Here is a 71,291-nt window from a genome sequence, read left to right as displayed (position 1 = left end):
CCACCTTGCTCTGACCAGCGAATTCCTCCCAACCTTTCTAGACTGAGCTCTGGGCCCTCTCTGTGCTGGAGACACATATAGGGGATGATTCCTTCCTGTACAATGTCATGGTTGTCCTTTGCTAATTACTGCGATTGCTTGTTTTCTGGCCTATTTCTCTAATCAGACGGTGAGCTTTTGCAGGCCAGACTGTACCTTTATGTCTCTCTCTACCCAAAGTCTGACATTAGATACTTAGGAAATGCTCATTGAATGAATAAGCCAGTGCAACATAAGTATGTTTTTTTTAGCAGTTTGGGTATCTTTGTCAGGAGCTGTCATACAGTAGTGGTCTTAGGAGTCTGTCCACCTCTGTACCCAATGGCCTCACCTGCCAGGTTCTCTGGGTTATTTTTGAAAAACATTGTAAATGAATGAATTCTTATAGTAAAAAAAAAAAATTGCAAGCAATAAAAAGTATACAGAGTAAGAACAAACAAAAAAATGCCTTCCTTGGCCACCTCCCCACCTCATCCCCACTCTTCTCTCAATGGTTAATCACTGTTAACAGCTGGATATGTACCTTCCAGACCTTTTTCTTTGTATTTATTAGGCCATAATGAAAAGGGCAATACATTCCAAGAAGCTGAAATCATACAGGACACAGTCACAGAATGTAATGCAATAAAATTAGAAAGAGAAGCTAAGAATATATCAACCCTCTTAGAAATTTTTTAATATCCTTAAAAACAAAACTCCTAGATTAAAGAGCCAATCTAATCTGAAATAAACTCTTATTATCTAATTTCAAAATTAATAACAGTGACAGCCTTACATATCAAAACCTGGGAGATTCTGACCAAAGGCTATTCAGAGAAAAATGTTGAGCTAAGAAAGTCTGGCAATAGATAAACACAAGAAACTAGAAAAAGAACGACAAAATAATTACAAAGAAAATGGAAGGAAGTAATAACTAAAACACCTACAAAATAAGAATAGACTTGATCAGTTAAAAAAAACAAGAACAATGAATTTAGTACACACTTGACAGATCTGAATTTTAAAAAGATGGAGGACGCAAACATCAGTTAAGGGGATGTAAAATTACAGGGTTTTTTTTTAATTATACGAAAAGTTCTACATATAAATTAAAAATCAGATGAAATGGATGATTTTCTAGGGAAATATAAATTTCCCCTGAATTGATTCAAGAAGAATAGGAAACTTGCATAGACCAATAAACATAAAAGAAATTAAAAATGTAGTCAAAGATATACCTCTAAAATAAAGACACCAGTGGAACAAGATACAAGATGTCAGCATAAGCAGCTGCACACTTCCTTCCCCTACAACAAAAACAGAAAAGAAAAAAAAACCTAGAAATTGGCAAATTAAGAGTTTTAGAATTCCGAAAACCCGTCAAGCTGTAAACACTGAAATCAAGAAAACACTGAATCAAGAAAAAGGTGGCATACAAATTGTAGGAAGGCATTGGTTCTCTACCCATTCATGCTCCACCCCCTCCCTAGCTCAACACAGCTGCAATGGCTAGCACCCCCCAGACAGGGAGCCTGGCTTTAACGCGGCAATAGCAGGAACCCCCAGGCAAGGAACCTGGTATTAAAGTGGACAACTACAGTCCTCAACAATTAAAAAAAAAAGAGCAAATCCTGGAGAAGGGGAAGAATCTGATTTCCAGAATTACCAGATTATAGTAGTCAAATGTCCTGATTTCAACAAAAAAATATATCACAGGCCATACAAAAAAACAGGAAAGGATGGCCCATGCAAAAGAACAAAATAAACAAGCAAAATGACATCAAAGCCCCCAAATATATGAAACAAACATTGACAGAATTGAAGGGAGAAATAGAAAGTTCTACAAAAATAATTGGAGACTTCAATAGACCACTTTCAATAACAGATTGAATATCTAGACAGAAGATCAATAAGGAAATAGAGAACTTAAACACCATACACCATCTGGACCTAACACACATATATAGAATACATCACTCAACAACAGCAGAATATATGTTCTTTTCCAGTGCACATAGATCGTTCCAGGATAGACCATGTGTTAGGTTACAAAACAAGTCTCAATAAATTTTAAAAGAATGAAATCATACAAAGTATCTTCCCTAATCACAATGGAATGAAACTGGAAATCAAAAGCAGAAAGAAAATTGGAATCTTCACAAATATGTGGAGATTAAATAACAGTACTAAACAATGTGTCAAAGAAGAAATCAAAATGGGAATTAGAAAATACTTAGAGTTGAATGAACATGAAAGCACAATATACCAATACTTTCGGGATGCAGTGAAGGCAAAGCTTTCAGGGAAATTTATAGCAGTAAATGCCTACATTAAGAAAGAAGAGAGAGGAGGCAGAGCCAAGATGATGGAATAGACAGACGCTTCCGGCAAGCCCTCTTTACAACAAAGACCCGAAAAAAACAAGTGAAACAAGTATATTTATGACTAGCTAGCAGCCCTGAGCATCAAAGGCAAGCTTAGAAAACAAACAGTGGGGAAGGGGGAGGAAGAGACGGTTCACAAGCAGGGAGGAGTTACTGGACCTAAATCGTGGACAGCCCTCAAACGCCACTCCCTGAGAGGTGGCAGAGGGCTGGTACTAGCGTTCGGCTGCAGTTTCCTCAGGGAGAAGCAGCCAGCCACACAGCCTACTCACATCTCCAGAACCAGAGAAGAACAGCACTCTTGGCAAAAGCTAAGTACTTGCAAATATTTTACCGTGCCCCCCCTCCCCGCCCCCAAGCCAGCTTCAGCGGCTGAATTCCCTGGGCCTGAAATAGGCACTATTGAGCACCTAGAGCCATCCTCCTGGCCTTGGAGAAGGAAAAAAATTGCAACTGGGGAAAAGATAATTTGTCAGCTTCAATAACCGGGGGAGCTCAGGACAGAAGCAGCTCCTGTCCAGGCATAAACAGTCCATGGACTTTGAGCACTTTCTCCCTCTGCATGGACCTGTGGGGCCTATCTCAGGAGGATAGGCCCTTGTTGGCAGACTCCAACTGTTTCAGCTGTGCGGTGGGTGTTTGATGTTTGACATTGCTTTGCCTATAAAACAGGGCCCTCACCTACCCACATCAGGGGCCTAAGGACTGGTAGCTCCACTCAGGATACCCAGCCACCCACGACGGGGGTCCAAGGATAACTGGTACCTCCCAGTCTTTACAACCAAAAACATTGGGTGCCCGTGCTCCATCTGCAGAACCCACCCACCTTCACGCTCTAGGGAACAGGGATGCACTTTCCTCAGAGACGCTTGAGGGTCGGTTCTCAGCCCCCTGCCTTGTTCAGAGCATGAGCCCCTGCTGCAATCAGATACTGGTACATACACCAATCGCCCCTGCCCCTCTAAGACTGTAGGACAGAGCCTGTACCACACACTTGATGATCAGCTACCTGGACACCTAAGCTGAATTCATACAAGAAAAGTGAATGCACTCCTGAACTGATATACCTGATGACAGCTCTAACCAGCTGGGGACAGGACATCAGAGCTCCAAAGGTGAAAATAATCAAGCTAGCTCACTCAAGCAACCCATCTGGGCATATCAAAACAAAACAAAGCATGAAGCTATGACACAGTAAGCAAGCATAAACTAATACAATAACTTATAGATGACTCGGAAACAATAGTCAATATCAAGTCACATAAAGAAACAGACCACGATGACCCCAAAAAGCACTCAAAACAAAGAATCCAGGGATCTTCTAGATGAAACTGCATTCCTGGAATTACCAGAGGCAGAATACAAAAGATTAACACACAGAACCCTTCAAGACATCAGGAAGGAAATGAGGCAATACACAAAAAAAGCCAAGAAACACACAGACAAAGCAACTAAAGAAATTAGAAAGATTATTCAGGGACATAAAGAAAAATTTAATAAACTGGAAAAATCCACAGACAGCAATCAGAAATACAGAAGATTAACAATAAAATTACAGAAGTAGACAGCTCAGTACAAAGTCAGAGGAGCAGAATTGAGCAAGTAGAAGCCAGAATTTCTGAACTTGAAGATAAATCACTTGGCACTAATATATTTGAAGAAAAATCAGATAAAAGAATTAAAAAAAAAAAAATGAAGAAACCTTAAGAATCACGTGGGACTCTATCAAGAAAAATAACCTACGAGTGATTGGAGTACCAGAACAGGGAGGGATAACAGAAAATACAGAGAGAATTGTTGAAGATTTATTGGCAGAAAACGTCCCTGATATCAGGAAAGATGAGAAGATATCTATGCAAGATGCTCATCGAAATCCACATAAGGCAGATGTTAAAAGAAAGTCACCAGGACATAATCAAACTTGCCAAAACCAAAGATAAAGGGAGAATTTTAAGAGCAGCTAGGGATAAAGGAAAAGTCACCTACAAAGGAGAGCCAATAAGAATAAGCTTGGACTACTCTGCAGAAACCATGCAGGCAAGAAGGCAATGGGATGACTCATTTAAAAATTGAAGGAAAAAAATTGCCAACCAACAATCATATCCAGCAAAACTGTCTCTTAAATATGAAGGTGAAATTAGGACATTTCCAGATAAACAGAAGCTTAGGGAATTCATAAAAACCAACAATCACATATCCAGCAAAACTGTCTCTTAAATATGAACGTGAAATTAGGACATTTCCAGACAAACAGAAGCTTAGGGAATTCATAAAAACCAAACCAAAACTACAAGAAATAATAAAGGGAGTTCTTTGGTTAGAAAATCAATAATATCAGGTATCAACCCAAGACTAGAACACTGGGCAGAGCAATCAGAAGTTAACCCAGACAGGGAAATCAAAAAAACAAAGCAAGATTAAAAAAAAAAAGAAGAAGAAGAAGCTCAAAATAGGGTAACAGAGATGTTATATAAAAGAAGACAACACTAAAACAATAAAGAGGAACTAAGAAATGTCATCAGAGATCTTCCATATGGAGAGGAAGAAACAGCAATACAAAGAAATAAAACTTAGGTTTAAATTTAGAAAAATAGGGGTAAATACTAAGGTAACCACAAAGGAGACAAACTATCCTACTCATCAAAATAAAATACAAGAAAAAAATAGAGACTCAGTGAAACAAAATCAACAACAATGAATATCAGGACAGGAAAATATATAAAGATAATCTACTCAGCACATAAAATTAAGAGGAAAAGAAAGAAACTGTCAAACACACACACAAAAAAACATCAAAATGATAGCACTAAATTCATACCTATCCATAACTACCCTGAATGTAAATGGACTAAATGCACCAATAAAGAGTCAGAGAGTGGCAGAATGGATTAAAAAACACGATCCGGCTATATGCTGCCTACAAGAGACACACCTTAAACTTAGAGACACAAACAAACTAAAACTCAAAGGATGGAAAAAAGTATACCAAGCAAACAGCAATCAAAAAAGAGCAGGAGTGGCAATATTAATTTCTGACAAAATAGACTTTAAAGTTAAATCCATCAGAAAGGATAAGGAAGGACACCATATAATGATTAAAGGGACATTTTTTTTATACCAAGAAGATATAACCATATTAAATATTTATGCACCCAATGACAGGGTTGCAAGATACATAAAATTAACAGCACTGAAAACTGAGATAGACAGCTCTACAATAATAGTAGGAGACTTCAACACACCACTGTTGGTGAAGGACAGGACATCCAGGAAGAAGTTCTGTAAAGACACGGAAGATAGAAATGCTACAGCCAACCAACTTGACCTCACAGACGTATACAGAACACTCCACCCAACATCAACCAAGTATACTTTCTTTTCTAGCGCACATGGAACATTCTGTAGAATAGACCACATATTAGGTCGTAAAGCAAGCCTTAGCAGAATCCAAAACATTGAAATCTTACAAAGCATCTTCTCTGACCATAAGGCCATAAAAGTGGAAATCAGTAACAGAAAAAGTGGGGAAAAGAAATCAAACACTTGGAAACTGACCAATTCCCTGCTCAAAAAAGACTGGATTATAGAAGACATTAATGATGGAATAAAGAAATTCAGAGAATCCGATGAGAATGAAAACACTTCCTATCAGAACCTTTGGGACACAGCGAAAGCAGTGCTCAGAGGCCAATTTATATCAATAAATGCACACATACAAAAAGAAGAAAAGGCCAAAATCAAAGAATTATACCTACAACGTGAACAAATAGAAAGAGAGCAACAAAAGAAACCTCAGGCACTGAAGAAAACAAATAATAAAAATTAGAGCAGAACTAAATGAAATAGAAAGTAGAAAAACAATTGAAAGAATTAACAAGACCAAATGCTGGTTCTTTGAAAAAATTAACAAAAATTGATAAACCATTGGCCAAACTGACAAAAGAAAAACAGGAGAGGAAGCAAAAAACAGGAGAGGATGGGCGATATTACTACAGACCCAACTGAAATTAAAAGAATCATATCAGACTACTATGAAAAATTGTACTCAAACAAATTTGAAAACCTAGAAGAAGGGATGAATTCATGGAAACACACTACCTAACTAACTAACACAAACAGAGGTAGAACAACTAAATAGACCCATAACAAAAGAAGAGATTGAAAAGGTAATCAAAAAACTGCCAACAAAAAAAAAAACCCTGACCCAGTTGGCTTCACTGCAGAGTTCTACCAAACTTTCAGAGAAGAGTTAACACCACTACTACTAAAGGTATTTCAGAGCACAGAAAAGGACGGAATACTACCAAACTCATTCTGTGAAGCCACCATATCCCAGATACCAAAACCAGGTAAAGACACCAGAAAAAAAGAAAATCACAGACCTATATCCCTTATGAACTTAGACGCAAAAACCCTCAACAAAATTCTAGCCAATAGAATTCAAGAACATATCAAAAAAAATAATTCACCATGACCAAGTGGGATTCATACCAGGTATGCAGGGATGTTTCAACATTAGAAAAACAATTAATGTAATCCATCACATAAATAAAACAAAAGACAAGAATCGCATGATTTTATCAATTGATGCAGAAAAGGCATTTGACAAAGTTCAACACCCACTCATGATAAAAACTCTCAGCAAAATAGGAATAGAAGGAAAATTCCTCAACATAATAAAGGGCATTTCTACAAAGCCAACAGCCAACATCATCCTGAATGGAGCAAATCTGCAAGCATTCCCCTTGAGATCAGGAACAAGACAAGGATGCCGTTTATCAATACTCTTAGGTCCTAGCCAGAGCAATTAGGCTAGGTAAAGAAACAAAGCGCATCCAGATTGGCAAGGAAGAAGTAAAATTATCTCTATTTGCAAACGACACGATCTTATACACAGAAAACCCTAAGGAATCCTTAAGAAAACTACTGAAACTGATAGAAGAGTTCAGCAGAATATTGGGATACAAGATAAACAATAAAAAAATCAGTTGGATTCCTCTACACCAACAAAAAGAACATCGAAGAGGAAATCACCAAATGAATACCATTTACAGTAGCCCCCATGAAGATAAAATACTCAGGAATAAATCTTACCAGAGATGTAAAAGACTTACACAAAAGAAAACTACAGTCCACTTCTGCAAGAAACCAAAAGAGACTGACATAAGGGGAAAAACATACCTTGCTCATGGATAGGAAGACTTTACATTATAAAAATGTCTATTCTACCAAAAGCGATCTATACATTTAAATGCAAATCTGATCCAAACTCCAACATTCTTTAATGAGATGGAGAAACAAATCACCAACATCATATGGAATGGAAAGAGGCCCCGGATAAGTAAAGCATTACTGAAAAAGAAGAACAAAGTGGGAGGCCTTACTCTACCTGATTTTAGAACCTATTATACCACCACAATAATCAGAACAGCCTGGTACTGGTACAACAACAGATACGTAGACCAATGGAACAGAATTGAGAATCCAGACATAAATCCATCCATGTATGAGCAGTTGAGATTTGACAAAGGCCCCAAAACAGTTAAATGGGGGAATAAACAGTCTTTTTAACAAACGGTGCTGGCATAACTGGATATCCATCTGCAAAAAGATGAAACAAGACCCATGCCTCACTTCAAGCACAAAAACAAGCTCAAAATGGATCAAAGACCTAAATATAAAATCTGAAACGATAACGATCATGGGAGAAAAAATAGGGACAATGTTAGGAGCCCTGATACATGGCATAAACAGTATACAAAACATTATTAAGAATGCAGAAGAAAAACGAGATAACTGGGAGCTCCTAAAAATCAAACACCTGTGCTCATCCTAAGACTTCAACAAAACAGTCAAAAGATTACCTACGGACTGGGAAAAAGTTTTTAGCTATGACATTTCTGATCGGCTCCTGATCTCTAAAATCTACTTGATACTGCAAAAAGACAAATAACCCAATTAAAAAATGGGCAAAAGATATGCACTTCACTAAAGAAGACATTCAGGTAGCTAAGAGATACATGAGGAAATGGTCACGATCATTAGCCATTAGAGAAATGCAAATCAAAACTACAATGAGATTTCCTCTCATTCCAACAAGGCTGGCATTAATCCAAAAAACACAAAACAATAAATGTTGGAGAGGCTGTGGAAAGTTTGGAACACTCATACACTGCTGGTGGGAATGTCAAATGGTACAACCACTTTGGAAATCGATTTGGCGCTTCCTTAAAAATCTAGAAATAGAGCTACCATTCGATCCAGCGATCCCACTCCTTGGAATATGTCCTAGAGAAATGAGAGACTTTACACGAACAGATATATGCTGCACACCCATGTTCATTGCAGCACTGTTTACAATAGCAAAAAGATGGAAGCAACCAAGGTGCCCATCAGTGGATGAATGGATAAACAAGTTCTGGTATATTCACACAATGGAATATTACGCATCGATAAAGAACAGTGATGAATCTGTGAAACATTTCATAACATGGAGGAATCTGGATTACGCTGAGTGAAATTACTCAGTTGCAAAAGGACAAATATTGTATAAGACGACTATTATAAGAACTCAAGAAATAGTTTAAACAGAGAAGAAAATATTCTTTGATGGTTACGAGAGGGGGAAGGGAGGGAGGGTGGGAGAGGGGTATTCACTAATTAGTAGATAAGAACTACTTTAGGTGATGGGAAAGATAACACACAATACAGGGAAGGTCAGCACAACTGGGCTAAACCAAAAGAAAGAAGTTTCCTGAATAAACTGAACGCTTTGAAGGCCAGCATGGCAGGGGCACGGGTTTGGGGACCATGGTTTCAGGGGACATCTAAGTCAATTGGCATAATAAAATCTATTAAGAAAACATTCTGCATCGCACCTTGGAGAAAGAAGCCTGCAGTCTTAAACGCTAGCAAGCGGCCATCTAAGATGCATCAGTGGGTCTCAAGCCACCTGGATCAAAGGAGAATGAAGAACACCAAGAACATAGGGTAATTATGAGCCCAAGAGACAGAAAGGGCCACATAAACCAGACTACATCAGCCTGAGACCAGTGAAGCTAGATGGTGCCTGGCAGCAACCAATGACTGCTCTGACAGGGAACACAGCAGGGAACCCCTGAGGGAGGAGGACAGCAGTGGGATGCAGACCCCAAATTCTCTTAAAAAGACCAGACTTAATGGTCTGACTGAGACTGGAGGGACCCCGGTGGTCATGACCCCCAGACCTTCTGTTGGCCCAGGACAGGAACCGTTCCCAGAGCCAACTCTTCAGACAGGGATTGGACTGGGCAATGGGTTGGAGAGGGATGCTAGTGAGGAGTGAGCTTCTTGGATCAGGAGGACACTTGAGACTATGTTGGCATCTCCTCCTGGATGGGAGGTGAGAGGGCGGAGGCGGTTAGAAGCTGGTGAGATGGACACGAGAGGAGAGAGTGGAGGGAGGGAGTGGGCTGTCTCATTAGGGGGAGAGCAATTGGGAGTATGTAGTAAGGCGTTTATAAGTTTTTGTGTGGGAGACGGACTTGATTTGTAAACTTTCTCTTAAAGCACAATAAAAATTAAAAAAAAGAAGAAGAGAGAGGCCAACATGGTACTATAGACAGAAGCACCAGGCTGTCCTCCACAGCAAAGGCCCGAAAAACTAAGTAAAACAGAGACAAAAGTCAATCCTGGAGGCGCCAGCTCCATGCTGTTGGAATTTGCCCTGCCTACGCAGGCCAGGTCCTTCAGTGCCATTTCGTTGTTGCTGCTGTTGCTTTTTTTGGCTTCTTCTCTGCCTCTCCCCTCCTCCACTTCCTTTCCATTGAACACCTGGTTCCACGTGCCATCTTTGCTTCTTCTTGGCAAGCTGTGAAACGCTGCTTGTCTGGGGAACTGCCTCCCGGGTCTGCACCACCAGGCTGATGGAATCCCCAGGGCCTTTTGTTTTGTCTGTTTGTTTGTTTTCTTTTAATTTTTGTAGTTTGGGAGCCACTTCTAGCTGGGCTGTACTGCACGGCTTGGGAGCCACTTCCCTGGTCTGTGCAGCTGTGTCAGTGGGATCCCTGGGGACATTTTTTTTTTTCTTTTCTTTTTGTCTTTTGTCTTTTTTCATTTCTCAGTTTCTCATTTCTCTCTATTTACCTTCTTTTGCCTGTCTCCTGAGTACCTGGCACTGTGTGCCATCTCTGTCCCTTCTAGCCAGGCTGTACTGTGCAGCTTGAGAGCCACTTCTCCAGTCTGTGCAGCTACACTGGTGGGATCCCTGGGAGCTTTTCTTTCTTTTTAATTTTTTTTTCTTTTTTCCTTTTTGTCTTTCTTCATTTCTCAGTTTCTTCTCTCTCTATACTTACCTTCTTTTCCTATCGCCTGAATACCTGGAACTGTGCGCCATCTCTGCCCCTTCCAGCCACAGGCTGTACTGTGCAGCTTCGGAGCCATTTTCCCAGTCTGGGCAGCTGCACCAGTAGGATCCCTGGGGGGTTTTCTTTCTTTTTCATTTTTTGTCTTTCTTCATTTCTCAGTTTCTCATCTCTCTCAACCTACCTTCCTTTCCTGTCTCCTGAATACCTGACGCCATGTGCCATCTCTGCCTCTTCTAGCTGGGCTATACTGCGCAGCTTGGGAGCCACTTCCCTGGTCACGCAGCCACACTGTTGGAGTCCCTGGGAGCTTTCTTTCTTTCTTCTCTTTTTATTTATTTTTAAATTATTTTTTCTTTTTTCCTTTTGGTCTTTCTTCATTCCTCAGTTTCTCATCTCTGTCTACTTACCTTCTTTTCCTGTCTTCTGAATTCCTGGTGCTGTGTGCCATCTCTGCCCCTTATAGCCAGGCTGTACTGCACAGCTTGGGAGCCACTTCCCTAGTCTGTGCAGCCACACCACTAGGATCATTGGGGGCCTTTCTTTTTTCCTTTGTAATTTATTTATTTTTTCTTTTCTCTTTTCCTTTTTTGTTTTTCTTGATTTCTCAGTTTCTCCTCTCTCTGTTTTCCTTCTTTTCCCATCTCCTGAATACCTGGTGCTACGTGCTCTCTCCACCCCTTCTCAGACAGGCTGTGCCCTGAGGTCTGGAGCCACTTCCCCAGTCACTAGTGGAACACCTGAGGGCATTTGTTTCTTTTTTTTTTAATTTTTTTTCCTTTTTGTTTTTCTTCATTTCTCAGTTCCTCATCTCTCCACTCCAATGGCAAGCTCCCTCAGCACTTTTTTTTTTTTGCTTTGTTTCTCTCTCCTCTCTCTCTTCTTTCCCATACCCATCTTAGCTCCACACATCACAACCTCCTCCATCCCTCCTGTCTACCTGTACCATGCACTGAACATCACACCTCCGAGCAGCACAGGCACAGCCTACCAGAACCTGCACTTCACTGACCCTGGTCCACCCTATTGGCCCCAGTACGTGCCACAAAGAACCCATTGGACAGTCCCTCCCCTTCAGCTGGACCTGTTCTGTTGCACCATAGATGAGCAACTGGCCCTACGCATTGGACAAGGAGGTGAAATTATCACGCCCACAGACAAGCAAACAACAAAGAATGCACAGCTCGCCTGCTCAGATATAAACAAATAAAACAAAAAAGCAGGATGAAAAAAACAAATCTACAGTCAATAAATGAAGAAAATAGCTACTGAATGTCCTGAAGACTGCAGACAATATCAAAACATATTTAAAAAAAAAAAAGACACGATGGTTCTAGTAGGCATTCAAAATAAAACACCAGATGACTTTCCAGTAGGAAAAAAGGCACTAAAACTACTTGATAGGGAATTCAAATCTCTAATATTCAGAGCTAACCAAGAGTTGAAGCAAAAAACATACAAAATGAGGAAAAAATAGACAAATTCATGGAAAAGACAGACAAAACAATGGAAGAATTCAGGAAAATAATACAGGAGCAAACTGTCAAAATAAATCCACAACTAGAAATCATACAAAAACAGCAATTAGAAATCCAAGAGATAAACAACAAGATTTCAGAAATGCACCGTGTCATAGAAGGTCTGAGGAGCAGGTTTGAAATAAGAGAAGACAGGATCAGTGAAATCAAAGACAAATACTTGGATACAACTTTCAGGAAAAACCAGAAAAAAGAATGAAGAGAAATGTAGAAACCCGGAGAATTATGTGGGATACAATCAAAGGCAAAAGCTTGTGAGTGATTGGAGTTCCAGAATGGGGGGGGGGGGCGGGGGAATGAAAAACACAGAGAGAATCATTGAAGAATTGCTGACAGAAAACTTCCCTAATATCATGAAAGATGAAAAGCTGGGAGTCCTTCAGTTAGAGAAGAGAGAAAGAAAGATCTCAAATCAATAACCTAATTTTACACCTTGAAGAATTTGAAGAGAAGAGTAAGCTCAGCCTAAAGCTACTAGAATAAAGGAAATAGTAAAGATTAGGGCAGAAATAAGTGAAATAGAGACTAGAAAAGCAACAGAATCAGTAAAACCAGAAGCTGGTTCTTTGAAAAGATCAAAAAAATCAACAAACCTTTAAGTAGAATGAGAAAAGGGGTACATTACTACCAACTCTATAGAAATAAGGATTATAAGAGATTAATATGAACAATTGCATGCCAAAGAATTAGATAACCTAGATGAAATGGACAAATGCCTAGAAAACCACAAACTACCTAAGTTGACTCAAGAGGAAATAGAAAATCTTAAGAGACTTTTAAGAAATTAAGAGATTGAATCAGTAATCAAAGACTTCCCAATAAAGAAAAGTCCAAGATCAGATGGCTTCACTGGTGAATTCTACCAATATTTAAAGAAGAATTAACAGCAATCCTGCTCAAATATTCCATGACCCCCCCCCAAAAAAGGAGGAGGGAACACTTCCTAACTCATTCTATGAGACCAGCATTATCCTGATACCAAAGTCAGACAAAGACATCACAAAGAAAACTAGCCAATATCCTTATGAATAGAGATTCAAAAATCCTCAGCAAAATACTAGAAAATGAAACCCAACAGCACAGTAAAAGGGTTATACACCATGACCAACTGGAATTTATTCCAGGAATCTAAGGACAGTTCAATGTAAGAAAATCAATCAATGTAATATGCTGTATTAATATCACAATACAAAGAACCACATGGCTATCTCAATTAATGCAAAAAAGGCATTTGACAAAATCCAACACCCTTTCATGATTAAAATAAAAAACACTCAGCAAACTAGTAATGGAAAGGAAATTCCTCAACATGATAAAGGGCATTTATGAAAAACCCACAGCTAACATCATACTCAATGGTGAAAGAAAGAAGCAAGACAAGGATGCCTGTTTTCACCCCTGCATTGTGCTGAGGTTCTAGTCAGAATATTGAGGCAAGAGAAAGAAAACAATATCCAAATTGGAAAAGAAGTACAACTATCTCTACTTGTAGACAAAATGAAAATCACAAAGAATCTACAAGAAAGCTACTAGAGCTAATAAGTGAATAGTGGTAGTGTACAAGATCAACACACAAAAACCAGTTGCATCTGTATAATAGCAACGAATAATCTGAAAAGGAAATCAAGAAAACAATCCCATTTACAATAGCATCTAAAAGAATAAAATTCGTAGGCATGAATTTAACCAGGGAGGTAAAAGACTTGTACACTGAAAAGTGTAAAACATTGCTGAAAGAAACTAAAGAAGACCTAAAGAAATGGAAAGACTTCTCGTTTTCATGGATCAGAATACTTAATATTGTTAAGATGTCTGTCTTAGGCTGGGTTCTCCAGAGAAGCAAAACCAGTAAAGTGCATAAATACATATAGAGAGAGATTTATATAAAGGAAATGGCTCACATGGTTGTAGATGCTGGAAAGTCCCAAATTTGTGGGTCAGGCTGGAGGCTTCTTCTAACTCAGAAAACCACAGGGACTGGCGAATCCAAGACTAGCAGGTCAGAGAAAAGGGCTCTTGCTCACAGACTGTGAAGATGATGAATGTCAAGATCCGTAGGCAAGATTGCAGGTAAGGGGCTAGCTCAAGTTCCAAGAATTGGAGGCCATATGAATAGGAGTCAGCTGCAGGATCCAGAGCAAGCAAAAGCCACAAGCCTTGCCAGAATGTCCACTTATATTCGATGGAGGCCACATGCCAAAGGAAACTCCCTTTCAACTGATTGGCTACTCACAGCAGATCCCATCATGGAGGTGATCACTTTATATCAAATCTCATCATGGAAGTTATCACGTTATCATACGACTGCCAAACTACATAACTGCCAAACCACTGGGAATCATGGCCCATCCAAGTTGACACACAATCCTAATGATCACAATGTCAATACTACCAAAAGTGACCTACAGATTCAATACAATCATTATCAAAATTCCAACAGGCTTTTCTGCAGAAATGGAAAAGCTAATGCTCAAATTCGTATGTAAGGTGAAAGGTTTGTACACTGAAAACTATAAAACATTACTAAAGGAAATTAAAGAAGACCTAAATAAATGGAAGGAGACTCCATGTTCACGGACTGGAAGACTTAATATTATAAAGCTGTCAATACTTTTCAAAGCAATCTATAGATTTAATGCAATCCCCATCAAATTTCCAACAGCCTTCTTTGCAGGAATGCAGAAGCCAATCTTCAGGTTTATATGGAAGAGGAAGGGGCCCCAAACAGCCAAAGCAATCTTGAAAGAGAATAATTAAGTAGGAGAACTCATACTACACTTTCCAATTTCAAAACAGACTATAAAGCTACAGTAATCAAAACAGCCTGGTACTGGTATAATCATAGGCATATAGACCAATGAAATAGAATTGAGAGTCCAACAGTTAGCCCATACCTCTATGATCAACTAATTTTCAGCAAGGGTAGTAAATCCATTCAATGGGGAAAGAATAGTCTCTTTAATAAACAGTGCTGGGACAACTGAATTCCTGCATGCAAAAATAAATAAATAAAACTGGACCCATACCTCACACTGTATATGAAAATTAACTCAAAATGGATCAAAGAACTAAAAGTGAGAATTAAACTCTTAGAAGGGAACATAAGGGTAATGCTTTGGTACCTACTTTTTAACAGGAATTCTTAGATATTACACCTAAAGCATAAGTAGCAGAAGACAAAATAGATAAATTGGACTTTATGAAAATTAAAAATTTTGTGCATAAAAAGACAACATCAATAAAGCAAAGAGGCAATCTATATATTGAGAGAACATTTTTGGGAACCATACATCTGATAAAGGTTTAATATACAGAGTATATAAAGAACTCCTACAACTCAACAACAAAAGACAAATAACCCAATTAAAAATGGCCAAAGGATATGAACAGGCACTTCACTAAAGAAGACATTCAGGTAGCTAATAGAGCCCAAAAAAACCCAAACCTGTTGCCATCGAGTCAATTCTGACTCATAGCGACCCTATAGGACAGAGTAGAACTGCCCCATAGAGTTTCCAAGGAGCACCTGGTGGATTCAAACTGCCGACCTTTTGATTAGCAGCTATAGTTCTTAACCACTATGCCACCAGAGTTTCCAGGTAGCTAATAGATAGAGGAAATGCTCACCACGATCATTAGCCATTTGTTGTTAGGTGCCATCAAGTCGGTTCTGACTCATAGCTACCCTATGCACAACAGAATGAAACACTGCCCGGTCCTGTGCCATTCTTACAGTCATTGTTATGCTTGAGCTCATTGTTGCAGCCACTGTGTCAATCCACCTCGTTGAGGGTCTTCCTTTTTATGCTGACCCTGTACTTTCCCAAGCATGGTGTCCTTCTCCAACGACTGATCCCTCCTGACAACATGTCCAAAGCATGTAAGACACAGTCTTGCCATCCTTGCTTCTAAGAAGCATTCTGGTTGTACTTCTTCCAGGATAGATTTGTTCATTCTTCTGGGAGTCCATGGTATATTCAATATTCTTCGCCAACACCACAATTCAAAGGTGTCAATTCTTCTTCGGTCTTCCTTATTCATTGTCCAGCTTTCACATGCATATGATGTGATTGAAAATACCATGGCTTGGGTCAGGTGCACCTTAGTCTTCAAGGTAACATCTTTGCTTTCCAACACTTAAGCGAGGTACTTTGCAGCAAATTTATCCAATGCAATGCATTGTTTGATTTCTTGACTGCTGCTTCCATGGCTGTTGATTGTGGACCCAAGTAAAATGAAATCCTTGACAACTTCAATCTTTTCTCCATTTATCATGATGTTTCTTACTGGTCCAGTTGTGAGGATTTTTGTTTTCTTTATGTTGAGGCGCAATCCATACTGAAGGCTGTGGTCTCTGATCTTCACTAAGAAGTGCTTCAAGTCTTCTTCACTTTCAGCAAGCAAGGTTGTGTCATCTGCAGAACGCAGGTTGTTAATGAGTCTTCCTCCAATCCTGATGCCCTGCTCTTAATACAGTCTAGTTTCTTGGATTATTTGCTCAGCGTACAGATTGAATAGGTATGGTGAAAGGATACAACCCTGACGCACACCTTTCCTGACTTTAAACCAATTAGTATCCCCTTGTTCTGTCTGAACAACTGCCTCTTGATCTATGTAAAGGTTCCTCAGGTGCACAATAAAGTGTTCTGGAATTCCCATTCTTCACAATGTTATCCATAATTTGTTATGAACCGCACAGTCAAATGCCTTTGTATAGTCAATAAAACACAGGTAAACGTCCTTCTTTCAGCCAGGATCCATCTGACATCAGCAATGATATCCCTAGTTCCATGTCCTCTTCTGAAACCAGCCTGAATTTCTGGCAATTCCCTGTTGATATACTGCTGCAGCCACTTTTGAATGATCTTCAGCAAAATTTTGCTTGCTTGTGATATTAATGATATTGTTCTATAATTTCCACATTCAGCTGGATCACCTTTCTTGGGAATGGGCATAAATATGGATCTCTTCCAGTCTGTTGGCCAGGAAGCTGTCTTCCATATTTCTTGGCATAGAGGAGTGAGCACCTCCAGCACTGCATCCCTTTGTTGAAATGTCTCAATTAATATTCCATCAATTCCTGGAGTCTCGTTTTTCACCAATGCCTTCATGTCAGCTTGGACTTCTTCCTTTAGTACCATGGGTTTCTGATCACATGCTACCTCTTGAAATGGTTGAACATCTTTTGGTTTATCGTTAGCCATTAGAGAAATACAAATCAAAACAACAATGAGATTCCATCTCACTCCAACAAGGCTGGCATTAATCCAAAAAACACAAAATAATAAATATTGGAGAAGTTGTGGAGAGACTGGAACACTTATACACTGCTGGTGGGAATGCAAAATGGCACACCTTCTTTGGAAATCAATTTGGCGCTTCCTTAAAAAGCTAGAAATAGAACTACCATATGATCCAGCAATCCCACTCCTTGGAATATAAATATATCCTAGAGAAATAAGAGCCTTCACATGAACAGATATGTGCGCACCCATATTCATTGCAGCACTGTTTACAATAGCAAAAAGATGGAAGCAACCAAGGTGCCCATTGATGGATGAATGGATAAATAAATTGTGTTATATTCACACAATGGAATACTATGCATCAATAAAGAACAATGTTGAATCCATGAAACATTTCAATACATGGAGGAATCTGAAAGGCATTATGCTGAGTGAAATTACTCAGTTGCAAAAGGACAAATATTGTATGAGACCACTATTATAAGAACTTGAAAAATAGTTTTAACAGAGAAGAAAATATACTTTGATGGCTATAAATGTGGGGAGGGAGGGGGGAGAGGGGTAACCACTAATCAGATAGCAGACAAGAACTATTTTAGGTGAAGGCAAAGACAACACACAATACAGGAGAGGTCGGCACATCTGGACTAAACCAAAAGCAAAGAAGTTTCCTGAATAAACAAAACACTTCAAAGGTCAGATAGCAGCGGCGGGGGTTTGGGGACCATGGTTTCAGGGGACATCTAGGTCAACTGACATAATAAAATCTGTTAAGAAAACATTTTGTATCCTACTTTTTGGTGAGTGGTATCTGGGGTCTTAAACACTAGCAAGTAGCCATCTAAGATGCATCAATTGGTCTCAACCCACCCAGAGCAAAGGAGAATGAAGAACACCAAATACACATGTTAATTATGAGCCCAAGAGACAGAAAGGGCCACATGAATCAGAGACCACATCAGCCTGAGACCAGAAGAACTAGGTGGTGCCCAGCTACAACCCATGACTGTCCTGACAGGGAACATAACAGAGAATCCCTGATGGAGCAGAAGAGCAGTGGGATACAGACCTCAAATTCTCATAAAAAGACCAGACTTACTGGTCTGAATGAGACTAGTAGGACCCCAAAGGTCATGGTACCCAGACCTTCTGTTAGCCCAAGACTGGAAACATTCCCAAAGCCAACTCTTCAAACAGGGATTGGACTGGAGTATAAGATAGAAATTGACACTGGTAAGCAGTGAGCGTCTTGGCTCAAGTAGACACATGAGACTATGTGGGTAATTCCTGTCTAGAGGGGAGATGAGAAGGCAGTGGGGGACAGAAGCTGGCTGAATGGACACGGGAATACAGGGTGGGGAGGAGTGTGCTGTCTCATTAGGGGGAGAGCAACTAGGAGTATATAGCAAGCAAGGTGTATATAAATTTTTGTATGAGAGAATGACTTGATTTGTAAACTTTTACTTAAAGCACAATACAAAATAAATAAAAAAAAAAGAAAATGAAGAGACAACCCACAGAATGGGAGAAACTATTTGGGATCCATATACCTAATAAGGGTTTAATGTCCAGAATATATAAAGAATTACAATTCAAAAACAAAAAGACAAACAATTCAATTAAAAAAAGGGCAAAGGACTTGAATAGACATTTCTTCAAAGAGAATATATAAACAGCCATGAAACACATGAAAAGATGCTCAACATAATTAGTTATTCGGGAAATGTAAATCAGAAACACAAAGAGATACCACCTTACTTTCACTGGTATGGCTATTAGAAACACAGAAAATAACAAGTGTTCCCAAGGATGTGGAGAAATTGGAACCCTCATGCATTGCTGATGGGAATATAAAGTGGTGTAGCCACTGTGGAAAACAGTGTGGCAGTTCCCCAAAAATCTAAACATAGAATTACCATATTGTTGTTGTCCTAAGGTGTCGTCGGAGGGGTTCCAGCTCATAGCGACCCTATGTAGAACAGAACAAAACGCTGCCAGGTTCTGCACCATTTTCAGAATCGTTGCTGAGTTTGAGCCCAGTGTTGCAGCCACTGTGTCAATCCATCTTGTTGATGGTATTCCTCTTTTTGCTCACCTTCTACCTTACCAAGCATGTTGTCCTTCTCCAGGGACTAATCCCTCCTGATAACGTGTCTAAAGTACTTGAGACAAAGTCTTGCCATCCTTGCTTCTAAGGAGCATTCTGACTATACTTACTCCAAGACAGATCGGTTTGTTCTTCTGGCAGTCCATTGTATGTTCAGTATTCTTTGCCAGCATCATAATTCAAATGCTTTTGTATGCATTATGAAGCAATTGAAAATACCATGGCTTGGGTCAGGAACACCTTAGTCCTTAAAGTGACATTTTGGTTTTTTCACACTTGAAAGAGGTATTATGCAGCAGACTTGCCCAATGCAATGTGTTGTTTGATTTCCTAACTGCTGCTTCCATGGGCATTATTTGTGGATCCAAGTAAAATGAAATCTTTGACAATGTCAGTCTTTTTTCCATTTATCAGGATGTTGCTTTTTGGTCCAATTGTGAGGATTCTTGTTCTCTTTTTTTTTTATTATTCTTAGTTTTTATTGAGCTTCAAGTGAACGTTTACAAATCAAGTCAGTCTGTCACATATAAGTTAATATACATCTTACTCCTTACTCCCACTTGCTCTCCCCCTAATGAGTCAGCCCTTCCAGTCTCTCCTTTCGTGAAAACTTTGCCAGCCTCCAACTCTCTCTATCCTCCCATCCCCCCTCCAGACAGGAGATGCCAACACAGTCTCAAGTGTCCACTTGATATCATTAGCTCACTCTTCATCAGCATCTCTCTCCCACCCACTGTCCAGTCCCTTTCATGTCTGATGAATTGTCTTCGGGGATGGTTCCCGTCCTGTGCCAACAGAAGGTTCGGGGACCATGACCGCCGGGATTCCTCTAGTCACAGCCAGACCATTAAGTATGGTCTTTTTATGAGAATTTGGGGTCTGCATCTCACTGATCTCCTGCTCCCTCAGGGGTTCTCTATTGTGCTCCCTGTGATGGCAGTCATCGATTGTGACCGGGCACCAACTAGTTCCTCTGGCCTCAGGATAATGTAGGTCTCTGGTTCATGTGGCCCTTTCTGTCTCTTGGGCTCTTAGTTGTTGTGTGACCTTGGTGTTCTTCATTCTCCTTTGCTCCAGGTAGGTTGAGACCAATTGATGCATCTTAGATGGCCGCTTGTTAGCATTTAAGACCCCAGACGCCACATTTCAAAGTGGGATGCAGAATGTTTTCATAATAGAATTATTTTGCCAATTGACTTAGAAGTCCCCTTGAACCATGGTTCCCAAACCCCTGCCCTTGCTCCGCTGATCTTTGAAGTATTCAGTTTATCCCAGAAACTTCTTTGCTTTTGGTCCAGTCCAGTCCGGTTGAGCTGACCTTCCATGTATTGGGTGTTGTCCTTCCCTTGACCTAAAGCAGTTCTTATCTACTGATTAATCAGTAAAAAACCCTCTCCCTTCCTCCCTCCCTCCCCGCCTCGTAACCACAAAAGTATGCGTTCTTCTCAGTTTATACTGTTTCTCAAGATCTTATAATAGTGGTCTTATACAATATTTGTCCTTTTGCCTCTGACTGATTTCGCTCAGCATAATGCCTTCCAGGTTCCTCCATGTTATGAAATGTTTCACAGATTCGTCACTGTTCTTTATCGATGCGTAGTATTCCATTGTGTGAATATACCACAATTTATTTACCCATTCATCCGTTGATGGACACCTTGGTTGCTTCCAGCTTTTTGCTATTGTAAACAGAGCTGCAATAAACATGAGTGTGCATATATCTGTTTGTGTGAAGGCTCTTGTTTCTCTAGGGTGTATTCCGAGGAGTGGGATTTCTGGGTTGTATGGTAGTTCTATTTCTAACTGTTTAAGATAACACCAGATAGATTTCCAAAGTGGTTGTACCATTTGACATTCCCACCAGCAGTGTATAAGAGTTCCAATCTCTCCGCAGCCTCTCCAACATTTATTATTTTGTGTTTTTTGGATTAATGCCAGCCTTGTTGGAGTGAGATGGAATCTCATCGTAGTTTTAATCTGCATTTCTCTAATGGCTAATGATCGAGAGCATTTTCTCATGTATCTGTTGGCTGCCTGAATATCTTCTTTAGTGAAATGTGTGTTCATATCCTTTGCCCACTTCTTGATTGGGTTGTTTGTCTTTTTGTGGTTGAGTTTTGACAGAATCATGTAGATTTTAGAGATCAGGTGCTGGTCGGAGATGTCATAGCTGAAAATTCTTTCCCAGTCTGTAGGTGGTCTTTTTACTCTTTTGGTGAAGTCTTTATAGATGAGCATAGGTGTTTGATTTTTAGGAGCTCCCAGTTATCTAGTTTCTCTTCATCATTTTTGGTAATGTTTTGTATTCTGTTTATGCCTTGTATTAGGGCTCCTAGGGTTGTCCCTATTTTTTCTTCAATGATCTTTATCGTTTTAGTCTTTATGTTTAGGTCTTTGATCCACTTGGAGTTAGTTTTTGTGCATGGTGTGAGGTATGGGTGCTGTTTCATTTTTTTACAAATGGACATCCAGTTATGCCAGCACCATTTGTTAAAAAGACTATCTTTTCCCCAATTAACTGTCACTGGTCCTTTGTCAAATATCAGCTGCTCATATGTGGATGGATTTATATCTGGGTTCTCAATTCTGTTCCATTGGTCTATGTGCCTGTTGTTGTACCAGTACCAGGCTGTTTTGACTACTGTGGCTGTATAATAGGTTCTGAAATCAGGTAGAGTGAGGTCGCCCACTTTCTTCTTCTTTTTCAGTAGTGCTTTGCTTATCCAAGGCTTCTTTCCCTTTCATATGAAATTGGTGATTTGTTTCTCTATCACCTTTGGATCGGAAGTGCATTGTATGTATAGATGGCTTTTGGTAGAATAGACATTTTTACTATGTTAAGTCTTCCTATCCATGAGCAAGGTATGTTTTTCCACTTAAGTATGTCCTTTTTAATTTCTTGTAGTAGAGCTTTGTAGTTTTCTTTGTATAGGTCTTTTACATCCTTGGTAAGATTTATTCCTAAGTATTTTATCTTCTTGGGGGCTCCTGTGAATGGTATTGATTTGGTTATTTTCTCTTCGATATTCTTTTTGTTGATGTAGAGGAATCCAAGTGATTTTTGTATGTTTATCTTATAACCTGAGACTCTGCCAAACTCTTCTATTAGTTTCAGTAGTTTTCTGGAGGATTCCTTAGGGTTTTCTGTGTATAAGTTCATGTCATCTGCAAATAGAGATAATTTTACTTCCTCCTTGCCAATCCGGATGCCGTTTATTTCTTTGTCTAGCCTAATTGCCCTGGCTAGGACTTCTAGCACAATGTTGAATAAGAGCGGTGATAAAGGGCATCCTTGTCTGGTTCCCGTTCTCAAGGGAAATGCTTTCAGGTTCTCTCCATTTAGAGTGATGTTGGCTGCTGGCTTTGTATGCCCTTTATTATGTTGAGGAATTTTCCTTCAATTCCTATTTTGGTGAGAGTTTTTATCATAAATGGGTGTTGGACTTTGTCAAATGCCTTTTCTGCATCAATTGATAAGATCATGTGGTTTTTGTCTTTTGTTTTATTTATGTGGTGGATTACATTAATTGTTTTTCTGATATTAAACCAGCCTAGCATAAACCTGGTATAAATCCCACTTGATCATGGTGAATTATTTTTTTGATATGTTGTTGAATTCTATTGGCTAGAATTTTGTTGAGGATTTTTGCATCTATGTTCATGAGGGATATAGGTGTGTAATTTTCTTTTTTTGTAATGTCTTTACCTGGTTTTGGTATCAGGGAGATGGTGGCTTCATAGAATGAGTTCGGTAGTGTTCCGTCATTTTCTATGCTTTGAAATACCTTTAGTAGTAGTGGTGTTAACTCTTCTCTGAAAGTCTGGTAGAACTCTGCAGTGAAGCCGTCCAGGCCAGGGCTTTTTTTTGTTGGGAGTTTTTTGATTACCGTTTCAATCTCTTTTTTTGTTATGGGTCTATTTAGTTGTTCTACTTCTGAATGTGTTAGTTTAGGTAGGTAGTGTTTTTCCAGGAATTCATCCATTTCTTCTAGGTTTGCAAATTTGTTAGAGTACAATTTTTCATAATAATCTGATATGATTCTTTTAATTTCAGTTGGGTCTGTTGTGATGTGGCCCTTCTCGTTTCTTATTCGGGTTATTTGTTTCCTTTCCTGTATTTCTTTAGTGAGTCTAGCCAATGGTTTATCAATTTTGTTAATTTTTTCAAAGAACCAGCTTTTGGCTTTGTTAATTCTTTCAATTGTTTTTCTGTTCTCTAATTCATTTAGTTCAGCTCTAATTTTTATTATTTGTTTTCTTCTGGTGCCTGCTGGATTCTTTTGTTGCTCACTTTCTATTTGTTCAAGTTGTCGGGACAGTTCTCTGCTTTTGGCTCTTTCTTCTTTTTGTATGTGTGCATTTATTGATATAAATTGGCCTCTGAGCACTGCTTTTGCTGTGTCCCAGAGGTTTTGATAGGAAGTATTTTCATTCTCGTTGCATTCTATGAAGTTCCTTATTCCCTCCTTAATGTCTTCTATAACCCAGTCTTTTTTCAGGAGGGTATTATTCAGTTTCCAAGTATTTGATTTCTTTTCCCTAGTTTTTCTGTTATTGATTTCTAGTTTTATTGCCTTGTGATCTGAGAAGATGCTTTGTAATATTTCGATGTTTGGATTCTGCAAAGGTTTGTTTTATGACCTAACATGTGGTCTATTCTAGAGAATGTTCCATGTGCGCTAGAAAAAAAAGTATACTTTGCAGCAGTTGGGTGGAGAGTTCTGTATAAGTCAATGAGGTCAAGTTGGTTGATTGTTGTAATTAGGTCTTCCGTGTCTCTATTGAGCCTCTTACTGGATGTCCTGTCCTTCTCTGAAAGTGGTGTGTTGAAGTCTACTACTATAATTGTGGAGGTGTCTATCTCACTTTTCAGTTCTGTTAAAATTTGATTTATGTATCTTGTAGCCCTGTCATTGGGTGCATAAATATTTAATATGGTTATGTCTTCCTGATCAATTGTCCCTTTTATCATTATGTAGTGTCCTTCTTTATCCTTTGTGTCTTGTTCTCTTTATGTTGAGGTGAAATCCGTACTGAAGGCTGTAGCCTTTGATCTTCACCAGCAAGTGCTTCAAATGACCCAAACTGACCCCAAAAATTCCACTCTTAGGTATATATACCTGAGAGACTTGAAAAGCATCACAATAGCCAAAACATGGAAACAACCCAAGTGTCCATCAACAGATGAATGAATAAAAAGTAGTATATACGTAGAATGGAATTTTATTCGGTCATAAAAAGAAAAAATTCTGAAATATGCTGGGACATGAATGAACCTTGAAAACATGCTGAGCGAAATAAGACACAAAAGGACAAATATTGAAATATAATTGAAATAATTATATGAAATATCTAGAATAGCCAAATGCATAGAGACAAAAGTTTATTACTGATTACCAGGGGCTGGGGGAGGAGGGAATGGGTATTATTACTGAAGGAATACTGAGTTTCTGTTTGGGGTGATGTAAAGCTTTTGGAAATGATGATCGTAGCACAACATGATGAATGTAATTAATGTTACTGAATGGTACACTTCAAAATGGTTAAAATGGCCAACTCTTTGTTTAAATATATATTTTGCAACAATAAAATTAAAAAAAAAATCAAGACCTGGGCCTAGACTGTTCTGGGGGCAAGTTCTACTATAAATCTTTAAGAAATATATAATTCCTAGTTATATCAAATTTTACAGAACATAGAAAACAACACACGCTTCCCAAGTCCTTCTACAAAACTATGATAACCTTGAAAATAAGACGAAGATAGTGAACACACAAATGATAACCTGAGTTTATTCTCATTTATGTATGTAGAGACAAAACTCCCAAATATTACATAGGCCAATTGAATCCAGCAGAACGAGCTGAATTTATGCCAGGAATTCATAATGGTTCAACATTAGAAATTTTGTTAATGTAATTTATTACATTATCAGATTAAATAAGAAAAACGATGTAATCGCATCAATATAGTAAGAAAGCAATTGATAAATTTTGATGTCTATTTCTGATAAAAACATATAACACGTTAGCAAAGTTGAGAAACTTCCTGAACCTATAGAATTATTCCTACCAGAAGCTTAAAGCAGGCAGCAAACTTAATGATGAAACATTAAAAGCAATTTCCTTAAAGACAGGAACAAGACAAGAATGTCCACAATCACAACTACTATTTAAATTTATACAGGAAGTCCTAGACATTGCAATACAGAAACTTATGAGCTATTAAGTATTAGAAAGGAATAGATGATATGATTGTTTACTTTAAAAAAAAAATCCAAGAGAATCAACTGAAAAACTTTTAGAACTAACGAGTTAAAGAAATTGGCTAGACAAAAGATTAATATACAAAACCTAAGGATAATTTTAATACACCAGAAATAGTCAAATGTTTAAAAATTCATATTTACAAAAAACTATAAAACAGTAATAAAAAAAATTTTTTCAATGTGAAGAAAATTATTTTTATTGAAAGATGGCAAAGAAGACCTAATTGAAGAGTGACATTCACCATAAGCCTAGCTTTTGTTGTTGTGTTTGCCATCAAGTCGATTCTGACTTATCGTGACCTCATGTGTGCAGAGTAGAAGTGCTCCTTAGGATTTTCAAGGCTGTGACCTTTCAGAAGTAGAATTCCAGGCTTGTCTTCCGAGGTGCCTCTAGTTGGGTTTGAACCATCAGACTTTTGGCTAGTAGTTGAGCGTTTAACCATTTGCTCCACTCAGGGACTCCTTATGCCTGGATAGGAAAATTAAATATTGTAAATTATTTCTTTCCAAGTGCAATTCGCTCCAAGAGTCCAGACTCCGGTCTCCAAGTACCATTTCCCATCTGCTAAGGCACAAATGGTTAAGCACTCAGCTGTTAACAAAAAGGTTGGAGGTTCAAGTCTACCCAGAGTCACCTTGGAAGAAAGGTCTGGTAATCTACTTTAAGAAGAATTAACCATTGAAAACCCTATGGAGCATAATTCTACTCGGACACACACGGGGTCACCATAAGTTGGAATTAACTAGACAGCTACTTGATTTTGTTTTGTTCTTGAATTGCAAGAAATTGTAGGAAATGTACAAGATGAGCCTAGAACACCATGTCATATAAAATACCATGTGTTTTACTTATCTATTGCTATGTAATCAATCACTCCAACACTCACGGCTTAAAACAACAGAAACACTATTTTCACTCACGAATATCCAGTGTGGGCAAGGATCAGAGGCGGAGCTTGTCTCTGCTCCATTTGATATCAGCTGGGATAGCTTGAAGGCTGGGAACTGGAATCATCTAAAGGCTGGAATTATCTGAGGGCTCATTACTCACTTGTATAACAGCTGATGCTGGCTGTCAACTGGGATATTAATGGGAGGCGTCACCCAGAACACCTACACACAGCCTACCCATGTAGCCTGGTCTTTCTCACTTCATGATGACTGGGTTTTAGGGAAGCACCTTGAGATAGCAAGCTAGGCAGAAATCATGAAGCATCACTAGAGACAGTCACAAAGGTCCATCCAGGCTCAAAGGGAGGTAACATGGACTGTATCTCTGGACTGCAAGAAAAGCAAGTAGAGGGAATATATTGGTGCAACCATCTTTGGAAAATATAATCTTCCATACAATATAAGTTAGCTATCAAAAACTATTGGGGTTTGGTGAAAAGGACTCAAGAGATAACTTGAAGGAGCTCACACTGGCCAAAAATGGGAACATTTGGGCATAAATAAGGAAAATACACGTACTCTCACTTATCAACTATCTTGTTATCTGATCTTTTGCATTTACAAAAATAGTAAAAAACTACTCTCCGACTATCTTGTGGATTGATGACATATGAACACCGAGGTGCGAGGTAAGGGTAATGCTGGCTGTGATGGTTAAGGTTATGTAATCTGGCTGGGCCATGATTCTCAGTGCTTTGGCAGTTATGTAATGATGTAATTTGGTAGTTATGTAATGATGTAGTTATCATCCATTTTGCAATCTGATGTGGTCATCCTCCATTTTCACATAATGCCACTTTTTGCACAAGGACCTGGTCTTTGGAACCTAACTGCGTTGATAAGTGAAGAGTGGATATAATCACTGCAATGGATTAAAACACACCAAATACGTTTAAGTCTATGAACTCATTAAGTCTTTTTTTTAGTGGATCACTTTTGGAGGGTGCTAGGAAGTCAATTAATTATTTGGAAAACTGATAAATGATGAAAATAATCAAGGATTTAGTCAGCTTTTCTTGTACAAACTGTACAAATAGTTCATGTGGGCGAGTTTCTTTTTATAGAACTACCCAAGCTATAAATGAAGAAAGACTATCACCATTCTGCATCCTCTAATGAAGTAATGGATCTAAGGAATGATCATCAGTGGCTACTAACATCACCAAAAGAGAAAAACAGACATTATATGCTTTTGAAGTACTCTTACCAAAAATTCAGCCTGAAACTGATCAGCTCTCTAAATCTGACCTCCAGTATACAGGAAACACAGAGGAGAGAACAAGTTCAACAATACCACAGGGCTGCAATTGGTAAAAGCCAGGTGTGGGAATAACCCAGTTACTTTGACAGATAAATAAGTTGCAAGGAGCAAAGACACTTATCTGCTCAATGCCTCATTTCACCCTGTGTAGAAGCTAAAGTCCTTCTGGGGCTTCCAAAGCCCTACATGGTCTTTCCCTTATCTCCCTGGCCTCCTTCCCTACTGCACTCCTCCTTGTCCAGCTCCCTGCCCCATCCACATCTGCCACCTTGCTCTTCCTCACACTCACCAGCCTTGCTCCTGCTTTGGCTGTTTCCTCTGCCTGGAATGTGCTTCCCCAGTCACATAGACCCTCCCTCCTTGTTTTAAGTCTTGGTCCAACCCCTCCACCTTCATCTCAGCACTCTTGATCATCTTTCCTGCTTTATTTTTTTCTATGTATTTGTTTAGTTATTGTTTGTCTCTCTCACTTAGAACATAAGCTCCATGAGGGCAAGAACTCTTGTTCATAGTGTCTGGCAATAAATATTTGTTGCATGAATGAACGAATAAATGAATGAAGTGAATGTCTTTTCTTTTATCACTAGTTATTGGCCAAATTACAAAATAGAAATGATTATCTCATAAGTTATTGGCTCTTTTCAGTCCATTCCCTCACTCCCTCATTTATTCATTCACTCACTCAACAGAGCCTACTGAGCTCCCATAGTATGGGAGGGACACAGTGCCAGGCCCTCACTCTGACCAACACAGCTTGGGGCGTGAGGGAAGGACATTTCTCACCCACTTCACAGGCTGGCTGTTACTTTCCCTCCAAGGTCCTTTCTGGTCTCCTGAGGAGCTGTCATGCCTACCTAGGGAAGGAGAAGCATAGCCAGATTTCAACATGAAAAAGGAGGCTCCTCGGTCTCTCTTCACCTCCCAAACTCTGCCCACTGACCACTGTTATTGCATTTACACCAGGCTGGCCTTGCGTCCGCGTGGCTTCCTTTAAGGTATTTTTGCTACAGTCTAACAACCTCTTATCAACTTACTACCTTGGAAAGTGGGGGAAGACACAGCTGTTGGAAGCTGTGTACAAGGAGTGAGTGGCAGTCATGGGATATTAGGACGTTTCTTCAGGGTAGGGCTGAGTCTCCTGCGGGCCTCTGCCCTTCACCTCTGGCATCACCCCTACCAAACCAGGGCACTCAGCCTGTGTCCTGCACACTAGTGAACTCCACTTACCCTCCCCCTGCTCTGCCTGGGCATTCTCTTCTATTCCCAAGGCTTCAGCTGCCATGATGAGGTCCCCCCAGACCTGGGTCTTCAATCTAGTCTTCTCTCCTGAAGTCCAAACTGTATATACAGGTGCCTTCTAGAATTCTTTACTGGACAACCCAAATCAGTTGCCATCAAGTTGATTCCGACTCATGGTGACTCCATATGTGTCAGAGTAGGGTTGTGCTCCATAGGGTTTTCAATGGCTGATTTTTCGGAAGTAGATCTCTAGGCCTTTCTTCCCAGGAGGCTCTGGATGGATTTAAACCTCCAACCTTTTGGTTAACAGCAAGCATGTTAACTATTTGCACAACTCCATGGCTCTGAGCTCAACATAGTCCCCTCTATCTTCTTTTACCCCCCCTCCCAATTCTGCTCCCCATCCTGGGCTCCATTCTTGGTTAATGGCTTATCTCCCTCAACCAGCCACCAAAGCTCAGAACCTGAGAGTCAGTCTAGCCTTCGCGCCCCATCACCACCTGACCCATTACTTTGTAACCACACCTAAAACTCATACCAGTAATAGTCAGCTGGAACCCATGCCTTTTTCATCAGACATGGGTCCAAGTGAGGGTGCCTGTCTCCAAAGAGCAAACCACCCCTAACACATGGGGATTCACCAATCCATGCTCCTCCTCCTCTTCTGCACCTGGTCCAGCCCCACCAATCACCCTCACACCTGCTTCCTTTAAGTAGCAAGGTACTTACATTTCAGGGACACACTTTCTTGGTTTGTGAAATAAGGTAAGCATGGAATTGGGGATGGAGGTCAAGGTGAAACCTTGGTGTTATTTGCAATATGGTTTATCTTTTTTTTTACAATGACAGTGTATTCATGTACTATGAAATTAAAAAGGAATGATTAAAAAAAAGAGAAGAAAAAAAAAAATCCCTCCTTCACACAGGGCCTGGAACATGGCAGGGTCTTAGTTGTTGTTGTTATGTGCTGTTGAGTCGGTTCTGACTCATAGCAACCCCTATAGGACAGGGTAGAACTGCTCCATAGGATTTCCAAGGAGTGGCTGGTGGATTTGAATTGCCAACCTTTTGGTTAGCAGCCAAGTTCTTAACCACTGTGCCACCAGGGCTAGTAGCAATGATAAGAGCTTCTACATATTGTGTGTCTTCTACTTGCCAAGTGCTTTATACATGTTATCTCATTTTATCCTCAAGTATTATTTCCCTCATTTTACAGATAAAGAAACTGAGGCTCAAAGAGGTAATTTGTCCAAGAACACATCAGTCATTTTTACTGCAAAGCTTGTGATCGTTCCACTAAACCAAATTGTTCCAGTAAACCAACTTAAATCCCTGTAAGCTACATTGGAGAAGGGAAAGAGAACATGTCAGGTGGGGAAATGAAAAGTAGTAAAATAGTTAACTGAATTTTATTCATAGACTTGACCTATATAATAGTTAGTGAATATATGGACTCATAGCAACCTTATAGGACAGAGTAGAATTGCCCCATAGAGTTTCGAAGGAGAGGCTGGTGGAATAGAATTGCCCCATAGAGTTTCCAAGGAGAGGCTGGTGGATTTGAACTGCCCACCTTTTGGTTAGCGGCCAAGCTCTTAACCGCTAAGCCACCAGCAGGGTCTTAGCAGATGTGAGTTCCTGACCTCTGTCCTCTCTTTCCCCTTCTGCTCTCACGGTTCAGACTTCATCATGTGCTGCATCTGATGACCTCCAGGAATCAGACGTCTCTGCTTAAAACCCTCTGTGGGCTGCCTGGGGCTGAAGTACACAATCTGGCTCCAGTTCTCAGTCAGCTCTATCTCCTGCCACTCCCTGCACTGCTGGCCCTGAGCAGAAAGAGGCATTATTACTAACCAGTCCACAGTTGGCCCTGCCCTTTCATGCCCCAGCTGGCCAAGCCTTCCTCTACCTGGAACATTCTTTTCCTCTTGCTCCTCTGCCTGGCCAACTGCTACTCAGCAGCTAGGTTTCTGCCTGAACGTCAGCTACTAGGGGAGGCCCTCCCTGACCCTAGACCCCCCCCCAGTTCTGAGGCCCCCTGGCTCCTGAACCACCTATCGTTGTCTCTAACACTGTATTTCTGACTGCCTCCCCAACCAGGCAGAGAGTTGTTCTAGGGTGGGGCCCACGCCTTACTCAATTATCCTGCACTTCTCCTGGCCCAGCCAGAAGGGCCCAGCTCACCTTCCACTCCCTAGCCTTCTTTGCTGAGGAGACAGGTTTAGAGCGAGAGACTGAGCCCTCTGCCAAACTGTCTCTTCATTTACCCATCTCATTCATCCATTCGGTCACTCATTTATTCACTCATCAAATCTTGCCTTAGAAAAAAGGCTTTATTGTTGTTTTAATGAGAAAATTGATATTTGCTTGTCATGATGAATTCAAACAATACCAAAACATGCAACACAAAACTCTAAAGTTCCTTTTCCCTTAGCTTATTCTTCAGGTGTAAATACTGTTAAAAGTTTGTTATGAATCCTTTCAGATTTTTTCCTATGCATATGCAATTGTATGTGTGTGTCAGCATCTATGTTAACAACATGTATTGAAGGTGGCCTGGGCCCTCCTTGCTGGGCCAGGAAAAGTGCAGGAAAATTGTCTTCTCATCAGAGAGGGCTTCCTACCACCTGTGGTTGCAAGACCACCACTCAGCTTTGGTGTTCAAGGCCCTCCACGATCCCACCCCCACCCCCTACCTTCCCAGTATAATCCCATTGATCTGGTTTCCAGAAAACTTGGCATTTTCCAGCCTCTCCCACTTTGTTCAAACTGTGCCCCCTGCCTGGAGCACCCTTCCCTCGTCTCTCTACCTAGACAAGCCCAATTTGTCACTAGAGGCTCCTACTTGCTCTAGGGCCCTTCTCTGAACTCTCCTGGACTGACTGCCTGGCTTCCATTGGGTCCATATCTTGAGTGAGCTTTTGTCTGTCTGTATATTAGTCTACATCAGATAGAGAGCAGGGCCCCCAAGGGCAATGACCAGCTCCTTCTCCAGGGTCCACACAACCTGCCGTCTTACTTAAAGGAATTCCTTTCTAGCTTTACCAACACTCCATACCAAAGGGTTTCAAATGGAGGGTAGGGAGATAATCAAATACGGTACCCATGGGAGTTTTGTCAATAATAAGTGTTTTTACAGATTAGGCCTTAAAAGTACATGTGTCAGGGCTTGGGTGGTCAGCAGGTAGATATGTGGGAACATCAGCTCCTAGGAGAGAGTTCAGGGGCCCATAATGTGGTCTCTAGGGGTTATCAGTGGACAGGGTGAGACCTGAGGCAAATAAGCTGTGCAAGTTGAGGGAAGTCCCTTGCAGTCTCCATAGAAGTCAGCTTTGATCCTGAAATCATGGACTGGTGCCAGAAACAATAGTTTTCAGCAATAGCTAAAAATTACAGATTACTTACTAAGTGCCAGGCATTAAGTACTTTACGTAGAATATCTTATTTCAACCCCCCATCAGCTATCTGAGGAATGTACTATAGTTAAACCCTTTTTACAGATGATGACAGGCTTAGAGAGGTTGCATGACTTGTCCAGGATGTCTGGGCTAGTGTTCAAATCCAGACAGTCTGACAGCAGAGGCAAAACACTGAACAGCTGTCCAAGGCTCTGGAATCAGGGTTCCACAGGGCCAGGAGGGTAGCAGACTAGCAGGACAGGCACATGTTGTATGACCAGTGCTTCAGCTCATCCTTGTCATGACGAATGTGTAGATCTTCTGATTCTGCAAGGAAAATCAGAAATCTGGAGTCTTACATGCAGTTCCATTAGGAAATCTTTTTTAAACACTGTGTGAAGACAAAACACATCTACAGGCCAAATTCAACCACTGCCCAGATAGCCTCCTTCGTAGAATTCCAAGTTGCCTTTGGGTGAATGAACTCAGCCACTTATCTGTTGTGTGAACTTGCACGTGTATCCTGGGGCTGGAAGTGAGGCACACCAGTGTGTGTGTGTGTGTGTAGGTGGGTGCACATGTACTACACACAGGGATGTGCACTGACATAGCACTGTGGCTTCCATGATCTCAGGAATCCCTCAGAGTCCATCCCAGAGTCTCCCCTGAGGACCTTTAGAATTCTAACTTCTCTATTATTTCTAGGGTTGTGCCTTGGACCAAGTGTGGTGGTAATTGTTTTATATGTATTTTCTCATTTAATCCTTCCTACTATCTGAGCGTGGAAACCCTGGTGGCGTGCTGGTCAAGAGCTATGGCTGCTAACCAAAAGTTGGCAGTTGGAATCCACCAGGTGCTCCTTGGAAACTCCATGGGGCAGTTCTACTCTGTCCTGTAGGGTCACTATAAGTCAGAATCAATGGAACGGCAATGGATTTTGGGGTATTATCTGAGCTCAGAATGCTTAAGGAACTTGCCCAAAGGGAGAGGGTAGCAAAGTGAGATCCAAGCTCAAGTCTCCGTGCCACCGTTTGCGTGCTCGGCCTCCCTTTTATGTATGGAGCACTTATGTGTAAATGCCAGGTCCTCTGCTGAGCACTCTGCAGATCTTACCTCATTAACTCTCATTAGAGAGGTACTATTACTTCCCCCAATTCATAGAGGCGCAAATTAAAGCACAAAGAGGTTAAGTAACTTGCCCAACATATCCCAGTTAAGGCAGCTCCAAGAATTTGTAGAAGGAAATCGCATCTACACAGGGTCCTTGTAAAGGCCCTTGATTGCTGAGGAGGGTGTGGGTGAGATAGATGTAACTGCAGCTCCCCAGCTCCCCTAGCCTAAAAGCCTCACAACAGCTCCCCTTCCAACATGGGGTTGAGTCAGAGAGCCTGGGGGCTCCTCAGAAACCAGGTCATTGATGACTCTTTGTGTGGATGGGCTGGGGGCAGCGACAAGTGGACCCACCCCAGGAAGTGGCTCAGGGTGAATTGGCCTGACTGCACCTGGGAGGGTGTGGCTGATGTTTGCACACACCCCTGCAGGAAGTATCCCAGCCAAGCCTCCAACAAAGGTGGCTACTTTGCCCCATCTGAGTCATAGCCAAGGGAGGAGTCCACCTCATCACTTCATGCCTCAGGGTTGCCCCAGCCTGGAGAGTCACTTCACACACCAAAGCAGCTCCTCTGGCACTAGCTGTTTACATCAATCAGGTGGAGATATGCCATTGCTGAGAGATTTCAAAGCCACAAGCTTCCTCGCCCTCATCTGTCCCCAAGCCTTACTGAATTCTATCTCCTCCATATTTTCCAATCCTGCCCCCACATTCCCTGCCACTGCCCCCAGAGCAGGCTTTGTCCTAGTTTCTGCTGTCTTTTCTGTGCCACTGTCTGCCACCTCCATCCTTACAGTCTGTCCTCCACACAGTAGCCAGAAGACCTTCCTAAAATGCAAACTTGATCCCATCTGTCTGAAGAAGAATTTATGTCTTTGAATTACAGTGTTGGCGAAGAATATTGACTACACTGTAGACTATCAGAAGAATGAACAAGTCTTGAAAGAAATACAGCCAGAGTGCTCCTTGGAAGCAAGGATGGTGAGACTTCGTCTCATGTACTTTGCACATGTTATCAGGAGGGACCAGTCCCTGGAGAAGGACCTTATGCTTCATAAAGTAGAGGGTCAACCAAAAAGAGGAAGACCCTCAAAGAGATGAATTGACTGATTGACACAGTGGCTGCAATGATGGGCTCAAGCATAGCAACGATTGTGAGGATGGCGCAGGACTGGGCAGTGTTCCATTCTTGTATATAGGGACGCTATGAGTAGGAACCGACCCAATGACACCTAACAATAACAACCTGCCTGTGGTAGGCTGTGAAATGGCTCCCCAAAAGACATCTATGCCCTAATCCCTGGCACCTGTGAATTTTACTTTATATGGCCAAAAAAGCGGGAGTGGGGGGGGGGTGATGTGACTCAATTAAGCATTTTGAGATGGGAACCGTATTTTGATTGTCCAGGTGGACCCTAAATACAATCACATTTATCCTTATAAGAGGGAGGTAGAGGGAGATTTTACTACACACAGAGAAGGCGATATGAAAATGGTGCAGATGGAGATTTGAAGATCCTGGCCTTAAAGTTAGGAAATCCTGGTGGTGTAATGGTTAAGAGCTATGGCTGCTAATCAAAATGCCGGCAGTTCAAATCCACCGGGCACTCCTTGGAAACCCTATGGGGCAGTTCCATCCTGTCCTATAGGGTCGCTATGAGTCAGAATCGACTCTATGGTAATGTTCTTTTTTGTTTTTTGTTTTGGCTTTAAAGTACTGGAGTGATATTGCCACAAGCCAAGGAATGCCAGCAGCCACCAGATACTGGAAGAGGAAAGGAAAGGATTGTTTTCTGGAGCCTCTGGAAGGAGTGTCACACTTCTGGCACCTTGACTTTAGGCCAGTGATACTGGTTTTGGACTCCTGGCCGCCAGAGCTATCAGAGAACAAATGTGCATTGTTTGAAGCCATGTTTGTGGCAATTTGTTACAACATCCACAGAAAGTAATACCTGGCCAAAATCCTCTTTCTCCATCTAAGGACAGGTCCTAATGTCTTCTCACCCAGGGCCAGCCTGGCCCTCATCTGTGAAACCTTTTGGAAACTTGTCCCTGCATGTGGAATCAATTGTTCCCTCCAGCTGCTGGTTAACAGGTTAGTAGTACACTCACTTCTTTGTTTTATAACGATTGTTTATATTTGTTTCTCCCCAAGGACTGTGAACCCCCTGAAAAGGAGAACCTTATGTTGTCACGTTCGTATCTCCAGCATCCAGCCCTGGGTTTGGCTCCCAGTGGGTACTGCACAGCTGTAGCACTGCTGCATTGCCACCTGTAGGGGGCAGCATTCCTGCTGTGAGCTGTGGGATGTGAATCTCCTAGAGCACAACTCTAATGGACACCGTTTACATGGAAGATACTATGGATACTGCTATCTGAAATTGGACAACGCTGCAGCTCTGGACTTGTTCATCAAATAAATAAACACAGTCTCCTCAACAACAACAAAAAAGCTATCCCCATAGATAAAGGTGTTTATAGGTCTCCCTGAGGACAGCAGCATCATGAGAAGAAGTCCAGTCTCCTGAGGGGACCAACCTTGGGGGTGTAATTTGGATGTGTAAATTTCAATGATATTTTTCAAAGGCATATTTATTCTTTCTCTCTCGCTGACATTCTACTGATACAGGAGGCAACTTGAAGGCAAGGGAACCTATAGATTAGAAATGGGCAGGTAGTCTGAGGAAAGTCTTGAGGATGGCAACAGAGAACAAGGACATGAAAGTCTAATACACCTGCAGATACAGATGCTTGCAGATATCTATGAGAACAAACACATTAGTTCCTTAGAAGAAACAAAACTTTCCATTGCCTTTAGCTCTTCATGTCTCAAAATGGACTCAAGGACAGCCCTACAGCAGGTGTGGCGAGGGGGTTTCTTTAGAGCCCCGGATGGAAGCTGAGGCCATACTGCTGCCTGGAGATCCAGTGAATGCAAGTCTGCGGAGCATCTAGAGGAGGAGGGGGCCTGTGGTGCTTCAGGTAGTCCTCTGAAGACACCACCTCTATTACACATAGCTCCTTTCTGTTTACACCTCTTTTGGGGACTAGAGTTGCTAGGTGATTCCAGTCAAATCCTAAATGTAACACACAGTCAGGCTGGGAAACTACCTCCAAGAGGCTCTGATTGGAGGAATCTTCAAAGCCATTTCTAAAAATGGCTTGGCAGGGGCATCTGACCTCTTCTAACTCCAAGAGGGGGAGAGAGAATCACTATCAGCATCAACAGCCCAAGGCTGATTCTATGAGGTGGACGTCAAACATACCTCTGCCCTCCAACCGTTTTATCAATTTTGACACCAGCCATCCCTCCCATGGCACTCTCTATATCTCTGCTGGGCTCGAGAATTTGTTGCAATGCCCACACAGAGCTCACAGATAATACTCACGATTGTGGCGTTTATTATACAAGTAACAGTTTACAGTTGAGGATAGGAAACAACTCAGGATACCGTTATTCCATCAGGACAGCTTCTCAGCCATGCCCACAGGCAGACCTCTTCTTGGCCCTTAGCCTCTTGGCCCTCAGCTCCTTGGGCCTCTTGGGCTGGCTCAGCCTCTGCCCTGCTCGGACAAGTGTTACAAAGCTTGTTGCTCCACCAATAAGTGCCCTACATTGCCAGTAAGCCTTGACCTGAAAGCGCTCAGCTCTCTAGCTCTGTGGATCAGTGAGCCTAACTCTGCTCACAAGTGTCTGGAGGCACCCCACTCTGCTAGCTAGTCTCCTGCCCAAAGGTGCTCAGCTTTTTCACTCTGTGGGCCAGGAAGCCCATTGCGTCGTCTTCTGGTTCTGCTGCCTCTGTTTTTGCTGTTTCTTGGCTGCTGCTTCTCGTCAACTCCAGTGTTACAGCTCTCTCTTGCTCTGTCTCCTGGGTCTAGGAGGTTCTCAGTGCAGGGATCCTGGGTCCAAAGGATGTGCTCTACTCTTAGCTCTTCTTTCTTGGTGGTAGTGAGGTCCCCCACCATCCTCCTCTGGGACTGCTCATTTTAAGCCTAGCGGGATGGCAAAACTGACCAATCGTCTAGTTAAGAGTTCAATACACCTTAATTTGCATGGTCCCACTCTCACAAGGGTGCCAAGCAACTTATTTACAGTATTAGCAAGCTGTCCAATTCCCTGGTGGCAAAGTGGTTAAGAGCTCAGCTGCTAACCACAAGGTCAATAGTTCAAATCCACCAGTCACTCCTTGGAAACTCTAGGGGGGCAGTTCTACTCTGCCCTACAGGGTCGCTATGAGTCGGAAACCACTTGGCAGCAATGGGTTTGGTTTTAATTTTTGGTTCCAATCCCCTTGGTGGGTCACAAGCACTTTATTTGCATAGTCCCGCCCAATCATTTCATGGGAGTTACAAGATCATAGCGAGAAAGGCCATTGCATTGCACCATTTTCTCTCCCTTGTTCCCAGGCACCTCTTCTTCTGTCTTAAATTGTCTTCCATACACTCTCTTGAAGGTATCCACTTAGTCATATGTAGAAGATTAAATTTATCAATGTATTTGTTGGGATAAGATTTTCTTGCAAGTGACAGAAAATCCAGAATAATAGCATCTTAAGGAAAAAAAGAAGTATATTTCGCCATCATGTATAAGTCTGAGTAGGCAGTCCAGGGCAGGCATGGTGCTCCACAGGACAGGGGCCCATGCTCCTCCTAACTTGTTACTCTGCCATCTGTGGCCTCAATTCCCCAGTTCACTTCCTGGTCCATGATGGCTGCTCCAGCTGTAGCCATGGTTTCTGCATTCCAACCAAGTGGAATGAGAAAAGGGAAGAAGAAGGGCAACTCTCTTCTTTTTAAGGACACTAACTAACCTAAAGTTGCACTTACCATTTCTGCTTATGTGTCTTTGGCAAAACCCTAATCACATGGCTACTCATAGCTGCAAGAGATGCTGGGAAAGGTAGCCTTTATTTTGACTGGCCATGAGCCCAGCTGAAGAGAACCAATATGCGAAGCAACCAATAGCATCTGCCCAACCAATCAGCAACAAAAGGCTTTAGCAAAATGTTTCATAATGGAAGGCGCATTCAAAATCAAACAACAATGACATACCATTTACCTCTATCAGATTCATAAAACATAAGAGGTCCAACAATAACAAGCCATATAGAAGTTGTGGAAAAATGGAAAATCTTAACTGCAGTTGGGAGTGTAAATTACTATAATCCCTTTGGAGAGCAATTTGCTTAGAGAAATTGACTGGGGAAATTCCTACGAAAGCTGAAGATGTTTGTACCTATACCCCAGGACTTTCAAGGCTGGGTAAAGTCCCACACGTGCACTCAAGGAGAGAGGGACAAGATTGACTGTAGCATTGTTTATAATACTGAAAAACTGGAAACATCCCAATGTCTACGGATAGATAAATGATGGTACAGTGAAACCTGTGAGAGCCAGAACATGGCAGGACTGCCTTGTTTTTCTGAGTCTCACAAGTTTTCCGCTTTTCACAGGGTGCATTCTTACCACTTTTCTATAGCTCTTTTTAGTGGAAAGTATTTGCGTTTTCCTTCTCTGACAGGTTTCTGCTTTACACAGGTTCCAGCTTTTGCAGATTTTACTGTATATGCATGCTGTGAGTTATTGTGCAGCAAAAAAAAAAAAAAAAAAATGAACCAGAGTAACACGTATCAACAAGGATCGCAAAACATAAATTGGGAGACCTGAATTATGAATGCAGTGTTCCATTTCATAAGAAAGGAATAAAAAGAAAAGAAAAAAGACATATGTTAAGATTTGATAAACTGGATAGTAGTTACAAAGGAGGTTCCCTGGGTGGGGTAAATGGTTAAGCGCTCAGCTACTAGCCAAAAGTTTGGCAGCTTGAATCCACCCAGAGGTACTTCGGAAGACAGGCCTGGCGATCTGCTTCTGAAAGCTCACAGCCATGAAAACCCAATGGAGCAGTTCTACCCGGCACACATGCGGCTGCTATGAGCCAGAATGGATTCCAGGGCAACTAACAACAGCAATGAAGTTACACAGGTGTTCACTATATTCTTCTTTATTCTCTGTTTGAAATACTTCACAATAAGCTAGATGATGAATCTAAACCTAAGTTGGTAATCACACTTCCCTTGCCAATGATGGGCTCAGGGGAGCATGGGACTCACTTTGGGCCAGTGAGATGTGAAAAGAAGGAAGGTGGTGTCAGAGAACTATTTTCTTACTCCTAAGAAAGACAGGGAAGCCCTAGTGGTGCAATGGTTAAGAGCTACAGCTGCTCACCAAAAGGTCGGCAGTTCAAATCCACCAGCCACTCCTTGGAAACCCTATGGGGCAGTTCTACTCTGTCCTATAGGGTCGCTATGAGTTGGAATCGACTCAGTTTTTTTTTAAATGTGTATGCATATATACATTTCTGTAATAAACACTTATGAATAAAGAGTAAACATAAGTCTTCCTACACTGTCCCATCTCACGTTCATCTCCTAGATTTTTTCTATTACATATGAATATATGGAGTATGTACATTACACATACATTGTTCTTTTAAAGAAAATTGTGGTTATATTCTACTAAAAAAAAAACCAAAAACCCATTCTGTCGAGTCAATTCTGACTCACAGTGACCCTACTGGACAGAGTAGAACTGCCCCATAGAGTTTCCAAGGAGTGCCTGGTGGATTCCAACTGTTGACCTTTGGTTAGCAGCCATAGATAGCTCTTAACCACTGTACCACCAGAGCTCTACACTACGTATACAAAAAAAAAAAAAAAAAAACCCGTGGCCACCGAGTCACTTTTGACTCATTGCGATCCTATAGGGCAAAGTAGAATTGCCCCATAGAGTTTCCAAGGAGCACCTGCTGGATTTTGAACTGTCGACCTTTTGGTTAGCAACTGTAGTACTTAACCACTACGCCACCAGGGTTTCCACACTATATATAGATCCTTTTTAACTTGCTCTTTTCACCAAAAGACATGTTACGAACAGGTCGAACTTAACCATCTGCTTCATTTGAAAAATGGCTGTATAGTACTCTACAGTGTGGGAATATGTTTCTTTTACTTTTCCTTTATTGACGAACACTTAGACATGCCTCTGGACACCGGTGAAAATATTTCTGAAGAGTGAATTTCCTGAAGTAGCATTCCTGAGTTAAAGGGTAAGTGCATTTTAAGTTCTAATAGTGCTGGCTTGCCTTGAGAAAGCCTGTGCCAGCTTCCATCTGTATGCATTACAGGATGGCCCTGAGCCCAGAGTCCCACACACCCACTGGCCTTCTCCCTCTCCTTGCTCTCTGCCTACAGGCTGCCACCCCACTGGCAACAGGGTGCATTTTTTCCCAGAGTAAAGCCCTGTGCATCCATGGAAAGAATAGGAGGAATGGTCCTGCCCTCCAGGAACTTTTTTTCTCTTCACAGAAAGAGGTAGCAACACTAAAGGCAGTTAGTGAATCCCCAGGGATAATAGTAAAAATATTTCTTTTGAAAGGGCCACGTAAACCAGAGACTACAACGGCCTGAGACCAGAAGAACTAGATGGTGCCCGGCTACAACTGATGACTGCCCTGGCAGGAAACACAACAGAGAACCCCTGAGGGAGCAGGAGAACAGTGGGATGCAGACCCCAAATTCTCATAAAAAGACCAGACATAATCGTCTGACCAAGACTAGAAGGACCCTGGAGGTCATGGTCCCCAGACTGTTAGCCTAAGACAGGAACCATTCCCAAAGCCAACTCTTCAGACAGGAATTGGACTGGACTATGGGATAGAAAATGATACTGGTGAAGAGTGAGCTTCTTGGATCAAGTAAACACATGAGACTATGTGGGCAGCTCCTGTCTGGAGAGGAGATGAGAGGGCAGAAGGGTCAGAAGCTGGCCGAATGGACATGAGGGGAGAGAGTGGAGGGAAGCAGTTTGCTGTCTTATTAGAGGGAGAGCAACTAGGAGTATACAGCAAGGTGTATATAAGTTTTTGTATGAGAGACTGACCTGATTTGTAAACTTTCACTTAAAGCACAATTAGAAAAAAAAAAAATTACCAGTGGTAGGAACACAAATCAGGATGGAGGCCCTGCCTTAGTGGCCCCAGAGCAGAGGCCTGGGGACCCCTGCTGAGCCGAGTATTAACCTTTAATTGTCAGATCATAAGAAGGTCTGGGGGTTCCAAGAAAGGCTGATGAATGTGAACAGGGATGGCCATGACACTGCATACTGGCTGATGTCACCTGGGTATTCTGAAGAGCTGCAGGGGTTCTGAGGCATGGGTCCCTGGGTCCTACTGGACTCCGAGAAAGCTTCTTGGAGGAAGAGGCTCTCTTGTAGGATTGGGGCAGGAAAGAGAAGCAAGCAGGCCAGAGGTCAGCTGGGTCAAAGGCAAGCCCTGGCCCTCCACTCACCTTCTTTGTGTAGTGTCCTCCTTGGGGTCCTTCTGCAGGGCCCCCTCCTCTTCTCAGTTCGCTCAAAAAATGTGCCTCACGGTGATCTGGGAAAACTTACTCTGTTTAAAAGAAACACCAGACTGGTAATTTTTAAAATCTGAAAAGACCCCATCAAACCCTCTCTGACCCCCATTTTCTCTATTTTGAACAGAAGAGAAAGGCAAGATTACAAACTGTGCTATTTTGCTTCCATATTGGGTTGAAAGGACTGAGGAGCTGACTTCAGACCCATGGAGCCCAGCCTCTGGTAGACACACTCACTGCCTTCCTTAAAAGGGTCTTGTTAACCACTAGGACTCCCTGAGCTCCCTGGGAGGTCGGCTGTGAAACCAGGGGGCTCTGGGGAGCCTCATCAGGCCCCAAGTACCCTGTGAGGATCTGGCATGCCCCATGGACAAGCCGGGGGAAGCTGAGACCCAGGGAAGGAAGAGAGTTGCCTGAGTTCAAACAGCCATTCAGCAAAAGCTGGTCTGAGTGCTGTGTGTTGGGACATCATCCTTTAGCACCCTGATGGCAGTGTGTGGAGTGAATGGGACCCAAGGAGGCTGCTTCGCTCAGGGCAAACCGTCTTGGTCCCTGGAGAAGAATCCAGCGGCCCACAGCCAACTGTCTCTGCCTGAATAACCCAGAGCTCTGGTACGTTTAATCTTTCTATGAAGTCTCCAACTTCTTGAGAGGTCAAGAAGCAGTCAAGAAAACTTCTTGGTTCCTAGTTCAGGCAGACTGAGGCTGGCTTTGCCCTCCGCCTGGAGAAGCTAAGTGAGAAGACACCATCTTTGGTCTCTAGGTCCAGATACCACGATCATTTGGCACCATCTCTCCTCCCTACCAGATTGCAGGCAGTGCCTCAAAGGTTCTTTCCCTTTTCTCTCAGGGCTTTTGCCCTACACCTGCAGGCCTTTTTGAATTGAAGTGTTTGATGGGCGTTGGAAACTCTGAGGTCCAGGGCCTAACTCAACTGGTGTGTCTTAGATCAGAATACCCACGGAGGTCACCGAGGAAAAAAGCAGTTATTTGTTTTTCCTTTTTGCTTGGAGGCTGAAGAGAGAGAGCATTGTCTTTCATAGAAAGCTCTTTTTTTTTTTTTTTTTTTTGGTTTTCTCCCGAGCGTGTCCAGCTGTTTAAGCAAGACTCTGCGTTTCCAACACGTTGTGCTCCTGGGAAAGGCCGAGCGCCTGTGAGAACCTGTGCTGGGGAGGGCGCAGCTGGAAAGCGGGTGGAGGTCCATCTGTTTAAGGCCTCAACGCCTCCGGGTGCCTCCCAGACCAGAAAACGTTCCCACCAGGATCAGGGAGTCCTAGCACCTGGAGGGCGCTCCGATTCCACGCCCAGATGGCGCTGCAGACTCGCGCCTACGGTCCAGAACCAATTACCGTCCCTCCAGTCCCTCTCTCCGGCAGCGCCTCAGTAGCCTGCGCCGGGGTGCAAGATGGTGCGCCCCCGCCTCCGTTACCCTAGGAGCAGCGAAGCTAAAACGCCGAGAACCCTGGCTTGCTGGGGAACACGGGTCCAGAGAAGAAAGAAGTTCTGCCCCGCGCAAGGCTGGAAAGGGGCGGGCTCGGACCCTGGGGGGCGGGGCTGAGGCGCCAGAGGTTGGGGCGTTCCAAGGGGCGAGGCTGAAGGGCTCAGGGGGCGGGACCCTAGGGGTGGGGACTTTGCCCGGCCCCGAGACCTGACGGAGCTGGGGGTGGGGGGCTAGTTTTTGCAACTGCTAAGGGGCTGTGAATTTATTATAAGGCGGAGCTCGGCGGGAGAGGTGCTGGCGGGAGCTGGAGCCGGGTGGAGAGGAATCCAGCAGAAGAGAGCAGAGTCCAGCCAGTGGATTCCGCAGCCCTCGCCTAGGACAGCAGCGCGCTGGGCAGGAGTCTGAGGACGCGCAGCGCAACCGGCGGAGCCCAGCCCGGAGCAGTCCCGTGCAGCGCCGCGCAGCCCCGACCCGCGCAGCCCGCCGAGCCCTCGCCGCCGCCGGTCCGGGCAGCATGAGGCGCGCGGCGCTCTGGCTCTGGTTCTGCTTGCTGGCGCTGCGCCTGCAGTCGGCCCTCCCGGTGAGTGCGGCCCCGGGCCGGGCTGGGAGGCGGCGGAAAGCTGGGGCTCGGGGACCGGGGGATCACCGCGGCGGCACGTGGAGGGGGAGGGGAAACGGGGGACTTCTCTTCTTCCCGCGCTAGCCGGGGCCGGCTTGGGGGCAGTGAGCAGCGAAACCCAGCGCTCCCACCCCAATCCCCTCTGCACGTCGGCGGGCGCAGCGCGGATTCTGCCGCTCGGGGTGAGGTCTAGGGGAGCCCCGGGGAGCGGAGCCTGCGCGGGTTCCGCTCTCAATTATGTAAAACGTCTCCACATGTTGCGGAGCCCGGCTGGCGGCCCGGGGGTCGCCGGCTCCCACCCCCACCCCGAGCACCGCGGCGCCCGCCTCCCCGCCACCGTCCCCGCCGGTGACCTGGGAGGAGGAGTAACCGCGGCCACAAGTCCCGGCTCGCAGACCCTAATTCAAACCAGACCTGCGGGCTTGCGCCCCCAGCGCCCTGAGCCCGCGCTCTCGGCCCCTTCCCCGAAGGCGAGTTTCGGCATTGGGAAGCCGGCGCGCGAGAGGGTGGGCGCGTTCGCAAAGGAAGCGGGCATAGGGCCACGCCGAGAACCGGGCCGGGGGCGGTGGAGGTAGGGGCCTCGGACTTTCCGTTGGCTGCCCGAGGTGAGGCGGCTAGAGCTGGCAGCGGGAGGTTCCGGGAAGTTGGCCTAAGAACGTTAGAGACCCGGAGAAACCCAACTTCTGGGCTGCTGAAGTTGTGCTTCTCCCGGAGGGGCGCGTCCCTTTGCTTGGCACCGCGGGGGTGGAAGAGCGGCTTCCACTCGAGTGGACTCGGGAATGGCTCTTTTCCCCACCAAAACCGAGCCCTCTCCCAGGCTCCGCTTTGTGCTGTAGCCGCGCGGAGGGAAGGCGGGCCCCTTGGCCTGCCCAGTAGAGCTGGGGAAAAGAGGGACAAAGTGGAGCCGAAGGTTGGGTAGGACTCCAACACTCACCTTTGGCGAGGTGTCGGTCCCCTCTACAGAGGGACCTGGCCGACAAAGAGCAGATTGAGGGTCCCCAGAAAGTGGATCTCCCACCCCAGCCGCCGTCCTCTAGCCCGCCTTCCCCAATGGGGATGCTTTGTTCTCGGCCCCTGTAACCCTTTCCTGGGAACCGCCCTGCAGCGCAAACCCCTAACGCGGCCTGGGACCTGGGCCGCCTCCAGGTGTCAGTGCTGCCCTCGGGGTGCCCCTATTCCCCGCCACCCCCCTCTCCCTACACCCGGGGCTGGAGTTCTGGGGTCCTCCCCTCTGGCCGGGTCGCCCATATCCGTGGATGGAGAGGGGAGGTGTGGAGCGAGGGGGCTCTTCGCCTTCCGGAAGTGGCAGTCTCTCGCCACCACATCAGGACAGCTTGACTTCCCTAGTTCTGGCAAAGAGAGGCACGTGGGCAGGGAAGAAGCGCTGGCCGGGGGATGGGCAGCCGGGTCCTCCACTTCTAACGTTGAACCTGGACAAGTCTCTCAGCAAATCTGGCCCTCTTAAGCGTTTTCCCTTCTATTACTAATTATTGAGAGCTTTGGAGTTTTTTTTTTTTTTGGAGTACTTTGACGGCACTGGGTTTGGTTTTTGATTTTTTTTTTTTTTTGGAGTACTTTACAGGGCCTGTCTCACTTGAAGTAGGTATGGTTGTTTTTGAGGCTGACCTGTAAGGTGCCTTCTCTGCTTCCCAGGTGACTGTTACGCTTGAAGCATTTTAAAGTCCCGGAGAGGGTCCTTGATGCCTCTCGAATTGCTGATGGATTGGAGCAGGGGAGGCAGATCTAAGGGCGCTATGAGGAGGAGATAAATTCCAAGCTGGATCTCTGGTGCCATCTTGGCTTTCAGGTCCAAGAAAGTGACATCTCTCTTCGGGTTTCTTTAGGGTTGTCATTCAGATTGCCCTCTAAATCATAGTTAATACTCTGGAGAAGAGAGTGGAGCTGCGAGGCTTACCCCCTTGGCCCACCTGGCATTACCTGGATGCTCCATAATCTCTAGGTGGAAAATGGGGCCTGAATAGGAGGCTCCTGAGGTGGGGTACCCTGCCTATGTCCAGCCAGAACTGGGAGAGGGTCTGCTGGTAGTGGTGGTAGTTCCTCTGCCTGCCTTGCTGAGGGCTGACATTCCTGTGAGCCTGGGATCCCAGAGCACCAGTTCACACTGAGGAGGCAGACAGGATTTAGGGTTCCCTGTGGTGCTTGCTTCCTGGTGAGCTGGGCAGGGGCAAATGCTGCAGAATGAAACTTTGACACCTTGTGGAGACACCAACCTAACAGTGTGGGCTCAGGAGACAGGGAAGTCTCTGGAGGAAAGGAGGAGCTGTGGTGATGAGAAGGCTGACCTGAGCTTGAAAGCACCCAGCTTTGGAGTCATACTCTGGCTTGGAGCGGAGGTTTTCTTTTTCCTTTATAAAGTTTAGTTTACTTTCTCTTTTCCAGCACTGCCCTCTCCCTCTTACAGTAGGTGTTCAGTTTGGTTAAAAGTGGGGACAGAAAGTACCTTTCCTAAAAGAAACAAGGCAGTTGGGATTTGCCTAGAGCCGGAGAGATGTCCCAGCTACAGAGATCAGACCTTCTTGGAGGGTTCACTTTGGCCCCAGTGGGAAGCAGGTCACAAAACCCCTGGGGACCAGTGAAGTAGGGTGTGACTCCTGGGCACCTGATTTTGAAAGGGCAAGCGGAGGCTGCTAGGGCAGGAGGTGGCTCAAAACACTCCCAAAGGATTAGAACAGGTTTGTCTAAAAAAGTTTCTGTGTGTGTGTCCTGTGGTCTTTTGTTTCTGCCATGTAGGAAAAATTGCTTGTTCTGGAATAGTTATTTGCTGTCTCTCTCTCTCTCTCTTTCTTTCTTGAAAGGCATAAAATCTCTTTTTGCCTTAATTATGGGGGCTAGTAGAGACATTTCCCCATGGCCTGGCAGAGTGGGTGTGGGGGAGGCGCTGGCTGCCTCTGCTTGGGCTCAGAGCCTTCTAGAGGTGATGTCACTCCTGGCTTCAGCTCCAAGGGGAGGGTGGAGCTGGTTTAAGTCTCTACCTGTGGCTCATGGTGGGTTCCAATAAAACCTCATTAACTCAGATTGGTGGGGAAGAGGGGGTAGGAGAGGAGAAAGGGCTGGAAAGAATTAGAGAAAAGCCTGAATTATGCGGTCTTTTATAGAAGAATCTATTGAAGCAGAATTTTGGATTCCTGAAATCTCTCGGGAATGAGGTGTACTTGGTACCCAAGTCTTTTTTTTTTTTTTTTTTTAATGAGCTAAGAGTTCATAATACCCTCAAAAGTATTCTCACTTTGGGCAGGACTCTTTCTGAAATATTTATTCCCCTTCCTTTATCAACAAAAGAACACTAGCAGAAGTTAATCTCCTGTGTTGCAGAATCTTCTCTCTTGTTACTGTAGTGTTAGGTTACAGTGTTGTCTCCTGGGTTTATTGAGCCCTGAAGAACACTTTGCCCCTGTGCCTCGTGCCCCTAGATGGCTGTATTTTGAATTCTGGTCTGTTCTGTCTTCTCTTCTGCCCCTGTTCGACAGCTGCCAAAAGTGACATTTATGTGCCCGAGTGTAGCGAGCGGCTTTTCTGTCGAGGTCTAATTTGCCACTTTTCCCCAGCAGTACTAAGAAACTAATCAGACTTATTAGAATTCTTTCTAAAGTGAGGGTTTTAGGCTTTGAGTAAGGGTATCTCCTGTGGGTCATGTTCATGAGTGGGGACGTGTGGGCTTTGTGTCCCTTGTAGTTCTCAGCTGTGCACCCTGCAGAAGAGTGGCAGAAGGGATGCTGGGATGGTGGTGTTACTGTGTCCTGCAGGACTTAAAGTAACAAAGTGGCTGACAAGGTGGGGCACTTAGGGGGCCTCCCTCCGAGAACAGATATGAATGATCTCTTGGGAGAAGGGCCTGATGATTGCCTGTTCCGAGTTCTTCAACCTGATTGGTGCTGTAAGTGACAAGTAGCCTGGACCTGGCCAGACCAACGTCCATAAGTCCTAATAAGCAAGCCCCGCTCCCTCCTCCATTTTTTTTTAAGGCTTGACTGCTACTTCTAGATTTGGTACTGTCTCCATCTCTTTACCATAGATTTTATTTGGATTTCAGTTTTTTTTTTTAACATGTTTGTATGTATGTATATATGTATGTATCTATATGTGTGTGTGTGTATATATATATATATAAAAAATATGTTACCATACAGTTTGGCATGCCAGAAACAACTCTGGATTAAGTAGTGCCCCAGGACCGAGTCTCAACTGTGTCACTAATATACTGTGTAATCTTCGGTGAGTCACTGTACTTCCCAGTCTTGATGTCCTCATCTGTAAAGCGGACATAATGTTACCTGTTCTCCCTGTCCTCATTCTGTCATTTGCGAATTCGTTTCATAATGCATGCATGAAAGTGCTTTGTAATGAAAGTGCCCAAACAAAGTTAACTGTCCGTATAATTAGGATTACCTTTTATCGAATGCCTGCTTTTAAGTGCTAGGTGCTTTTCCTACTTCTTGTTTAATCTTTACCCCAGCCCTTCACGGTATATATCATTGCCCCCATTTTGTGGATGAGAAAGCTGAGGTCTATAGAAGTCAGCCCCTCCAAGGGCTGAAGCGGCAGATCCCGGATTTGAACATGTGTGTATATGTATGGGGTGAATAAATCAGTGGGCTCTCAAGGCTCCCTGGTAAAGCCTGACAAAGGGGGCTGGCTGAACTCCCCAAGGCCGTGCTGGGTCTTTGCTGTCCATCCCAGAGAACCATGGGTGTGAGTGTTTTGGATGGAGGAGGCATTGGCCTGGCTGAGCTGGTCTGAGCAGTGCCTTTAGGCAAACCGAGAGCATTGGACCACATCCTGGGCTTGTGTTGGGCTCAACTGCTGGTTGCTTAGGGACAGGCAAGAGCTCCCCACTTGAAGTCTAGGTCAGAAAACAGCTGTGGGACTCAAGAGGGCGAGGTGGGAAATATGTAGACTTGGGGCTGGTGTCCCACACATCCTTAGGTTGGTGCAGGGGTGGGGGGGCATTTGATCCCCCATGTTTGCATGGTGCCCTAGAGCCTGCCCCCTGAGCAGCACCCAGCATGCCTCTGTCTTTCATTTGTAGACTTAGTAGATCCTTTTCTAACCCTGAGAGATGGGAGCTGTGGCACAAGGTGGGTAACCAGAACTCTGGCCTCCTGGCTCCTGTGCTGGATTCCACCTCTGGGTCCCCCTGCCCCTAACATCAGGGCCGGGTAGGGGAGCAGCCACATGAGGAACTGGCTGTTAAATGATTTTTAGTCTCAGAACCCTGGTAGTCCAGCTAGAGAAAAGTCTCGTTTTACAGAACAAACTTTCTGGTTGCCTTCTTTTCAGCAACCAATTTGGAAGTCTTTGGTTGAGCGCCCTCTTTGAGGGCCTGCATAAGTATGTCTAGAGAGAAGGAATGGGATTAAGGAAGTCTGGAAAGAGGGCTTTTGTGTGCCAGGATCCTGTATCCTGGAACAGAATCAGCCCGCTGTCATTTCCCTCCCAGCTGTTCCAGCAGAGCTTGGGTTTGGATGGGAGTGTGCCTTCTGGATCCTCCCTTTGAGTGGGGCGTGAGCGCCCTGCCAGGCGCCAAGGGAGAGCAGACACTTGTACATCTTTCAACACAAGGAGTTGTGTTTGGACCAGAGGCTGCAGAGTTGAGGCCATGTAGGCACCTTTTGGACAGGACCTTGAGCTCAGGGTCACTTCAGCAATAGTGTAACTTCAAGCTGCTGGTGGACCTGGGAAGCCCTCTCCACAACCTCCCCTGGAAGGGCCAGCTTTATCTGTGTGATGGTGCAGCTTCTGTCTCCCCACAGGAAGCTTACATTTGGGTGGGGAGATGATACTAGAAGATTCCCGGCATCTCCAGGCCTGAGACGGGCAGGTGCACTGAGTCAGCACCCCTCGGGATCAGTGCTGTGGGAGCCCAGAGGAAGGAGTGTTGGAGGGGGCCCTACCTCGGGGAAGGGTGGTCTAAGGTTCTTCTGGGAAGTGTCCTTGCTGCCTGTCATGCTGTGCATGTTTGGGGAGCTAGGAGGTCTGCGTGGGCCTGTGCATGTGCAGAGGTAAGTTTTTGGGGTGAGGGGGATTGTGCAGTGGGAAATCTTGGGACCATAGAGTTGGGAGAGGGAAGCAAGTGGGGGCTACACCTGCTTCTTGACCCAGTCATTTGCCCGGTGATATCTCCTCTTGACTCATGAACTTGGAAGCTTCAAGATGTGTCCTCACCTGCCTCTGGTCCCTCTCCTCATCCTCGTGTGGAGCGCCTCAAGGGTCTCTATCCTATGGGCGTTTATGGCTTTCTGGGCTGCCCAGTTCTATACAGAGGATGCCCCTCCTCCCTGCTTCAGCCCTGGGAAAAACTCCTCTTCTCAGTGACTCACCTGAGGGCCACGGACCATGAGAGGCCATGTGTACCTGGGCGTGTATGTGTGTGTGGGTGCATACATGTGGTGCCGGTGGGTGCTTGGGTTGCTGTCAACAGTACGGGGCAACTGTGGCCAGACTTTGCTGGTTAGTCCATCTTGCCTTCCCCAGTGGGCTTCCATGCTTGTTAGGCTGCAGTCTTAGTGTTGGGAAATGTGGTTACCACCTGTCTGCAGCTGTCCCCTCAGAAGCCAGGATACTGCCTTCCTGTCTCCCTCCCTTTGGCCGTCTTTTCCCTTTTTAACTGCAGCTCAACACTACTCGTGTTCTTGGCTTTAGAAGTCGGCAGAAGTTACTCCTACACAGAAGGGCAGCCAGGATACCCGTCCTTCCCAGTCCTGGTTTAGCCCCCGACTCCGTGTGTGTCTTGGGCAGGTCATTGCTCCTCTCAACTTCAGCTCCCCTGTCTGTTCAAGGGCCCTTCCTTCCCTTTTTCAATTCTAAGAACCACATGGTTACAGAGAGACCTTGTCCTGGGAAGGGTGAAGGTGGCACTGGGGGACTTGTCAAGGGCTCAGAGTCCTCTACCATTATTCCCTCTAGGGGCTTGGAGGGGAGAACATGGAGATGGACATCAGGGCGGGCTGCCTGCAGGAGGTGGACTTAGTACTCACTGTGGGAACCAGAAGTGGATGGAGGCCCCTGGGAAAGGTCAGGCCGGGGGTGGGGACGACTGATGTTCTGCACACACACCCAGGCATCCTGGCCACCTGCCCTGAGGTCCACTCATCAACAGGAATGGAAGCCATGTTGGGCAGGTTGGGGCAGGGGGAAGGTGAGCATGTTTATCACTCCATTCATCAGCTGAGTCATGGTGCCAGACCCATGGCTCCTCCCCTGAAACTCACCCAACCAGCCTTGACTGAACCTACTGTGTGCCAGGCACGAAGTAGGGGAGTGCAGCTAGGCACAGACTAGGGCTTGAGGGCCTGGTTTCTGGCCCTGGCTCCGAATAACTTTGTATGTGGGCCTCTCTTGACCTCAGTGAACCCATCTGTGAAATGGGGGAAGGGGCAACGCTCAGCCTGCCTCAAGGGGCTCAGAGGCAGAGGTGAAGTCATGCTTTTGGTTGTTCATGCCCTCCCGTTGCTGTGCCACCTTGGGATAGCTGTTTATGGGATTGGTGGGTGTGTTGGTGGGTCCTACTTCAGGCTGCAGAGGGCAAATCTTCTGAGAGGTTCATGAGCCTACCTGACTTGACCAAGTGTAAGACCCAGGCCCTGGGTACTGACTGTCTGCATGGCCCTGTGCAGCTAGGGCAGGGCCCATGGCCATCCAGGAGTCACATGTACGAGAGGGTGGCCGTTATTAGAACCAGACAGCAGAGTGGGCCTTTGCAGATAGGCCAGAGGGGGCAGTGACTACTGAAGGTCATTCATGATTCAGCCACCTCCCCCATCTCCCCTACTTGAGAGAGGGTTTTGTCTCAGAGGCCCACAATACAGTGGTTTCAAATCAGAGGCTTCGGCTAGAAGTCAGGCCATTTTTTCCGCACTTTAGGCATGCGTGGCTGCTTTCTGAGCACGGCAAGTGTTGGGTCAGGGGGTCCTCTGGCAGGGGGCAGTGGGCTGCTCCAGTCCTGCTCTGGACTACTTTGGGCGCCGTTGATCTCCAGAGGCATTAAGAGAATTCTCCCACCTCGATCCTTACTCCTAGTGACATTAACTTGGGCTCCCTGACCCTTTCTGTGGCCATGTTGGACCTCTTTGGGTTCATACTGCCCTCCACCGGGGGCTGGGGTGACAGGATTCTGAGGCCTGGGCCAGGGCTGGTGGGTGGGGTAAGGGTCACATGTTCCCAGAGGTGGAAGGTGGGAGGGAACTTCGGGAAGGCTGAGGTGCTCCTGTCTACCCATGGCGTCTCCCACGTGCTGGGTACCCAGGTGGTCTGATGCTCTAGGGGCCTCACCTCCCCTGGTTGGGAACTTTGTTGTGTCCGTCCCTGGCAGGGGCCAAGCTTGGCTCTGCTGTCTGGTAGCTTTTCCATATTCCTGCTGCCCAGCAAACACTCCAGGGTCTTGGCCTTCTTATCTCTGGGGAGTATTCTGGGTGGATGTGGTGGTCAGGTTTGAGCTCGCAGGGCCCTAGGCTCTGGGGTATTCCAGGAGCCTCTGAGACCTTTGTAGAGGTTGATGTCTTGCAGCTTCTCTTGGAGAAAACAAAACCTCTGAGGTACAGTGCTCTATCAGTGTTGACTGCCTTTCCTCCAAGATCGGGGTGTGGGGCGGGGGGACGGGGGCAGAGAGATGCTCAGGGTGACCCAGGGCCTGCTGAGCTGTGTGCAGGCTTCTTAGGGATCAATCCCCACCTCCCCTCCCTGCCCCCTACAGGCACTCTGAAGGGATTGGAGGCGGGGCAGGGATATAATTGCCAGCCCCTTCCTTGCCTGGAGCTCAAAGAAGCAAGATTGGGGGGAACTTTGGGGCCGACTCTGCTGTAGGAGGTCCCCTGGGGAGGACTCCTGGTTTCTGTGACTGGGCATAGGGGTGCATTCACTCAGTGTGAATGGCCGGCTGGTCTGACCCCAGTGGTGCTGATGTAGCAGGGTCTGCAAACACAGCTTTTGACCCTTTTCAGAAGTATGAACCCTTCGTGGCAGGCCAGACTTTGCTCTCCTCAGCCCGAGGCTCTGCCCGGAGCTGGATTCTGACTTGAGGAGGTATGAGCTGGGGTGCAGGTGGCCAGAGAAACCCAGACACTAACTAGTCAAGCCAGGCTGTGGGGGCTCAGGTCAGCTGAGCAGGGCCTGGGGATAGTGTAGGGGATCGTGGTCTGTGCCCAGAACTTTCACATTGAAGGTTGCTCTGGAAGACAGCTGGATGAGGCCGCAGGGTGTTGGGGGAGGACCCCCCAACCAGGGTCCTCCTTATTCCTTTTGCACCTTTCACTGTGCCACTTCTGGTGGCAATGATGGCTTTTTTATTCTTGAGGATAAGAGCTCAGGGGTCTTCACTAGGATGGCGTTGTCAACAGCGTGCCTGCTAGAGCAAGACTGCCTGGCCTACAACCCTCTCTCTTCCACTTCAGTAGCTGTGTGCCCCTGGCCTGATTATTTACCCCCTTTGCCTCAGTTTTCTCATCTGTGAAATGGACACGGTACTAGAATCTAAGGTTGTGAGGAGGAAATCAATTCAAGCAAAGTGCTTAGGCTAGTTCCTGGCACATAAGTAAAAAAAAAAAGTACTCAATAAATATTAGTTGCGATTACTATGTCTTTTTTATTTAAGGCCTTATTCAATTCCTCAAGTAACCCCCAGCCCAAGTCAGATCCTGAGATTCTCCCCCAGCCCCCTACTGTCCCAGAGCCCTGGGCTACTTCCCTTTCCTGGGGTAACTGGGTTCCTAAGACTGAGGCTGCATCCTTAGTTTCCCGGTAGCCACCTCGGCACCTACTGTGCACAGACTCTGTTGAGACCTAGCAGCTCAGCGCTAGGTGTTTTGAGGCTGGGCAACTCTCCCAGATGATCAGGAAGGTCTTTCGGAGGGGGCCAGTCGTACCATGAAGGAGACTGACTTTGCTCCCATTTCTACTGGGACCCCACCAGCAACCTCTGAAGCACGCCCATTCTCTTCAGACCTGGTCTTCACAGAAAGTTCTGTCTTCTGCTGTCCAGGCAGCCCCCACCCTGCCATGGGACCTCCTCAAGGATACTCTGCCCTTCCTGTGTCTCTGTCTAGGCTTCTCAGTGGCCTCAGTGCCTATTCAGAATTGTTCTTTATCTCAGAAGCAAGTTCCCAGACTAGCCCATTGTTCTAATGGGCATGGGAGGAGAAGCAATGTGCATCTGTGGCTCAAAGGGGGAGCAAAGGGAATTTAATCTTTCTTTCTCTGGTATGGGATTGGCTTGCAACCACGTTCTGACACAGGTAAAAAAACTTGCTCTCGGGATCTTCCAGCTTCTCTTTGGTAATCCTTTTCCATCTTTCATAGCTCCAACTCACACCCAGCGTCCCAGTTCTAGAATTAGCCCCTCTGCACCATATGGAACTGATTTACACTATAATGCGAGTGACTAGCAACCCTCAACCCTCCCAGAGGCATTTTCATTTTAAAGGCCATACTGTGCAATTGCAGGGACACTGATAGAGATTTTGGGGTTAGAATAGAGTGTGTCCCCTCCTCCCCTCACCATACACATACACCTGGAGACCTGCTGGTTGCAGTTTCTGCCTCAGTGAAACAGGAGAACACTTTATTTAGCCAGAGTACAGGGAGGATGTCACTAGAAGCCCATCTGTCAGAGGTGTGAGGCCCCAAGCCCAGTGGATTCTGGGGACAGATCAGCTGGAGAACAATTCTAGGGACCTTCATGGGGACCGATGAGCTGGGCTTCCCAGCAGGGGCCCCAGTATTTGCTAACTGGGGGACTCCTACACTGAACCGGTGGCCTCAGTTGGATAGCCAGGGCTGGGAGCGGGATGATCCTCTGGTGACTAGAGGGGACCTTGGCTGTTCCCTCTGTCCCTGTGGGAGGCATCTCCAGCATCCTGTCTAGGCCATAAGTCCCTCAGGAAGCTGAAAGCAGTGATACTTTCTTAATTATCTAGTGCTGCTATAATAGAAATACCACAAGTGGATGGCTTCAACAAATGGAATTTTATTCTCTCACAGCATCAGCTCCAGGGGAAAGCTTTCTCTCTCTGCTGGCTCTGGAGGAAGGTCCTTGTCATCAATCTTCCCGTGGTCAAGGAGCTTCCCAGTCCAGGGACCCTGGGTCCAAAGGATGCACTATTCTCCTGGTTCTTGTTTCTTGGTGGTATGAGGTCCCCATGTCTCTCTGCTCGCTTCTGTCTTTTATATCTCAAAAGAGATTGGCTTAAGACACAATCTAATCTTGTAGATTGAGTCCTGCCTCATTAACATAACTGCTACTAATCCCATCTCATTAACATCATAGAGACAGGGTTTACAACACATAGGAAAATCACATCAGATGACGAAATGGTGGGCCAAGTTGACAGGTATTTTGAGGGGACACAATTCAATTCATAACAGATACCAAGTAAATGTGATCAAGTACCCCCCGCCCATGGGTCCTCTCATGGCTAAGTACTGTGTTGGTGTGTTCCACCCCTGAGTGGGCAGTCTGCTGAGGCCGCTCCACCTGGCTGCCCCATGAGGGCAAGGCTTGACTCCCCAGCCACAGACTGTTGGAACTAGGAGCCCACATCTTGGTCCAACCCCCATTGTACAGATAGGTAACCTGAGTCGCAGGGTCTCTTCCAAGGTTGCGCAGACTGTAACTAGGTTTTCCCAACACTGGCCCTGGTCCCTTTTTTTTGGCCACACTCTGTGGTCAGTGCTGTGGGCCTCTAGAGGAGGTGATTGGCAAGTCTTGGGGGACAGACGTGCCTTGTCTGCCTCCCAGGAGCAGCACCAGGCTCAGAGGCTACTTGGGCCTAGGTTGGGCATCCTTGCTTGATGCCTGAGTGAAATCCTGCCCTGCCTGGCCCGCCCCCAGGTTCTGGCAGGCAGGGAAAAGCAGAGGAACTGGTCTTCTGGCTCCACCGGTTACACACCCAGCCCTCAGCTGAGCCTGCTCTGAGACTAGTCCTGGCACGCAGGCCCTGCCGAAGCTGGCGCCGGCTCCGTGGAGGGGTGGGTGTGTGGGTACTGGTCACATCACTGGCCTGATGGGCACTGGGCCTGGTGTTGGGATGCCAGGGTCTCCTCTTCCCTCAACAAAGAGCCCTGGCCTTCACTAGAAGCCCCACTACCTGCCCCAGCCCTCTCAGCTACCCCAGGCTGACAGTATGGGGCAGTGGGAAGGACCCAGGGCAGGGGAGCTGGGCTCTAAAGCCCTGAGGTTTAATGTCCCGTGAAGGGATCTTTAAAGCCAAACGTGGATGCCATTTCTCTACCCTGGCTTCTGCCCTGGATCCCTGAGGGCAGGGAAATTTGTCTCTGGGTGACAGGTGGGGACTGTTGTTGAAGTCCATGGGGAAGTGCTGACAGGATGGGGGGAGCCTTGTTGCTGCTCCGGGGCAGGACGTGCCCTCGAGGATGCACATTCTCAGGGGTGAAAGCGGAAGCCTTCTCTTGGCCTGCCTGCCCATTCCCCAGCCCCTCCCACCCTGAGCTGCGCCCAAAGCTCCCTGCCCATCATACCTGCTGCAGGTCCCAGCTTGACTTGACTCTCGGTGGGGAGACAGCGAGCTGATAAATCACTGTGCCTGTCGGGCCGGAAATACTGTTGCAGCCTTGAGGCACTAGTAGGGGCTCCTTCCTCCCGGGAATATCTTCGGCAGGGAGATTTAGGGTGTTAAGGCCAAAGGCAGAGATTATGTGGCATTTTTGGGGGTCTGAGTGTGTCTTGGCAGGCTGTGGTTTCTCCAGGAAACAAGCCTTTGGAGAGGAAGTGATTTGTCCAAGACCACCTCCAGATCCAGCATATCTTCTTGGGCCCTAGGCTGTGTCCCTGCCCTTCCCACCTACCCCTGACATGGATGTCAATGACCTTCTTATCAGCCTCTAAACCCCCCAGGCCTCACCAGTAAGGAAACTGCTCCCAGGTCTCTGTCAGAGCCGTAAGGAAGCTTATAGGTTATCCAGCCAACTCCCGTCCATCGCCTAGAAAGGCAGAGAAATGCCCAGGTCACCAGCAGCTGAGTGGTAGGGCTGGGACCTGAACCTGTGGTCCAGCTCGCCAGGTCAGGGCTCTTTCTACCACTAAAACCTTAAGATATGTCCTTTGCCCGAGAGCCTTGTTCCAAGATGCTTTGGGTTCTTGTATTTTTATCGTGGTGAAATATATATTACATAACATTTGCTATTTTAACCATTTTTAAGTGTGTACAATTCAGTAGCATTAATTTATGTTTACTGTGTTACGCAACCATCGCCACTGTTTATTTCCAGAACTTTTTCATCACCCGAAACAGAAACCTGTACCCATTAAGCAGTGCTTCCCATTCTTCCCTCCCCACCAGTCCCTGGTAACCACTAATCTACTTTCTGTCTCCATGCATTTGCCTATTCTGAAGAAAAAAAAAACAAAAAACAAAAACCAAACCCCGTTGCATCGGAGTCAATTCCAATTCATGGTGACCCCACGTGTTACAGAGTAGATCTGCTCCATAGTGTTTTCTTGGCTGTAATCTCTCTTTTTTTTTAATCTTTACAGAAGCAGATTATAAGGAGATGATCATCCATGGAGCCACTGGCAGGGTTTGAACTGCCAACTTTTTAAAAATATTGTGTTTTTGGTGAGAGTTTATGCAGGAAACTAGGTTCTCATTTAATAATTTCTGTACATATTATTTGGAACCCTGGTGGCACAGTGGTTAAGAGCTTGGCTGCTAACCAACAAGTCGGCAGTCTGAATCCACCAGCCACTTCTTGGAAATCCTATGGGGCAGTTCTTCTCCGTCCTATGGAGTCGCAGTGAGTTGGAATTGACTCGATGGCAGTGGGTTTTATACATGTAGTTCAGTGACGTTGGTTACATTCTTCACAATATACTGGCATTCTTGTTATTTGCATTTCGGTTGTTCTGTTTCCATTAAACAGGCTTCCCTGTCCCCCCTCTCCCTTGCCTTCTCATCTTAGGTTTAGGGAAAATGTTTAGTGTTGCGTTTCATCTAGACGATTATTTTGAGGAGTACAGTACTCATGGGTGATATGATTTATTTTTTATGCGCCAATCTCATTGGCTGTGAGGTGATCTCTGAGAGTGGTTTGAGTTTCAAGTCCAAGTTTAAAGAGTATCTCTGGTGGTAGTCTTGGGGGTTCATCCATTCTCTACCAATCCAGGAAGTCTTGAACTGCCAACCTTTTTGTTAGTAGCTGAGTACAAACCATTTGTGCTGCCCAGGGACCTTTTGCTTATTCTAGATATTTTATATAAGTGGGATCATATAATATTTGTCCTTTTGTGGTGGGCTTATTTCTCTTAGCATAATGTCTTCAAGTTTGATGCTTTGGCTTTGGTCTGCCTGCTTTCTCCGGTCAGTGCTTAGGCCCTTTTAGCCAGGACTAAAGAGAGGGCAAGTGATTACCCCACGAGAAAAAGCATAGTCACAACACCTCACTGCTCCAGGGCACCCGGGGCTCTGGAGTGGGGTTGGTGGTTTGCAGTGGTCTCTTCCCCTGCTCCCAACATGCAGGTACCCCTCAAAGAGCACACAAAGGGCTCCAGCACTTGTGCTCCCCTCCCCTGCCAGCCCTGGCGCTGCCTCATCCATCCACCTGCGCCTCCTAGCTTCAGTGATTCTCTCCTGTTGGATTCAGCCTTCTTTCTGCATCGGGCCAGCTGGTGGGAAGGTTTTGGAGATGGGCTTGAAAGACAGCTTCCTGGAAAACTGAGGAGGCTCCTGTTCAGCCCCAGGCTTCAGGACAGATGAGTCTTGCTTTTCTCCTGACCTGCTTCTTGCACTGCTTGGAGTCCAGGCATCAGGGACCTCTGGAAGTGTCAGGGGCTCCCCCAGCTCCTCCTGAGGCCACCTCCTCAGAACGGGTGGGCACTGTGGAGTCCTGTTTGTGGAGAGTGGGAAGTGTAGAGAGAATATCCCAGAGCCTTCCCAGGTCAGTGCGCCCTGAGCTTGTGTAGGGGGCTCTGTTGCTATTCTATGCCTCCTCTTCAAACAGTTCAGGCAGGGGACCCGAGTGGGGGTCCTGACCCCCAACTCCACAGTCACTGGGCCACTCTGGGTGAGGCCTCTCCTCTCTAGACTGCTGGTTCTCGAGGTGCAGTCTGTGGACTACCTACATGGTCTGGGAGCTTGTTACTCACGCAGAGTCCTGGGCCTCCACCCCAGGCCACTGAGCTGGCCTCTGGTGGAGCTCAGAAAATATTCATTTGTAGCCATCTCCCGGTGATTCTTATGGACCCTGACGTGTGAGAGCCCCTGGACTGTGACGTCACCCTTGGCCAGTTTGGCGTCTTGACACAGAGCTGGGGGGTAAAGGCTGGGCTTCCTTAGTTCGGAGATCTCAATCCCCAAGAGTTAAGTCTGGTGGGGGAACGGGTGGTGATGAGCCTATTTCCCCTAGTTTTACTCTGCAGATCTGACCATGAAACTGAGGGGTTATAAAAAAGTTTTTTAAAAAAACTGGATCTGTGCTAAACCTCCTCAGGACACTAGCAATGGAGTGGACTCCTGACAGGCTCTAGGTGATGGCATTTACCCCAGAGCAGCTGTGGGCTTGTGTGCAGTGGGGCCCACTTGCCTTTGGACCCACAGGGGCAGCCTGGGCTCCTGGACAAGGCGGCGGGCCCTCCTGTCCACCAGCGCCAAGGCCAGGGATGGAGGCAGCTTGGGAAAGGCTGTTTGTGACCCAGCGCTTTGATAAGAGCCAGCTCTTTATCCTTGATTTCCCGCAGTTGGTGTTGTGACTAATGGCCTTGTTTATTCCAGGCCTCGGCTCCCACCCACAGGAGCCGACTGCCTCCACTACCACACCAGATCAGTTACTAACAGCAGGTATTTAAACCTCCCTTTCTCACTTGACAGTCCAAAGCTGCCGTAATCAAAGAGGCTTTCAGCTCTGGAAAGTTAGTAACTTTGTGGTGAGTGCTGGCGTATCCTCTGGAGTCTGGCTGGGGGCCTTGAGGCCTAGTCCTAGCCCCTCTTTATGGCAGCCCTCTGCACCCACCCCCGGGGGTGCTCCCCTTATGAAGCCCCTTGGAGCAGGCACCTGGCTCTGTGTACTGTGTCCTCCCCAAAGCCCCTGGACAATGGTTCCTGAATATTTGAAGGTGAGGAACCCTGTTGAACATCAACATTCTATGGCCCCTTTCCATGATATTGCACTGTTTGAATTCATTGGTTTAAAGAGCACACAACACCGAGTTCATCAGCTCAGTTTGTGGGCTGAAATCCACCCCTCGTTATTCCTGCTGGCTGCTGAGTGATGGAGCGAGGCTGAACAGATGGGCAGCCTCTCCAGCCAGCACGGAGTTAGGAGCCCCTGGGCCCACCAGCCTCCCTTGAACCTCTCTGAGATTCCCACTTGATATACTGACTTGTGACACTGCCAGGGTGCTTTGGTGCCCATGATCTCCTGGAGAGGCGCTGTAATACGTACTACCCAGACCCTTCAGCCCCAGAGCACCCTGGCCACCAGGGTGGCAGGCTCCATTCCGGTGGTGGTTTCTAAGGAGGGCGGCGCTCCTTATGACCAGTGCAGAGGTGAGGGGACTATCGGTAGTCTTCTTGAAGCTTCTCTGCACAGATCTCCAGAGCTCCCCTTAGGAATGGCTGGTGGCAGTGATGAAAGCCCTCAGCCCCTCAGAAGCCCTGACCCTGCTCTTACCCAGGCCATCTCTGCACCTCTGAAATGTGGGCTGGCAGCCTTTACCCTCAGCCACTGGGGTTGGGGCAGAAAGGTCTGACTCACTGAAATTCTCATACCGTGAGTTCTAGAGCCTGCTGGTGGAGTTGAGGAGCCTTAGGCAAGTTTTCCTTCAAATAGATGAGCTTGGCCTGGTAGGATGGTCCTTCAGGGCAGGGGAGAGGGAGAAGGAGGGGGAGATGCAGGGTAAGGAGAGCTGGGCTGGACCAGAAGTCTGCAGATGCTGGCGAGGTGGCCTAGGGTAGGTCATTTGTCCTTTCTGATGCTCAGTTTCTTATCTGCCAGGGATGCCAGTCTCAGCCCTACCCACCTCACACGCAGGTGAGCAGTAAGAATCAAAGGTGGCAGTAGAAGGAAAGTGTTTTCCAGCATTAGAGAAAGCCTTGCTCTCTTCATCCCGTCTTTCCTACTAGGCCAGAGCCCTGACCAGGACACCCGTCCCCCACCCCAAGTTTTCCTTCCCACGCAGAAGGTCAGTGCGGTAGAGATAGATGGGTGATTGTCCTGCTCTTACTCCCTGTCCCAATGTTCTGGCTTTGGGCTTTCACACCAGTGGGCTGGAGTATGGATGGGGGAGAAGCAAATAGTCCCTTGCTTTGAGCAAACTGGACATGAGAAAGTCTCGACCTTACTTACCACAGCCAAAACCCGTTGCCGTTGAGTCGATTCCAACTCATAGTGACGCTGTAGGACAGAGTAGAGCTGCCCCACAGGGTTTCCAAGTAGCGCCTGGTAGATTCGAACTGCCGACCTTTTGGTTAGCAGCCGAACTCTTAACCACCGCACCACTTACCACAAGGCCTTTGATTTTGTGTGTGAAAAGCTGATTTCCCTGGGACCTGCAGAGGCTAAAGGGCCCCAGTTTAAGGTATGGGGCTTGCTTGCTTTTGCTTTTCTGGACAGCATCAGGGAGGGGGGCAGGGCTCTAAGCTGAGCCCACCTGTCCCTGGGCAGCCATGCCAGCTGATTCCAGAGTGGCGGCTGAGGGGTCTCGGAAGGACTGAGTCAGAGTGATGCTGAGGAGAGCCCCATGAGGCCTTGGAGGTGGCTTGCTGCAGGCTATTCGAGCAGCAGCTGCTAAATGAAACCAGAAGTCACACCCCAAACCCCAGAGTCAGCTGGCACCTGAGCCATCCAAGTTCAAACTCAGCAGTTTTGGCTAATTTCCTCCCCACAGAACTGAAGTATCTATCCCACTTCTCACGGAAGGTTGAAGCTGGAGGGGATTTGGGAGGCTACCTTAAGGCCCAGCCCCTTGATAGAGACCTGAAGCTGATAGAGGAAAGGCTCCCCTGAGGCCAGTGAGTTAGTTTCAGTAGAGAAGATGTTTGCTTAAGAGCTTGTCCTATAAACAAGATGGCAGAGGGATAAGCGGAGCAGAGTTAAGGAACAAATTGTTTTTAGGGACTGAGTGGGCAGACCTTGAGTCTTACCTAGTCAGGAGAGAAGCCTTGCTCTTAGGAAGCTGAACCTGTTGGGGCTTCTCTGTAGGTGAGAGGCCAGGCCACCCTGACACTCGCCTGGGACTCGCTCAGCTGCACTGTTCCTGGCAGTAGTACCTCCAGGTTGTACATGGTCTCTAGTGCATGGTGGCTTCTCTACAGGCCTCACTTACCTTGTCTGTAAAATGAGGCTTGGACACGAGGACTCTGGCTTCTGCTGTAAGATTTGACTCTGCTTTAAAATGCAGTTGGGGCAAGTCTGGCTGGAGCCCTGCTCTCCTGCCCCATTGCAAGCTTTCTATCGAAGGGAGGGAGTCAGGAAAAATGCTTACCAGCCAAGGGCCTCCCCAGGAGCACAGGGCAGGGCAGAGGCGCTGGGCAAGAAGGGTAAAGCAGTGATTTTGGGTGTTGGCAGGAGTTCCCCTAAATCTGCTGGGGATCTGGGACAGTTGGGGGATAAGGGGTGGTACCCACTATTGGTCTGCCTGGTGGACAGGACTCTTTGTTGAAGGAGAGAGGTACCATCCCTGAGGAAAGGCCTAGAGGAGGCTGGGGGCAGCTTCCAAGCTCTGTAGAGGTAGCACAGGTTTTTGGAGCACCACCTGGGGACAGGTGGAAAGAATGTGACCTGGCTTTGGCATGGGTGCCAGGAAGCATGGGTCTATGATTGTTCATTGGAGATAGGCCATGATGGCCTGTCAGGCCCTCTGGGGACTTTTTCTCGGTGGAGGGGAGTACAGTTTTGGTTTTGTACTTTCAGAGGAAGTTCAGTGTTATTTGTGGCCTCACATTTCTACTTGTGTTTGATGGCTTTTCTCTGACCCAGACCCTGGATGTGGAGCCTCCACCTGGTCCAACTCTGCCCCAGGGCTGCCTTAGGAGGCCAAAGGTTTTGCCTGCCCCTCCCTGCTCTGCTTCACTCAAGAGTGTGGCCTCATGGGCCTGTGGCCAGGACCGGGAGAGGCCTCTCTAGGCCTGAGGAGGCCCTCTCCCTTGGAGCCCAGCCTCGGGCAGTGACTGCTCCTGGCAAGTCTGGGCAGAGCCCCTGGGAGCGGGCTCTCTCCTTGCTCCCTTCTGCTCGTGAAACCTTATCCACCTCCATCCCACCCTTTTTCCATACAGGCCAGCTGGTGTTAGAGGCCGTTGTGTGCCCTGGATTCTCTCTGCTCCACGCTGAGAGCTTTCCCTGCCCCTCAAAAGAGCAGCAGCCACCATGGTGGGGCTCTGCCAGGCTCTGTGAGGTCGCTTACTTGCAAAACCTCATTTAATGTTTGCAACAATCCTGAAGCGTAGATATTATTGTCCCCATTTTACAGATGGGGAGACTGAGGCTGTAAAAGGTTTAATGACTTTCCCAAGGCCACTCAAATAGCAAGTGGCAGAGCTAGGACGGTCTCTAAAGCCCACGTGCTAAACGATGCTATTCTGCTTGTTTATTCATTCTCTGTTTTGGCCCCGGGCTTTGGGGCCGTAGCGAGATGACCTGTGTAACGGGATCATTTGGGTCAAAGTCTGGTTGCTGAACAGACTTCTATATCTGTCCCTTTCTGCTGCCTGACTGCAAGGTCCTCCTTTCTCCACCTGCTTTCCTGGGGCCAGTGTTGTGTATGCGTGCGTGGGGAGGTCCTGACTTGCTCTCACTCACACAGGGTTTCTGCACAGGCCTGCTCAGCTGGCTGTTGTGTGTTCTGCTTCTTCCCCAGCCCTACCAGTGCGGCCCCTTCCTCAGGAGCAGCGTATATATTTGCACTCTGGCACCTGCAGCCTCTCGGAGCTGGGCCAGGCGGGCAGCATTCCTAGGCCAGCACTTTGCAAACAGGGTCCAGCCCAGGCTCACAGCCCATTTACCAGCACCTCCTTAGTGCGAGGCCTCTTTCAGATCAGTCTCAACCTGTCCCTGGGCCTGCTGGGTACCTGTCTTCCTTCCCCAAGGAGGGAAGTACTCTGACTAAAGTCTGGACCTGGTCCTTACTGTGGAGGAGAGGACAGGCTAGGTGTGGGAAGAACATTGTGGGCACATCTGTCTCAGGACAGACAGATCGCCCCTGTGTACATCTCTGACCTCCCTCCAGGGCCATTGGCACCCAGTACTCCTAGAGGCTGCCTCTCTGGATCCAGCCATTGAGGGATTGTTCTTGGGGGTCCTGAAAGCCCCTCAGTGGGGCAGGGTTGGCATCTTGAACCCTGAAGTTCCTGGCTGAATGCCCACAGGACATGGTTCTCAGGGTAGGGTGGGCTAGTGAGGTCCCATGGGGACCACAACCTGTGTTCCCAGTTTCTTCACTCTGCCTTTCGAAGAGGTTTGGGCTCCTCACCAGACTGAGCTTCTTGGGGGCAAGGGCCCTGCCCCCCTTGGGTGTTCCCACCCCCCCAGGCCCCTATGTTACTGTAGCATCAGGGAATATGCCAAGGGGACAAAAGGGCTGCAAGTGTCGAGAGTCCCAGAGACGCATGTGAAGACGTCCTTCCTTGCAGAGGAGGGCAGGTTGAGTTTACTCAGCTCTCTGGGATGGAGACCCAGGAGCAGCGGGGTTCCTGCCTACCTTTGACTCACACCTTTTTCCGATCCTTTTTCAGCAAACTGTCGTCACAAATGTGCCCCCCGAAGATCAGGACGGCTCTGGGGATGACTCTGACAACTTCTCCGGCTCGGGTGCAGGTGAGGCTGGCACTGGGGGGACCCTAACCCCTAAATGGCAACAGAGCGTTTACTGAGCACTTACTGAGTGCACAGCCGCCCCGCCTCAGCTGGGCCCCAGGGGCAATGCTGGGGAAGAGAATGGGTCCACACTGCAAGGAGCTGCCTGGTTGAGGAGAAAACACTCATGGGGGTGAGGTGAATGCTGAGCGTTCCAGAAGGCCCTGGGGACTGCCTGCTGTAGACAGACTCAAGTTCATATTCTCCCCTTTACTTACTGGGTGCTCTTTGGAAAGTGATTTGACTTCTCTGAGCCTCTGTTTTCTCATCTGTAAAATGGGAGTAATATGTGGACCTCACAAGGTTGTGGAGAAGGGTAAGACAACAGAGCCTGGTGGGGTATAGGTCTCTGACAAATGTCCCTCAATTTCCCATTTCCACTTGCCGGGGTGGAGAGAGATCACTGAGCTGGAGGTGGTCAGGGGGGACTCCTGGGGAGCTGGCCCTGGAGTTGGACCTAGGAAGATGGTGAGAGCTAAGAACAGAGGGCTGAGGCCATCTTAGTGGCGAAGGTGGCCCAAGTGCAGGTGCAAGAGCTGACAGGTGGGATATAGGCCTCTGGGCTTGGGAACATAGGCCCTTCTTGGGGGAGAGGGCACCTGGAGCAGGGAGGGGTACCAGAGACGTGTGTGCACTGGGGACAAGGCACTCGTACCTCTGAGGACGCCCCCCACCCCGTGAGTGGGCACCATCCATCACGGGAAATACTCCTTCCCAGATGGCCTTGGTGTCTTTCTCATGATTCTAGAGACCAGGCTGCCAGGCACTTGCTGTGGAAAAGGCAGCTTTCTTTGTCTGTCACCAAAGATGAATTTTGCCTCAGCCAGTTCCACCCTGGGGGATACCACTTCTCATGGCAGGAAGGGCTGCTCTCCTTGCTGGCCTGGGAGTCAGGGCCTGGGGTCTGCCTTCCTCGTGCCCACCTGCCAGCCTGTGCTCAGCTAGCCTGACTGCTCTGGTGCCTTCCCCAGCCCACAAGCTCTGCTTCTGGCCCTGCAGGTGCTTTGCCAGACATTGCCTTGTCAAACCAGACCCCCTCCACCTGGAAGGACATGTGGCTCCTGACGACCACACCCACGAGTCCAGAGCCCACCAGCACGGAGACCATTGCTGCCTCCATCCTGCCCGCTGTAGAGGGGCCTGAGGAGCAAGGATCAGTGCGTCTGACAGAAGTGGAGCCGGGCCTCACAGTTCAGGAGAAGGAGACATCCCACCTACCCAGTGAGACCGCACAGCACCCAACCACCCACCAGGCCTCAACAGCAAGAGCCAGTACGGCTCAGGCACCCCCCACCACCCATTCCCCCAGGGACATGCAGCCTGGCCACCAGGAGACCTCAGCTCCCATAGGAGGTGGCCACGTCTATCCTCATGTTCCCAGCCTGGAGGAAGGAGGCTCTTCTGCCACTAAGACAGTCCCTGAGGATGGAGACTCCAGTCAGCTCCCAGTGGGAGAGGGCTCTGGGGAGCAGGTGAGTACCCACACACTGCTGTCCTGTGCACTTCCTAGGCCATGGGGTAGCCAGCGGGCAGGGTGGCCCTTAGTGCCTTGTTGAGCACAGTGCATGTGGGCAGCGGTGTGATTGTCAGGCAAGCCCAGGGTCCTTGTGCCTTGTGAGCACATCTGAGCCCCAACCAAAAAGACAAGGTCACAAGGTCCTGGCTCACCCTCTACCTCCGGGGCCCAGCCCAGGCCCTGAGCAGGGCAGGCTGAGTATGAGACCAGAGTGGAAGAGTCCTGTCTTCATTTCCTAGTTTCCTTTGTAACCTGCTGTAACAAAGTTCCACACACTGGGTGGCTGAAAACAATATATTATTGTCTCATAGTTGTGGAAGCTAGAAGTCTGAAATCAAGGTGTCAGCAGAGCCATCCATGTTCCTTCCGAAGGCTTTAGGGAAAGGTTCTTCCTTGCCTCTTTGAGCTCCTGGGTGGTTCCTGGCACTCCTTGGTGTTCCTTCGCTTATAGACGCATTGCTCTAATCTCTGCCTTTGTCCTCACATGGCTGCCTTCCCCGCATCTCTTCTCTTTTTACGAGGATGTCACTCAGATTAGATAAAGATCCCCCTACTCCAGTGTGATCTCATGTTAACTGCTAGCATCTCAGAGAGCCTATTTCCAAATAAGGTCACGTTCAAGAGTGCCGGGGTTAGGACTTCAACACATTTTTGGGGGTCAGGGGAAGACACAAGTCAGTCCATAACAAGTTCTCAAAGATCACCAAAGCAGAACTTCCCAAGCTTAAGCAAGAACCCTGCTGCAAGAGTCAAAGTTCTACCAAGTCTTATTTTTTAAGGTCATCTTGTAGGTCGTGGTAATATTGTACTTCACACTACAATAAGCCGATTTATTTTCATATAAAAATGTGGGCTTTCTATCTCCTGATGTGCCCTATTCCGGGTTTGAAAATGGAGCTGGCTGCTGCTGTAGTCAGGGGCTCCTGCCCCTGCCCCTGCCCCTGCCCCTGCCCCTGCCCCAGCCCCAGCCCCAGCCCCAGCCCCAGCCCCAGCCCCAGCCCCAGCCCCAGCCCCAGCCCCAGCCTGATCTTGTCCCTGCCCCAGGCCCAGTCCCAGGCCCAGCCCCAGCCCTAGCCCCAGCCCCAGCCCCAGCCCCAGCCTGATCTCGTCCCTGCCCCAGCCCCAGGCCCAGGCCCAGCCCCAGCCCCTGCCCCAGCCCCAGCCTCAGCCCCTGCCCCAGCCCCAGCCCCAGCCCCAGCCCCAGCCCCAGCCTGATCTTGTCCCTGCCCCAGCCCCACCCCCAGGCCCAGGCCCTGCCCCAGCCCGTGCCCCAGCCCCAGCCTCAGCCTCAGCCTCAGCCTCAGCCTCAGCCTCAGCCTCAGCCTCAGCCTCAGCCTCAGCCCCAGCCTCAGCCTCAGCCCCAGCCCCAGCCCCAGCCCCAGCCTGATCTTGTCCCTAACCCTGCCCCAGCCCCAGCCCCAGCCCCAGCCCCAGCCTGATCTTGTCCCTGCCCCAGCCCCTGCCCCTGTCCCAGCCCCTGCCCCAGCCTGATCTTGTCCCTGCCCCAGCCCCTGCCCCTGTCCCAGCCCCTGCCCCTGTCCCAGCCCCTGCCCCAGCCCCAGCCCCAGCCTGATCTTGTCCCTGCCCTTCTATGTAGGACTTTGTCTTTGAAACACCTGAGGACACTGCAGTTGTGGCTGCCGTGGAGCCTGACCAGCGGAATCAGGCCCCAGTGGATGATGGGGCCACTGGGGCCTCGCAGAGCCTCCTGGACAGGAAAGAAGTTTTGGGAGGTGAGTTTTCTCTCAGGTGGGTAGGGAAAGGGCACACTTCTGCTCTGGGGGTGGAGCCGGCTGCCTTTGGTCCTGATGTGGCCCACCAACCTTGGGTCACCTCCCAGGGCTGCCTGGTGGGGGAGGGGCTCCTGCTGAGCCCAAGAACAGCTGAGCTAAGCTGTCCTCTGTCCACCTCCCCTAGGGGTCATTGCCGGAGGCATTGTGGGGCTCATCTTTGCTGTGTGCCTGGTGGGTTTCATGCTGTACCGGATGAAGAAGAAAGACGAGGGTAGCTACTCCTTGGAGGAGCCGAAACAAGCCAACGGTGGGGCCTACCAGAAGCCCACTAAGCAGGAAGAGTTCTATGCCTGACGGGAGACAGAGATTCTCCCCACTCCCCACTGCCGCTCACTAGCCCCCCACTTGCCTCTTCCATGAAGAACTGCAGACCTTGGTCTTCCCTGCTGCCCTGCCCCATCCTCAGTACTCTCTGCCACTCCGGCCTGCCCTCTGCCTGGAGAGCCCGGGGGTGCACTAGGGAGGTCCACTCTGCTTCTCTGACTTCTGCCGAAAGACTTGGGGTACGCAGGGGGTTTCTTGCATATGACCTTTCCACCACAGTCAGAACTTGTGATTGCACCGTTCTGACTCGGTTTCTCCAAACTGGAGCAGTCTCTCCCCAGGCCCAGCTCTGGAGAGGAAGGGGTCGCCCCTGCTTTGGACCTGGATAGCCTGCTGTGGCTGGAAGATCCTGTGGGTGAGGGCTTCTGGCTGACACATCTATAGCACTTACTGGTACAGACCAACCATCTTTGGGGCGCTTACCACTGAGTGGCAGGGGTGAGGAGTTCAGGACTCTCTCAGCATTCACTTTGTTTTGTGGGGAAGTCTGATTTAGATATCAACTTGTTTTTGCACGTGCTTCTTATAGTTTCTTTGTTCATAGCCCCGGTAGACTTGGCTACTTCTGAGGTAAGTTAAATAAGTGGATTTGGCATCTGCCATCTTGCTTCCCTAATCTACTGTCAGGAGACAGCATCAGGGTTAAGAAGATTTTTTTTTTTTTTAAACTAGGAGAACCAAATCTGAAGGCCAGAATTTAAGCTGTTTGTGTGTTGTTTCAGAGTTTGTCGCTCACTTGTGCAACAGGGTATGGAATATCTGTTTTGTGGGCTCCGTTTGTGGGCTAGCCACCGCAGGCTGCCACAGGGTAGTCGCCTCTTCTGAGTAGACAAGGCTGTGTGCATGAACTCACGCCCACAGCTGGGGCCTGGCCTGCTGGGATGTTGGAGGAGCCTGGCGTGAGAATTGGATCCTGGCGGCCAGGGTCCGGGAGAGAGCTGTGAGATGGGAGGGGGGCCTTGGGCCCAGGGAGTGTCCCTACAGACCATGCCTTTCCTCCCTTTGGGGCCGTTTCTATGTGACACTTTCTCCTGGAAATTGACAAGAGGGGGTCTCAGAAACCCTGACACTGAGCTCCTTAGTGAAGGACCAGGCTGACCTTTGCTCAGCTCCTGTGGCCCTACCTTGGGTTGGAAATCAGGACCGTTTTCCAAAGAGTGATAGTCTTTTGCTTTTGGCAAAACTGTGCTTAATCCAATGGGTTTTTCCCTGTACAGTACGTCTTCCAAATGTAATAAACTTTAATATAAAGTAGTCCTGTGAACTCTAATGCTTCTTCTTCCTGCGCTGGTTGTGTGGAAAAGACCAGCCTTTTCTCTAAACACCAACAGTATTGGGAAACTTGGCTAAAATCTCTGTGCCTTCATCTTCCTGTGTGAGGGATTCTGGGTCCAGAGTCCCTCTGGTTTATATTTGTTTTGTTTTTTGTTTTGGCTAAAATTTTTCTAGGGGTCAGTAGGTTCAGCCAAGGTTATATAAGGCCCGATGTAAACTTCCGTGTTGCCAAGCTTGAAGCAGCCACTTTCTGAATGGCCAAAGAAGCTGGGAGGGCCCCGGCATAGCTTGACCTGAGGCTGCTGGTCCCAGCAGAGGCCTGGAGCCAAGGCCGGCCTCTCAGACATGTTGGACAATCCTCCTATCCTCCTCCCACACCTGCTTCTTTGCTGGGACCAGAGGCTCCAGCCCAGGGTTCCTGGGAATTTCTGTACTTGATTATTTAATTTGACAGAGTTCCAGCTGCTGTTGGCTTCTCTGTTTAGTGGGCTGGTCTGTGACTCAGATGCACCGTCAAGCGACGGGAACCCATGCCCTGTGTTCAATCCTGGGACTTTCTGACTGGAGCATGTGACTAGACACGAATCGGGGGTGGGGGAGGGATCAGTGACAGTGCTCATCTCTGCTGGTCTAAGGGACGGTGCTCATGCTGCTGGCTGGACTCATTCATGTAACTGTAATAAATGGTACTTGTCATTTCTGGCAACACGCACTGGTGGTGGCTGAGTCTCTTCTAGGCCTGGTGATGTCCTGCCTGTGTCACTTCCTGAGGGGGCCTGGCTCTGGGTGTGCTAGCTTGGTGAAGAACAGTGAGACTGAAGGAAGACCGTGTCCATCTTCCCTACTCACCCAAGCCCTGGGTCAGGCCTTCCTCTCTCACCGCCTCACAGGGTCCCTTCTTAGCCTCTCCTGCCCTGCCCATCCCCCTCCTCAGAAGGCTGGGGTCATTCCCTTCCTCAAGGACACCAATGGCTCCGTAGACTTTTTCAAAGTTTCCTGTCTATCCTGCTTGCTCATTGTGTGGTTCCTAAGATTCACTAGCAAACCATCTCAAGTGCCAATGGGCTAAAAAAGTCATCTGCACACTAGAGAGAAAGTACATTGAAAGATTTGGGGGTTGAAAAGGCCCAGCCCAGTCAGGAACTCCTGTGTTCTGAAGCTATAGAGCTGCCCTCCCCTTACTCAGCCTTGTTCAGGCTGGTGACTTGAGGCCCTCAGCTGCCCATCCTGTG

At 46.6% G+C, this 71,291-nt stretch overlaps 1 protein-coding gene and 1 long non-coding RNA gene across 2 annotated transcripts; one reads left to right on the top strand and one right to left on the bottom strand.

The window, feature by feature from the left end:
* Positions 1-32,079: 32,079 nt before the first annotated feature.
* LOC126086930 (uncharacterized) lies at positions 32,080-45,394 on the bottom strand. The gene is made up of 3 exons (XR_007519627.1): positions 45,272-45,394; positions 42,212-42,312; positions 32,080-33,079 (listed from the first exon to the last, which is right to left on the bottom strand). It is a non-coding gene; the product is annotated as an uncharacterized LOC126086930 (long non-coding RNA).
* On the top strand, positions 43,991-70,785 carry SDC1 (syndecan 1). The gene is made up of 5 exons (XM_049903787.1): positions 43,991-44,298; positions 65,031-65,112; positions 66,151-66,623; positions 68,265-68,400; positions 68,585-70,785. The coding sequence occupies exons 1-5, from the start codon at positions 44,233-44,235 to the stop codon at positions 68,752-68,754; spliced, it is 927 nt and encodes a 308-aa protein (XP_049759744.1). The 5' UTR covers positions 43,991-44,232; the 3' UTR covers positions 68,755-70,785.
* Positions 70,786-71,291: the final 506 nt, after the last annotated feature.

This window comes from Elephas maximus, chromosome 12 (assembly GCF_024166365.1).
Source record: "Elephas maximus indicus isolate mEleMax1 chromosome 12, mEleMax1 primary haplotype, whole genome shotgun sequence".
NCBI classification, from domain to species: domain Eukaryota; kingdom Metazoa; phylum Chordata; class Mammalia; order Proboscidea; family Elephantidae; genus Elephas; species Elephas maximus.
This window is presented reverse-complemented; position numbering and strand designations above follow the sequence as displayed.

What these genes read in the sequence shown, in the direction of transcription:
- SDC1 (XM_049903787.1), top strand. Translation starts at nt 44,233, where the DNA reads ATGAGGCGCGCGGCGCTCTGGCTCTGGTTCTGCTTGCTGGCGCTGCGC. An exon ending in GCCTGCAGTCGGCCCTCCCG is followed by an intron (nt 44,299 to 65,030) that starts GTGAGTGCGGCC and finishes ATCCTTTTTCAG; the next exon opens with CAAACTGTCGTCACAAATGT. An exon ending in GAGAGGGCTCTGGGGAGCAG is followed by an intron (nt 66,624 to 68,264) that starts GTGAGTACCCAC and finishes CCTTCTATGTAG; the next exon opens with GACTTTGTCTTTGAAACACC.